The sequence below is a fragment of the Vulpes vulpes genome, chromosome 13 (genome assembly GCF_048418805.1).
Source record: "Vulpes vulpes isolate BD-2025 chromosome 13, VulVul3, whole genome shotgun sequence".
NCBI lineage: Eukaryota > Metazoa > Chordata > Mammalia > Carnivora > Canidae > Vulpes > Vulpes vulpes.
Genome location: NC_132792.1, coordinates 157,832,726 through 157,904,814, shown reverse-complemented (window position 1 = coordinate 157,904,814; position 72,089 = coordinate 157,832,726). Strand labels below are relative to the sequence as shown.

Below are 72,089 nucleotides of genomic sequence, written 5' to 3'. Positions count from 1 at the left end.
ACATTCCCTGGGGCCTATTTCTGGACTCTGATGTTCTACTGACCTAATAATCTGGTCCCACACCAATGCCATAGAGATTTGATAGCAGTGGCCTTATGTTTGCATTATGATATCTCATGACAGAAGTTCTCTGTCACTATTCTTTGCTTTTATATAATTTTAATGTTCTTGATCTATCTTCCATTATGAGCTCTAAGACGTTTTGATCCAACATTCTTCACATTCATTTAAAAAAATCCAGTTAGCATTCTAATGGGAATTGCATTGAATTTGTATCTTGCTCTTGAGAGGTTGCCATTTTAAAAAAGTCTTCTCGTTCCAAGACTGTGGTAAATCTTTCCTTTTGTTCAGATCTTAAGTCCTTCAGTAAGACTTCTACTTTTCTTCATTCAGGCCCTATGCTTTTTGGGGGAAAAAAAGCTACATATCTTCAATAACAAATGGTATTTATTTCTCTTGTTTTTAGTGCCCTTTGAGAAAAAAATTCGGCAGTTATTTTATATTGAAATTTTAACTGAGATGATTGTGGGTTTGCATGCAGTTGTAAGAAATAACACAAAGAGATCTTGTGTGCCATTTACCCAGTTTCCCTGATGGTAACATAGTGCAGAACTAAAGTGTAGTGTGAAAACCAGGCATTGATGTTGTACAATCCACCAATTGTGTTCAGATTTCCCCAATTTTATCTGTGTTTATTTATTTGCTTGTGTACATATTTTGTTCTATATAATGCTATTACATGTGTAAGTTTGTGTATCCACTATCATGGTCAAAATACTCTGTAAAACTAGGGGGGAAAGATACTGAATAATTCTGTCACAACCAAGATCCTTCATATTTCTCTTTTATAACCATAGATACCCATCTAGCCCCCCTTTTCCCTAACCTCTGGCAACCATAAAACTGTTCTCTATTTCCGTAATTTTGTCATTCCACAAATGAAATATGCATGGAATCATATAGTATGTAAGCTTTAGGAATTGGCTTTTTTCCCTCTCAGCATAATTCCCTGGAGTTTCATCCAAGTTGTTTGGCATGTATCAACAGTTCGTTCCTATTTATTTTTTTTTAAGATTTTATTTATTTATTTATGAGAGATGCAGGGAGAGAGAGGCAGAGACACAGGCAGAGGGAGAAGCAGGCTCCATTCAGGGAGCCTGACGTGGGACTAGATTCCGGGGCCCTGGGGTCACGTCCTGGGCTGAAGGCGGTGCTAAACCACTGAGCCACCTGGGCTCAGCTGCCCCAAGTTCATTCCTATTTATTGCTGAGTAGTATTCCATGGTGTGGAAGTACCACACTGTGTTCAATCATTCACCTATTGAAAGACAGCTGGGCTTCTTCCAGTTTTTTTGGCTCTCCGGAGTAAAACTGCTCTGGACATTCACATCCAGGTTTTTGCGTGAAGACAAGTTTTCATTTCTCTGGGATACATGACCAAGAGTGCAATCTTGTATCATGTGATCCTACTGAACTCAGTTGTAGAAGGGTTTTTTATTTGTTTGTTTGTTTGTTTTTGGAGATTCCCCGGGGATTTCCTGCATAGACAATCATGTTATCTGCAAATGGGGATAGTTTTATTTCTTCCATTCCAGTTTGTATGTTTTTTATTTTTTTCTTGCCCTCCAGTAGTGACTAGACTTGCCAGTACTATGTTGAATAATAGTAATGAAAGTAGACATCCTTCTTATTTCCAATCTGAGGAAGAAAGCGTTTGGTCTTTCACCATTAAGTATCATTTTAGCTATAGGATTTTGCAGATGTTCTTTATTAAGTTGGATAATTTTCCTCTATTTTTTTTTATCTTGCTGAGAATTGGTTTTATTTTATTTTTCATCATCAATGGGTATTGGACTTGGTCAAATGTCTTTTCTTTGTTTAATTATGTGATCATAATGATATTATGATTTTTCTTCTTTAGCCTGTTGATACAATGCATAACATTGATTGATTCTCGAATGTTGAACCAACCTTGCATACCTGAAATAAATCCCACTTTGTCGTGTTATTTAATTTTTTAAATAACATCTTGGATTCAATTTGCTAATATTTTGCTGGAATTTTTGTGTCTAAATAATACTGGCCTCGTGATGTGAGTTGGGAAGTATTCCTTCTGCTTCTATTTTCTGAAAAAACTGTGTAAAACTGATGAATTCTTTAAATATTTGATAAAGGTCTTCAGTGGAGCCATCTGGGCCAGAGGATTTCTTTGGGGGGAAATTTTAAATTAAAACTTCAATATTTAAATGGCTATAGAATTATTTATCCTGTCTATTCCATCCTGGTTGGGTTTGGTAGTTGATAGTTTTTAAGAAATTAGTCCATTTATTTTAAATTGTCAAATTTGTGAACATAAAGTTATTTATGGTATTTCCTGCAGGATTTGTAGTATCATCCCAGTTACTCTGTGTCATCTTTTTTAAGTCTTAGTCTTGCTAAAAATTGCGATGTTATTGATTTTTTTTTTGAAGAAGCTCTTTTTTTGTTGATTTTCTCTGTTTTCTGATTTTCAATTTCATTAACTTTTTATTTATTTTTTATTTTTTAAAGATTTTATTTATTTATTAATGAGACACACACACACACACACACACACACACACACACACACAGAGGGAGAGGGACAGAGACACAGGCAGAGGGAGAAGCAGGCTCCATGCAGGGAGCCTGACATGGGACTCCATCCTGGGTCTCCAGGATCAGGCCCTGGGCTAAAGGCGGCACTAAACCGCTGAGCCACCCGGGCTGCCCCTCATTAACTTTTTAAAAAGTAAGTTCTATTCCCAATGTGGGGCCTGAATTTACAACCCCAAGATCAAAGTCACATGCTCTACTGACTGAACCAGCCAGGAATCCCTGTATTTTGTTTTTTAACTTTCCTTCTACTTGTTAAAAAACCTATTTTGCTCTTCTTTCTTCTTCTCCTTCCTCTTCTTCCTCTTTTTTTCTCCTTCCACTTTTCTTCTTCTTCTTTTGATTTCTTGAGGTAGGAACTTAAATGACTGATTTAAGACCTTTATTTGCTTCTAGTGTAAATGTTTAGTACTATAAATTTTCCTCTCAGCACTGCTTTAGCAGCATCCCACAAGTTTAATATGTTATATTTTTATGTTCTTTCTATTGTTTCTATTTTGAAATTGTGGGTTGTGACTCCCTCACTGACCCTTAGGTTTTTATTTTTAAAGATTTTACCTATTTATTTGACATGGAGAGAGAACTAGCACAAGCACGGGGAGTGGAGGGATCCCTGGGTGGCGCAGTGGTTTAGTGCCTGCCTTTGGCCCAGGGCACGATCCTGGAGACCCAGGATCGAATCCCACGTCGGGCTCCCGGTGCATGGAGCCTGCTTCTCCTTCTGCCTATGTCTCTGCGCACCCCCCCCTCTCTGTGTGACTGTCATAAATAAATAAAAATTAAAAAAAAAAAAGCAGGGGGAGTGGAGTAGGAGAGGGAGAAGCAGACTCCCCACTGAACAGGGAGCCCAATTCAGGGCTTGATCCCAGGAGCCTGGGACCATGACCTGTACTGAAGGCAGATGCTTAATTGACTGAGCCACTCACATGTCCCTGACCTATGGGTTTAGAATCATGTTGCTTAATTTCTCCATGTTTTCCTGTTGTTTTTCTGCTATGGACTTCAATTTGATTCTAATATGGTAAAAATTACACTATATTTCTGTTATTTAGAGTTGGCTAAGATTTGTTTTAGGGCCCAAAATACAGTTTATCTTGGTGAGTGTTCCATGGGTACTTGAGAACAAAATGTATATTCTGCTATTATTGGGTGAAATATTCTATGTATTTCAATTAGCTCCATTGGTTGATTGACTGTGTTCAGATCTCCTATATACTGTTGCTCTTTGGCTTGTAGTCCTTAGAGTTGCTGAGAGGGAGAGTGCCTTTTTTTAAGTTCATTATTGGTTATTTTATAGAGTTGCTATCGTGAAAGAATTTTTTCCTTATTTCCATTTTCTGGCACTTATTGGTAATATTGAGCAAAGTCATTGAATCTTTTTTTTTTTTTTTAAGATTTTGTTTACTCATTTGAGAGAGAGAGAGAGAGCATGTGTACAAATGAAGTCAGTAGCAAAAAACTTTACCTAGTCTTTTCTAATGTTTACATCATTTTTTTTCATTGAACAGCACCTCAGGGATGCCTGGGTGGCTTAGCAGTTGAGCGTATGCCTTGGACTCAGGACATGACCCCAGATTCCCCAGATTGGTCCTTCATCAGGCTCCCCGCAGGCAGCTGCCTCTTTCTCTGCCTGTGTCTCTGCCTCTCTCTGTGTCTTTCATGAATAAGTAAATAAAATCTTAAAAAAAAAAAAAAAGAATAGCACCTCAAAGAAAGCATTGAATGCTACTTGAAATTGTGAACAACCCTGCCTGGATTCTAAGTATAATCGACATGGTTTTAGTATTTAACATTTTACAATAGTATTTGTTAATTTGGGATAGTCTTTGTTATATAATCCATTCTTTTGCAATTCTACCTTCTTTAAAGTTTTATTACCAAAAAAGTAAAACTAAAAATAGTTTTATTTCCATTGGCTGCTACATATTATCAAATACCTTTTAAGCGACTAGATGTATGCTTCTTCCCTTTAATTTATGAATGTAAAGAATTATATTGATGAATTTTCTTAAATGTAATCACTTTTGTATTCCTAGATTAAACCTTACTTGGTCAAAACTCACTGGGTTTATTATTTATTTATTTATTTATTTATTTATTTATTTATTCATTCATTCATTCATGAGAGACAGAGAGAGAGAGAGGCAGAGACACAGGCAAAGGGAGAAGCAGGCTCCATGTAGGGAGCCCTACATAGGACTCGATCCCGGGTCTCCAGGATCAGGCCCTAGGCTGAAGGCGGTGCTAAACCGCTGAGCCACCCCGGCTGCCCACTCACTGGGTTTATAAGTAAGGTTAGTCTGTAGTCTTCTTTATTGCATTATCTTCATCAGGTTTGGTATTAAAATTATGCCAGCATGGGGCACTGGGGTGGCTCAGTCGATTCAGTGTCTGGCTCTTGGTTTCCACTCAGGTCATGATCTCAAAGTCTTGAGATTAACCCGGGGTCAGGCTCCATGCTCAGAAGGGAGCCTGTTCCTCTCCTCCCTCTGTCTCTGCCCCTCTGAGAGCACTCTTTCTCTCAAATAAATAAAATAAATCTTTAAAAAATCTTTAAGGTTATGCCAGCTTAATAAAATAAATTGGTAAGATTTTTATCATTTCTATTGTCTTAAAATGTTTAAATATACGGATTTATCAATTTTCAACATTTATAGAACTTGGCTTTTTTAGTATTTTTATTTTTTAAAAAGATCTTATATATTTATTCATGAGAGACATAGAGAGAGGCGGAGACATAGGCAGGGGGAGAAGCAGGCTCCATGCAGGGAGCCCAATGCTGGACTTGGTCCCAGGACCCCCAGGTCACGCCTTGAGCCAAGGCAGATGCTCAACCACTGAGCCCCTGGGGGTTGCCCTGAATTTGGCTCTTTTAAATAACTAATTACTTTTACAATGTCTTATGGTGACTTTCAATTTCTTCTGTGGTTAATTTGTGTTATATCATCTCAAGTTTAATATACATTTGTTGTTTCTAAATAGTTAATTTTTCTTTTTTATTCCTAGTCTGGCCTATTTCTCATTTTTCTTTAATAAGGCTCTACTAGGAATTTATTGGCTTTATTATTCTTTCTAAAAAACAGCGTTTTAAAAAAAAATTTTTTTTTTTAATTTATGATAGTCACACACAGAGAGAGAGAGAGAGAGAGAGAAGCAGAGACATAGGCAGAGGGAGAAGCAGGCTCCATGCACCGGGAGCCCGACGTGGGATTCGATCCCGGGTCTCCAGGATCGTGCCCTGGGCCAAAGGCAGGCGCCAAACCGCTGCACCACCCAGGGATCCCCTAAAAAACAGCTTTTGAATTTATTTATCCTTTCTACTAATTTTTTTCTATTTCACTATGTTCAGCTTTATATTATCCTTATAGTATAATATCTTTACACTTAACTCCACCTTTGTACTTTGGTTTATTTAGTTATTATTCTAATTTCTTAGTTAATTTTTATTTTTTTCTTAGTTAATTTTTAAATTAACTAATTAGAATTTCTTTTTTTTTCCAGTTCATCTAATTTTTACCAATGCATAACAAAAAATCTTTTATGCAGACAAAATTTGAAGCAGAAATAACACTTTCAACTTAGTTTTCTAATACATCAATTAGATGGTAACTAGACTTACTGTGATGATTATATTGCAGTAAATACAAATATTGAATCATTACATTGTGCACCTGAAACTAATATATTGTTATATGTCAGTTTTACCTCAATACAAAAATTATAAAGTTAGAGCAATTAAAATAGTTTGCATTGATCAAAAAAAATCACATCAATTCTACAAATCACTATTTCTGGACAGAATTATAATTGTTCCCTTCCCATTTCTGTCATGCTTACAATAAAAGATAAAAAGTGTTCTAAACACAATAAATGGAATTCTTATATTTTAAACTATTTTAATATGAAGAATAACAATTAAATCATGTTTTACATTTCTAGTTAAGTTTATATTGCACTAAAATTATTTTACATGGAAGAACTAGTCAGTGTATCATGACAAAATACCTTAGAAACATTCTTTGACGTTCACATCTATATTAATGGATATTTCACAGTCCATTTAAATTTCCTAGTATATACCAAATGACCTAACAAACTGACATAGAAAAGAGAAAAAGTAAAATGCAGGTACTTTGTTGGGAAGCCCGGGTGGCTCAGCTGTTTGGCGCCTGCCTTCAACCCAGGACCTGATTCTGGAGACCCCGGATCGAGTCCCACGTCGGGCTCCCTGCATGGAGCCTGCTTCTCCCTCGGCCTGTGTCTCTGCCTCCCTCTCTCTCTCTCTCATATAATTAAATAAAATCTTTAAAAAATAAAAAACAAATCTATAATGCTAATCTGTTTTGAAAGCAAAGATATTCAGTATTTATTATTACTGCCTTTGAGGAATACATTGACTTTTAAAAACAAATTTAAGTCAGTCATAGTACCTAGAAATAACAGTTGAGCAATACCTGAAAATTCTTCATTTATTGTTGAGTTTCTACAAGACTAATTTTTAAATACAACATTTATTTTATTTTAAAACAGAGAAAAACTGTCAGTCCTATGCAGTGGAGCAGAGTTAAGAGAAGAGAGATAAGAATAATCTTCAATGCTGGCTTCTAAGCTACAGGGTTTTTTTTTTTTTTTTTAATTTATTTATGATAGTCACAGAGAGAGAAAGAGGCAGAGACATAGGCAGAGGGAGAAGCAGGCTCCATGCACCGGGAGCCCGACGTGGGATTCAATCCCGGGTCCCCAGGATCGCGCCCCGGGCCAAAGGCAGGCGCCAAACCGCTGCGCCACCCAGGGATCCCAAGCTACAGGTTTTTAAATTTAATTTTTTTTATTTAATTAGAATTTCTTAATTCTAATTTTGTTCTTTCATTTTTGTTTTTCTTCCTTAATGATGATGGCATTTAGTTTTTCTCTGAGTTTAGGTTTTGCTGTCTTCCTTAGCTTTTGTTCTGAAGTGTTCTTTTCAAAGTGTTTTAGATAGTTCAGGAAAGGAGTGATATTAAGAATATTTTACAACCAGTGTTTGTGAGCACCCATCAATCAGGATGGATGTTAGTCATTAACATCAGTATAGCTGGGATCCCTGGGTGGCGCAGCGGTTTGGCGCCTGCCTTTGGCCCAGGGTGTGATCCTGGAGACCCAGGATCAAATCCTGGAGACCCGGGATCAAATCCCACGTCGGGCTCCCGGTGCATGGAGCCTGCTTCTCCCTCCGCCTGTGTCTCTGCCCTCTGCCTCTCTCTCTCTCTCTTTCTCTGACTATAATAAATAAATAAAAATAATAAAAAAAAAAAATCAGTATAGCTTTATCAGTGCACATTGAAGAATATCTAATTCCATTTATAATTTCAATTTTTATTACCTCTTTGGACCAAAGATAATCTAAGAGTGTGTTAGTGTATTCACTTCCCGGTAGTTATATAATTCTACTTCATAAATTAGTATAAGAATTAAATGAATTGTTACATGTCAAGTACTTAGAGTAGCACCTGACATAATATATTTTTAAACAATGCTGCATATATATTGCTAGATATTTTTACTCTGAGTCACTTTTTAAAAAAACATTATTTCATGGATTAAAGGATGTGTGTCTTTTTTTTTTTTTTTAGGAATGTAAGGGTCTATGTATGTTTATTAAATCTAGTGCATTGATTTATTTGTTCTAACTTCTTTACTTATTTTAAAAAATATTTTAATTAATTAATAATTAATTTCAGAGATCTTGCAGGAGCAGGGGGAGGGGCAGAGGGAGAGAGAGAAGTAGACTCTGCTGAACAGGGAGCCTGATGTGGGGCTTGATCCCAGGACTTCAATCAGCATCATGACCTGAGCCAAAGGCAGATGCTCAAATGACTGAGTCACCCAGGCACACCTAATTCCTTATTTTTGTTTATTTTGTCCAATTCTGAAAAAAAGAATGTTAAAATTTCTCAACATAATTGAATTTTCATGAGATTTTCCTTGTGTTTCCCCTTAGTTTTTATTTTATTTGGATGGTGGTTTTAAAATACATTTGCAGATTTTTTGACCTTTCTAATTCCCCTATCTTTGAATGTGGACTGGATTTAGTTACTTGTTTCTAATAAACAGAACAATAGTGTGTAACCTCTGAGGCTCCACCTGGCTCTTGAGGATATTCAGCTCTGGGGGAAGCCAGCCACACTATCATGAAGGCACTCCAACAGTCCTTGGAGAGCTGATGTGCAAAGGAACTGGGGCTTCTGACCGGCAGACACCCAACTTGCTGGCCAGGTGAGTGACTCAGTTTGGATGCAGATCCTGCAGCCCCAGTTGAGCCTTCAGATGAGTTCAGCCCTGGCCCATGTCCTGAGTTCATCTTCAAGAGCCTTTGGGCCAGAGCCTCCTAGCTAAGACATGCTTGACCCACAAACATTGTGAGAGATAATGAATGCTTAGTGTTGTTTCAAGCCACTAGGGTTCGGAGTAATTTGTATATAGTCATAGAGAACTAATACTGTGTATATAAGCTCCATTCAGATTAATTTGTTATTTAACGCTCTTTCCCAAGTCTTTTACTCAACTGGTAGTACGTATGATATATTTTCTGAATCCTTTTGTATGTATTTCCGAACTAACAGGTAAGTGATAACTGGCCTGGAATTCTTGATTTTTGGTACTTTTTTCCTCAGTACTTTGTAGTTTTGCCACCAGCTTTCAGCCTCCAGAGTTGAAGATAAATCATGTACCTGTCTGATTCTTTTTCTTTATAATTTACCCATCCCCCCCGAAACTTGTAAGATTTTCCCTTTCTCTTGAAGTTCAGAAATGTTACCAGTATATGCCTGGATATTAGAAAGCCTCCTGAATTTGCAGACACTGGTCTTTCTTTAATACAAAAAATTTTCAAAGTATTTTCAGAAAATATTTTCTTCTATTATTACCTCCCCTCCATCTGCTCCTTTTTCTCTTTCTAGAACCACTCCTTTAGGGTCTGTATTCCAAATCTCTTGTCTTTTTTGTTTGTCTGTTTATTATGATTTCTATCTCTTGGTATTTTTGCTCTGTCACTTTGAGATCTTTCTTCCACTAAATTTTCCATTAACTTGAGTCTCAAAAATGAGACTTCATTTTATTAAATTTTTAGTGTGAAAATCATGGTTTGGTTTGATTTATCTTCAGAGTGTCTCTGTTATGCTGCACTGAAGTCTCCTTAGGGTCCTCATTACTTTTGGTGTGCAATTACTATCTGTCTTTTCCCACTGCTCTACTTCATAAGGCAACTCAGTCTGATTGTGTGACTTGCACTCTCTTTCTTTCTGGTTGTGGGCCTCTTGGGAGTAGCTGAAATATCAGTGGCCCTCAGAGAGTGGAAGGGACATGGTGTCTGATTGTATGATAGTTTAGTGGCAGAGACATCCTCAGGAAGGAAGGAAGCCCTGCTGCTCCGTGATCTTTTAAACCTCTGGCTTCAGTTTGGTTCCTTCCCAGTTCCTTGGGGTCAAGGAGAATATGCACACTTACACAGGGCAGAAATCAACCTGCTGGTAGGCCAACTATATCCTGACACCATCAAGAGGTCCAAGTACCAGGAACCACTATTCTCAGGTCTTTGCATCAGGGCTACCCTACCCTGACCCCCAGCTTCGGTCCTGCCCACAGGTGAGAATATATCACCTCAAGCCTCTGATTCCCACAGCCCAGGACCCTCCTGCCTTCTGAGTAGCAGGCAGATGGAGTTGGAATGTGTCTAGAGTTGAAAGTAGAGGGAATGTGAGAGACGTTAAGTGCCACCTTACTCTGGCATAAATTTGAAATTAATTATTTTTTATATCCATCCAAATCATCTTTCACTCTAAATGGATAATACGCAAATAAAGCCTTTGTGAGTCCTGTAAACATAAAAATATACTTGGAATTGAAATTTCAAGGAACATTTTATATATTCCCTACAGAATTCGAACTAACCAGATGATTTTTGGTTAGGCTCTCTGATGTGACTCTGTGTATGTAGACATCAAGCATGAGAAATGTCAAACCTGGCATGGAATCTCCACAAATGGAAGAATCTATGGCTTTAGAGTGGAATGGTTATTTGATCTCTATGCAAACCTCAGCATATTTCTTCTTCTTGTTTTTGTATCCTCTGGAAAGCTATAATTTGAATTTAAGAGCAGTAGTTAGGAGCAAAATGCTAATCAAAATCAGAAAACCATGTATTACGTGAGTGAGGCTCCCCAGCATCCATCTTTGAAGACTTGAAGCACTTTTTCCAACCCCAGCATTAGTCCTTCATACATCCCCAATTTCTTCTTGCAGACCTCAGGACTTCTCCAGATTGCTTCTCTTCTTAACCATGACCAGTCTAATTTTTCTTCCAGAAATCTTTTTTTTTTTTTTTCCAAGTTTAGCCTCAGAGAGGGCTACTCTGGTTACTTTTGAAGCAAGCACACAAGTTTTTCATTGTAAGGGTTTTCATTGCTCCACATTGAGAACCAGAGGATTACACATAAACACACAGTGGAAGAGTTATAGAAGTTTAAGGATTTACCAAAAGTTATCTAAAATACATGTCCCAAGACCACAGTAAAATGTATCTGTGACTAGGAGGGCTTACTCAACCACTGTCTTTGGTTGCCTATGTTAAGAGTTGCAAGAGCAAGCTCTGGGAACCTCTTTCTTCCATTTTACATCACGCTTTTATGGCTTTGGCCACAGCTCAGCAAGATTTTCCCTTCCCTCCCACACCCTCAGCCCCTCTCCATTTCCACCAGGCTGAGATATTCCCATAATCTTATCTGAGTAGAACTTCGTGTGGGCCCTTGCAGGTCATACAAACACCTACAGACATAGGAAGTGGGTCTTTTACATCCCCAGTGAAGTTCCATGTTTATAATCTTCACCTAAAAACAAGTATCACAGACGGAAGGAACTATGAAGTCATTTGTCCTTACTTCTCAGTAATAGTCAGGCGCACATGGAATTCACAGCTCCAAATCTAAGTGGAATCATGTATGTTTGAGTAGAGGTTGAAAGAAAATTAAATTGATTATTACAAAGGTCTGGAAAATAAGACTATGTTAAGAAAGGTAGAGGGGCATCTAGTGCTGCAGTTGGTTGAACGTCTGAGTCAACGAACTGCAGGTTTTGCTTCAGGTCCTGATCTTGGAGTTGCAAGATTGAGCTCAGGCTCTGGGCTCAGTGGGGAGTCTGCTTAAGACTCTTTCTCAAAAAAAAAAAAAAAAAAAAAGACTCTTTCTCCCTCTCCTTCACCCTCCCCCATAACTAACTAACTAGCTAAATAAATAAATAAATAAAGATTCTCTTTATAAAAGTATAGTTTATCAACCTTAATACTGTTAACATTTTGTAATAATTCTTTGGGGTGGAGAGAGAGAGAGAGTAGAACATTCCTGTGCATTGCAGGATGTTTAGCAGCATGCCCAGCCTCTGCCCATTAGATGCTAGTAGCACCTCCCCTCCAGTTGTGACAACCAAAACGTCTGCAAACATTGCCAAATGTCCCCTGGGGGTGAAATAACCTCCCCATCCTGTTGAAAATGACTGGGTTAAAAGAGTTAAAATAATCAGCATCTAGAAGAGCTTTTAATTACAGTGTCCAAATATATGAAGGGCTCTCACACTGATGATAGTCATCAGTAGCTTTTTGTTTCCAGAACAGAAGAATTTCAGCCCAAAGGATTTGGATAAAACATAGTTGATTAATTTCTTGTGAAGCTTGTTATGTACTGACATGGGTTACTAAAAAGGAATGGAATTCCCTCCTCTGCCAATCTTTAAAATGAGATAAAATCTCTTATTTCTAGCTACTTCTCCTGCAATCATTCCTTAGAGGAGATGTGCTGGAAGACTTCTGAGCCTGTATTCTTTTATCCAGCACCCTGCAGGAGCTGCCCCAGCTTCATGTAACATGACCAAACACCAGTACCACCCCATTGATCAAATAGGACTTTTCCAAACAGACAAAATGAAGTGTGAGTAATTCTTACTATTCTGAGATTATTAGAAATGATACAGGAATCCATAAAATTATGCTTCAATATTTTCCTAAGCAATTTGGAAGAAATGTAATTAATTCTATGTTACATTTGGTGTTATCTTATTCTGAATTATTTATTCACTGTAAGTGCTAAGAAGAAGTATTGTTGGTACTTTTTCGGAGACACCGGATGAGGATGTGGAGTCTGTGTAAAAGGAGAGTTGATTGCTTAGAAAAGAAGCTACTAGAAAGAGAAAGAAGTTGCTTGACACCTTTTTCAACTTATTTATACTCCTACCTCATTTCAGAAAGATTTAAAACTGATTTATACATAATCACCAAATTTTTAAACTCTTGAGTCCATAGTAATATTAGTATTTAATAATGTAAGAGAAAGAATTCTTGAAGCCTGTAATCCAGTCAGTGCTTCAAATTCTGGAAGTACAGTGTAGAACAAATGATGCTTTGTGCATATCTTTGCTTTATGATAATAGCTCATTCATTTAAATATATGAACTAATCAAGTATCTTACTTGGTTTTTCAAAACTATTTTAATTCTTTATTGCATATAATCTTACATCCTGGAGACTTAGAAATAGTCTCAAATATATCAGTTAGGATTCTTTTTATTACCAGTTACAGAAAACCTACTACAAACTAGTGTAAGGATAAAAATAAAACAAAACAAAAATGGAGAAGAGGGTTTACTGGATCTTGTAGCTTAGAAGCCCCACTCTAGAGCAGACTCCAAACATGGCTGGATCCTAGGCCTAAAAAAACCCACCACGACCAATAAAAAAACCCCAAAAAGGAATGGTTTTACTGTCATACTCCATTTAGCAAGATGGCTGCGGAATGAAAGGAGAGTCTACTTTCCTAGTGGCTGAAATGAAATTATGTGCCCATCCCAAACCAATCATTGTTGCCTAAGGAATGTGGTATTCTAACTAGGTAGGCTGGTTAGGTCACAAGCCATCCCTGGATTCGAGAATGGAGGCACATCCACAGAACCATGGACTGAGAGGAAGAATGGATGCCCAAATACAAACCAGAATTATTATTGGAAGTAGAGCGAATGGATGTTAGGCAGTCGAGAACAAATGCCCCTCACATACCTATTACTGGTATTTGGGTATTTCACCAAAACTCTTAGTTTAGAGCACATTATCATTATGATATTTGGTGATAGCTTCTATTCAGAGTTATTGGAACACAGACTGCCAATAGTCTCCTACTATGCACCCTCTCCCTCTTCCCAGAGTAAAGGAATTTCTCTCCAGGCACAGGGCTACCCAGAGTATACACTATGTTTCCCAGCTCCCTAATGGCATGTGACAAAGCTCTAACCAATGAGATGAGAACCAAAGTTCTAACAAGTAGAAGTGGTATATACAATTTCCATGGCAAATCTTAAAAGGAAAGTGGATTAGGCCATTCTTTTGTAACAATATATATTTACTACATACATAGATATTTATATCAATAATATATATTTTAATTTATTATATATTTTTAAGTGACATACTTTATTATATATTATATTAAATGTATGTAAATACATATAACCAACATTTCAAAGAGCAAGAGATCTTTAACAAGAAGACTTAAGATAATGGCTTTCTAGCTATTTTTAAAAGATTTTAGCATATTCCTTTTAACCACTGAAATAACATTTTAACCTCAATGGGGCATCACAACATTTAACATTTTGCCAAACTACTACTAGCTTTCATGCTCTAAGGTGCCGATACTGCCCAAGAGGAGGGCATTCTCATTCTGCTTTTACATTCACTAGACTCCAGGTAGGAGTCACTGACTTAGTGGATGAGAAAGCAGGTCTTTAAGAATTAAAGTGCTGTCACGGGAGATGGGCAGACTTGTTTTTGTGCAACAATAATAAAAGTTAACCACAAACCTCGCCAAATATGGAATATGGCTGAGATTTCCTACTTTTGGAGGTGTTTAAAGAGACAGTGGATAATTATTCGAGATGCTGTTGAAGGGGCTGATGCCTTTCCATCACTAATTTGGATTTAAAGATTCACATTTATTTGAAAAGTGATTCTAGGAAATAAGAAGCTGGGAGGCCAGGAGGCTGTCTTGTTGCTTTGGAGTCAAAACTGTACAAAATGGCTTCATTATTTGGTTTGAAATACTTGGGTTTTGAAACACTGAGTCATTAGTATTAAAACATACTGAAAAAAAATGCCCAAAGACAAAACAAACAAACAAAAAAAAACAAATGTCACCATCTCAACCCAAGCTGTGCTGCGGCCAGCCTCTACTAGCCTATCATCTGGAATTGACTGTACAAAAAGTTATTGTCTTTAAGATTCGGGTCCTTCAATGATGCCTGCACTTGGGAGAATGAGCTTTTGGACTCATTTAAGTTGGAGAATCAGTGATTGATGAGGTTTAATGTGCTGACTTTTAGGAGTATCGTACTCAGGAAGGTTTAACTGAAAGGTACACGTTTCTAAAAAATTTTTCAAAATAAACAAAATAAAACATACAGCTCTTTAATGGTAGGATTTATGCCAAAAAGTTAATGCTAGCAGGTGGGATTGTGATCTTGTGTTTGCCTTTAGTAGGGACAGCCATCTTAGCAGCTCTTGTTTTTGGGGTTTTTTACAACGAGTTTGTTTAAATCAAGACAGCCAAATAAGGGTTGCATATTACATTGAGCATATACTTCTCTCTTTTTTTGTTTGTTTTAAGTACCCAATGCAGGGCTTGAACTCACGACCCTGAGATCAAGACCTGAGCTGAGATCAAGAGTGGGATGCCACCCAAGCACCCCACTTATGGGTCTCTTTTAAACTCTGGGTTCCTCCTCTGTTTCTGTTGCTCTCCCTTTCTTTTTCTTGTCATTTTTTCCTGTTTTTCCAAGGTCTGAATTTTACTAATTGCATCCCGACCGTGTTGTTTAAAAAACTCCCGTCTCTTACATTTTCTGTAAATTGAAACACCATGAGGCTCCATCAGATTTAGGTTCAATCTGTTGGCATGAATACTTTGTGAGCGGTTTGTGTACTTGCATCAGGAAGCACAAAATATTTGATTGTCTCTTTCTGTGATGCTAAGATCGATCAGTGGATTCAGGCAAAGCCAGCAAATCGTGCACCATCAAGTTCTCTGTCACTTTTTCGATGGCTTTTAGGGGCCACTGATGATCTTTGCTTACATCCATCATTTCATTAGAAGTCCCCACATGGTGATATTCTGATTCTAGCAGGCCTGCTTCATTTATTAGCTAGAATATGTCTATAAAGGGAAACTTCATTTCATCCACTCATGGTTGCCTTCACATATGGTTTGTACAGGAAAGACAGACAATTGTTTGATGCTTTCTTCTCATTTATAAGGTTTTAGAATTATAAATTGGCTCCTAAAAGAAAAATGCTATTTCTCACCACGCTCAACAAGGCCAAATGTGTGGGGGGCAAATCTGTCACTACCTACCCAGAATTAGCACAGAAAGACTGGGGGCTTTCTAGACAAGACTGCCCCCAACCTCAGATGCTAGTTGCAAATTTCAGTACAACCACCAGCTAAACCCCAAGACTCAACCTTTACAGCTGACCTGCATGTACCCACCAACTTTTGTCCCACATTTTTCCTTAAGCTCTTCTCTCATGCTTATCTCTTAACTCAGTCAAAGGACCCCATGGGCGTGACATCCCATGATGGAAGCCAAAACTATCCCTCGGGCGGTGACAACTACCAAGAGGAAGAGCTCTAGTGGCCCAGGTCTCCCAGACTAGTTTGAGCTAAACCCCCAATTTGCGCCTGCACGGATGGAACAAAGCAGTGACTTCTGCAATGACCCACAATTTTTTTTAACTCGTTATGATACTAAAAATCTCAGCCCAAGGAGGAGCACAAGCCTCGTTTGCATATCGTACCGTGTGTGTCCTGGGCCTGTTTCCTTAAGGCCCGGTGTCCCCTTATGCCTGCCCCTGCACGCGATGACCAATGAACACTCATCCTAACCCCAAATAAAAGGAACTACTGTACCCCTGGGGTACAGTACAGGGCTCTGGGAGTCATTCAGGGGCATCTCCTTATTTGTGGCACATGGTTTTCTCCGTGTGATAATGCCCGCGTGTAGTTGTGACAGGGACGCCCCACAGCGTGACCTCGTGTCCAGTGGGCTGCAAGCCAGGGGCTCCCACACGTCCCCTCGGGTTTGGTAGGTCGCCGTCCTGGCTCACAGACCTCGGGGGAGCCAGTACCCCATAGGCCTTCCGCAGGTGCCCCCGCCCTGGGAGCATCCCTGATGGACGGATGCTCATCTACCAGGACAGCGTGGCCTCCAGCTCCCTCCTCCCGGAGGCCGAGGCGGGTGGAAAGTTCTGACCCTCCAATCAAGCGGTTGGTCCCCTGACAACCTGTCCTCCTAAACCCCACAGGCAGGGGGGCTGTCAAAGCCACATGATGAACATCAGTTTGGGTGGGGTTGAAAAGGGCTTGTTACAAATAGGAAAAGATGCTTCTCTTTCTCCTGCCCCTCAGGAAATTTCTAAGGCTTTAGGAGCTCTGTGCCAGGAACCTGGTGCAGAGACCAAACACATTTCTTATTATATCACAGTTCCCTAGCATCCCCCGGGGTGGCTCACCGGGGTTCTTCTTACCTGTCTTCTTTCTTTATCGTCGTCAAATCTATCTACCTATAACATGAACGTAAGTAGGGCTATGTAACATTTTTACTAATACACTCTTTTCTCAATTTTTAGGTATTAAAGGAAATCAGTTCCACACCCTGCCATATAACACATTTAAAATACTGTGGGGCCTTCGTCCACTCGGCTGCCAGGACAAAATACCGCAGCCTGGGTAGACCAGGAGCAACAGAAATTTATTTCTCGGGGTGCCTGGGTGGCTCAGTGGGTTGAGCATCTGCCTTTTGGCTCAGGTCATGATCTCAGGGGCCTGGGATCGAGCCCCACCTCGGGCTCCCTGCTTGGCGGGGAGCCTGCTTCTCCCTCTCCCTGTGTCTGCTGTCCCCTTAGCTTGTGTTCTCTCCCTCTCTCTGTCAAATAAATAATTTTTTTAAATTTTATTTTTAAAAATTTTATTCTCACAGTTCTGGACCCTAGAAATCCGAGATCATCATCAGGCCAGAAGATTCCGTCTGGTGAGGGTTTTCTTCCTGCTTCATAGATTGTGCCCTCTTGTATCCTTCTCTGCTGAAAGGCGCAGGGGGTCTCGGTAGAGTTTCTTTTTCTTTTTTTTTTTTTTTTAAGATTTATTTATTTATATATTCATGCTAGACATAGAGAGAGAGAGAAAGAGGCAGAGACACAGGCAGAGGGAGAAGGAGGCTCCATGCCGGAGCCCGATGCGGGACTCGATCCCGGGACTCCAGGATCGTGCCCTGGGCCAAAGGCACTCGCCAAACCACTGAGCCACCCAGGGATCCCCCTAGAGTTTCTTTCATAAGAACGTTAATCCCTCTCCTGAGGACTCAGTCCTCATGCCCCAGCATCTCGTGAAGGCGTCATCTCCTAATACTACCACACTAGGCATTAGGTCTCCAACACGTGAATTTTAGAAGAACACAAACATTCAGATCCCGGCATATGTATTTTTTTAAGTAATTGAGAGGTAAACTAAATACTGATGTTTTTTTAGTAGCAAGATGAAAAATTAAAATTAAGAAATTATAGATATACAAACTGATACTTGCCGACTTATAGAAAATGAGGTAAAGATGTGTCAGCCATATTCATAGTAAAAAAAAGCCAACCCTTTTTTTAAGTAAAATTTTCTTTGACTCAAGAAATGTGGCATCTTCACGTGTCTCAAAATCTAATCCTAATCCAGAAATATCTGTCATGCTTCTCTGAGGTGTTATTATTCAGAGTGATCCAAACAGACTACTTATCTAGATCTACGACGTTCCAGACAAATAGGCTGCAAGCTTTTGTATGACTCAACCTTATAAAAAAGTATAGAAACTCTAGGTGTAGGGACAAAAATGATTAAGAAGGAAACTAGTATGGGTCAGGAACTCCCTTGGGTTGTTTTCTTACCTTCCTAAAAACCTGCACATGGCACCTGCTAGCAGCTTTCGCTACTGTGCGAGCCAGCAGTTACCCCGAGCTGGAAAATAAATTTCGATCATTGAGTCGGTAATTTGCTAGATTATTAAGTCCTCATAAATCATTCAAATGCATAGTTTCCGCGCACCAAGTGCTGCAAAGGCCCTGGTGATACCAAAGTAGAAATCTGGGGTCCCCTCCCTCAAGGAATTCCAGTAGAGTCCCAGGCAGACGGTCTTCCTAAAGGGCTCTGATAAAGGCTAAGAGCAATCCTTTCCCCTCTAGTGTAATCACTACGTAATAACCCTGAGTGAAGACGTATATCTGGTATTTGACTGTATTAGCATTTCCGTGACACCCCCTCCGCGGTACTTAAGCACAGTCTCCAAGGGATGCAGACACAACATCTTTGGCTCTTGACATCACGTAAGCCTTCCAGAGCTAACACTCTGACAGCGTTTCCAGCGCCGCTATGGGGCCACCTGCCATGTAAAGGCCTTTCACGTTGCACCTTGGAATTCAGGTGAAGTCACAACTGATCAGTTATTATTGAAAAGATTTAGACATTAAGTGCTTTTTTTTTTTTGCAAGGGCTTACGTTCATGCTCTTTAAGAACATACATCCTCTTGCTTCATGTAATAATCATAATAGTAATAATGATATCTTGTAACTTATAATGCCTTTCACTTTTGGAAGGGCTTTTCAATGAATTATTTCAGATTTTGTGGTCCGTGTCCTCTCCAGTCTTAATGGAGTCATTTCTAATTTCATGGTCTGTATCTGAGAGGAATATGATAATATATTCTTGGATTTTTTCTGCTTAAGCAGTACTGCCCTTCAACTGAGTAGATCTCTTCTTGGCAAGTCTGAATTGACAGTTATTTTCCAGAAGCCCAGTTATATATATCATCAAATACTGCTTGATCCACCCACTCGCAACAAAGTAATTAATCAACCTATTAACGTATGCTATAATAAAGAGAAACTCCCTAATCCTTTCAAAATACTTTTATACAATCTCTCAGACTATTTAAATACATCTATTTAATTTTCACAGTATATTGTTATACTATCAAATCGAAATTTTTAAAAAATTTGCAACATTCATTCACTGTTCTTTATATTTTTCACTGTTAAGGGATTATAACTAAATGATAACTGGTCATGGGGTAAAGGAAGGAACAAGAATGCAATCTGCTAAAGTGGCTTAAAGTATTAAACTCAATTTGCAAAATCACATCGAATGTACTACCATCCAAATTAAGACTTTAAAGTGCAGAAGGTTCTTGCAATGCAGCAAACAATGAAAAGTCAAAAATGGAAAGGCATCCAGCCTGAAGTGAATCACCACACAAAGTGAGAAAAATAGAAACACCCACAGATTCCATTATTTGAAGGGGGAAAAAAACCTACTTCCTCTATTTTACATTGGCGAACAGTAAAAAGATGAGGGAAATGGCCTCTGAGAATAGGGCCGTTTTCTTTTAGGGGTAATTATTTAACTTAAGAATGGGTCTTAAAGGGATGTCTGGGTGACTCAGTGGTTGAGTGTTGGCCTTTGGCTCAGGGTGTGATCCCGGGGTCCTGAGATGGATTTCCACACTGTGCTCCCCGCAGGGAGCCTGCTTCTCCTCCCTGTGTCTCTGCCTCTCTCTGTGTCTCTCATGAATAAATAAATAAAATCTCTCCCTAAAAAAAAAAAGCATGTCTTAAACTCATGAACCTCCATTAGTCCTAAGAAGCTATATGTTGAGATAAGCCATTTAAACCATACATTTGTTTCTCTTTTCCTACAACCAGAAACACTTGTTTATTGCAGAAGTTATAGATGAACAAAACATAAGCCACCATCCAGAAATAGATCCCGCTAACACTTTTTAAAGCTTTATTGTGATTCACATACCTGCAATTCACCCATTTCAAGAGCACAATTCAATGTCTTTTAGTATATTACTGGATTGTACAACCATCACCACAGAATAATTTTAGGGGAGCACCTGGCTGGTTCAGTTGGTAGAGCATACAACTCTTCATCTCAGGGTCGCGAGTTTAAGCCCCATGTTGGGTGTGAATCTTACTTTAAAAAATCATCACAATATAATTTTAATTTTATAAGAATACAAAATTTAATTTTATAGAATTTAATTTTATAGAATATTTCATCACCTTAAAGAGAACTCCATTAGCAATCACTTCTCATTTTCTCTACCACACATTCCCCCCCTGCTCAGCCCTAGGCAACCATTAACCTGCTTTTCTGTCTCTCTAGATTTGCCTATTCTGAACATTTCATATAAATGGAATTGCATTTTGTGACTGACCTCTTTGACTTAGCTCAATATTTTCAAGATCCAAGTTGTAGCATGTATCACTTCTTAATTTCTCACTGCCAAATACTATTCCATTGTATGGCTATACCGTACTTGTTTATCCATTTATAAGGGACATTGGGTTGTTTCCACTTTCTAATTGTCACAAATAATGCGGCTATGAATATAATAATAATAATAATAATAATAGCCAGACAAGGTTTTGTTTGAATACTTGTTTTAAATTCTCTTGGAATCTAGGGGTGGATGGAGTTTCTGGATCGTAAGGTAACTCTGTGTTTAACGTTTTGAGGAACTGCCAGGCTGTTTTCCAAAATGACTGTGTACTACGTTGCATTCCAACGTAGTACACAGCAATGTATGAAGGCTCCAATTTCTCCACCTCTTTGCCAACACTTGACGTTGTCTGTCTTTTTCTCCTTTTTAATAGCCACCCTAATTAGTGTGAAGTGGTATCTCGTTGAGTTTTGATTTGCATTTTCCTAGTAATGATGTTGATCATCTTTTCATGCTTTTATTGGTTATCTGTATACAATCTTTGGAGAAATATCTATTCAAATCCTTTGCCCTTTTAAAAATCAGGTTATTTTTCTTTTTCTTTTTGCATTTTAAGACTTCTTTATATATTCTGGATGTAAGTGTCTTATGAGATATATGCATTACAAATCATTTCTCCCATTCTGTGGACTCTCTTTTCAGTTTCTTCATGGGCATCATTTCTAGCACAAAGTATTAAAGTTATCTATTTTTTCTTTTGACCCTTATTGGTTTTGGTGTCATATCTAAGAAGGTTTTGCCTAACTCAAGGTCGCAAAGATTACTCCTATGCTTTCTTCTAAGAGTTTTAAATTTTTAGCTCTTACATTAGTGTCTATGGTGTGAAGTAGGGATCCAGTTTCATTCTTCTGCATGTTGTCTCAGCACCATTTGTTGAAAAGACTATTCTTTCCCCTATTGAACTGTCTTGGTGCCCTTCTAGAAAATCAAGTGACTACAGAGATGAGGATCTCTTTCAGGACTTTCATTTTATTCCACTGATCTATATGTCTGTCTTTATGTAACTGCTATTAATATTTGCCATGAATCCTTCCTCATCTTTTTTCCTCTCTGTATATTTATTCATACATTGTTTTTCCAAAACAATCAGATCATACCAAATATACAGTTTTTAACCTTTTTTCCCTAAGAGATCATTAATATCCTCCCATGTCATTAAATATTCAATATGATTTTCAATGGTTATGTTGTTTTCCATTGTACGCATGTACTACAATTAGCTGAATGAATTCCTTTCTGTTGAATATTTAGGCTGAGGCCAGAATAATATCATTTTCAAATAATGTAATAAACACACCCCAGATACACTTTTATTTGTAACAGTAATTACTTTATAACAAAAACCTAGAGTGGGAATTGGTAGGTATGAATATTCTTAAGCACTCAATACTTACTGTTATTGTACTAATTGACTAGCAATGGACAAGAGCTTTGGCTTTCCCACATCCTTATTACAGATGGATGTTGTCATTTTGAAATCTTAACCAATTTTGCATTCACATATTATCATAGACTTATAAGGAGAGGGAATCTCAAAACTGGTAGTTTTTCATTGATTGACTAAAAGTCAAATAGCCAGCTTTGCTCCATGTCTTAAAAATCTTAAAGTTTAATGATATTTTGCATCTCATGTGAAGGACTGATTTATTTTGCTTCATGGAGTAAACTACCTTTGGAAGAAAACATTTCAAATAAAGTAATCAACTGATACAGACTTACAGAGATGGTGACCATTCCAGCAGGGCCCCACTTGATGATGTTGATGTGGCCATCAAAGTTGAGCTTAGTCATGTACATCCAGAAAATTTGATCAGTATATTTAGGGTTGTTTGGTCTCTGATGAAAAGACTCATGATAACCAACTCACAAAAGCTTGATGTTTAAAATAGAATGCCCAATTATGTATTTCTCATGAGTCATCTCACTGACACAGACTGGATTGCTCAGGATGTTTGCTTAGGGCATGTTTTCCCTTGCATGAGGCCTGGCACACAGCAAGTCCTCAATAAAGGTCGGTCACCATTATTACTGCTACTGTTATTTTATCATTATGGTGTAATATGCTATGACTTTGTGCTTATCTTCCCTTTTTTGGTAACACTTTCTTTTTTTGTTCTTAAAAATGTTATTTATTTATTGAGAGAGAGAGTGTGCTAGTTGGGGGAGGGGCACAGGGAGAGGGAGAGATCTCAAGCAGACTCCGTGCTGAGTGCGGACTCAACATGGGACTCAGTCTCAGAACCCTGAGATCATGACCTGAGCCAAAATCAAGAGTCAGGCACTTGGAACTCCTGTGTGGCTCAGCGGTTGAGCACCTGCTTTTGGCTCAGGGCATGACCCCGGGGTCCCAGGGTCAAGTCCCACATCGGGCTCCCCGCAGGGAGCCTGCTTCTCCCTCTGCCTGTGTCTCTGCCTCTCTCTGTGCGTCTCTCATGAATAAATAAATAAATCTTTAAAAAAAAGAGTCAGGCACTTAACTGACTGAGCCACTCAGGCACCCTTATTTGTAAGATATTCTCATCTTCGGGTTAGCTCTATGATGTTTCAGGGTCATGTTCACTTTGATAATCTAATGAAATCTGTGGAAACTTCTAGCAGGGGGCAGGTTTGAATGGAAGGTAGAGAGATCATATGTAGATATGGAGAATTTCATGAGCTAAAATCTGTGCTCTTTTCTCACTATGGTCCTCCTCTCTTTTTACCCTTCTAGAGAAATGATGCTCAGATTTGGTTAAGAGTAAAATGTGTTTGAAGTTCATGATCAGGCCACCATGCTAGAAGACTGGGTTGGGACAAAATCTTTTGGCTTTTTCCTTTCATATTGTGTTTTGTCCCTTTTCTTTTTTAGAAATATCTTCCCCTGAGGAAGCCAAAGAGAAGAAGGCCCAGTCCTACCTCTAATCAAGGCAGAAATAGTTCTCATCCCACCTGGCTCACTGCTTTCCTCTTCTCTCTCTTTTTCTAGTAATTTCCATTTTCACATGGATGATCCATTTGATGCTTTGGCCTCTCAGTTCCTTAGCCATCTTGGTGTCTAAGAATCAAATCTTCCATCAGACTTCACTCATCCATGGTCACATTCCTGGCTTTCATGACAATCAATCACTGCACTACCTCTGAAATTCTGACTTCAAGAATCCGGCTCTCTGGCCACCATCACCCATCCTTCTGGCTCCTCTTCTTTAAAACTCCTGTTCTAGCACTTATGTGACCTCATCAAGAACTCCTATACATACGTTCTATTATTTTCTCAACTATAATCATTTAGCCACATCTTCACAACCCCCTCTTCACCCTACCTAAAGTCTATAGTTAACATCTATAATTACTGAAGATATCCTTAAAATCTTTGCCACTCTCTCCCTGAGATCCTCCTGTCGTCCTCATTAGGAAAGTTCCCAACTCTGATTATATGATTATACCCAACCAACTGCCCACTTTGGGTTTACGCACTACAGCTGCTGAATATAACTCAGCTGGTCTTATTCACCATGTCCACTGGACTTCTTTAAATTCATGGCCCCAAATCTCAATTGGGTGCTGAATATTGCTTGACAATCCTATCATATTTCTTGGAATGTTCCTTTCCCACTCTTCAAAAAGACTATTTCACACCTTTTGTCTTTTGATGTTTTAGTTATTTTTTAAAAAAGATTATATTTATTCATAGAGACAGACAGAGAGAGAGAATGAAGCAGAGACACAGGCAGAGGGAGAAGCAGGCTCCATGCAGGGAGCATGACATGGGACTCAATCCTGGGTCTCTGGGATCACACCCTGGACTGAAGGCGGTGCTAAACCGCTAAGCCACCTGAGCTGCCCCCTTTTGTCTTTTGAAACCTCCTAAATTATGGTCATAAAAAATTAAAAAATAAAGCAGACAACTCAAACTACAACCGCAACCATTCAAATTACAACCTACCTTCATATTGAGCCTTGTGCATTTCAAAGGCTACTCCTTCTCCTCATGTGCTGGATCCCCTGCAGTTTTTCCGTCTTCAAGGATGTTGCTCTGCCAATCATTCCCTCTCTCACATATATCATCAATTTCCCCCCATCTAATGGTTTATCCAAACACAAACAATATGTCACAATACTTCCTATAAGAGAAAAAATTATCTTGACCCATCTGTCTCTTCATTCTTAGTCCAGTTTCTCTGGTCGGTCCTCTTCTTCTTCTTTTTTCTTTTTCTTAAGATTTTATTTATTTACTCGTGAGAGACACACAGAGAGAGGCAGAGACACAGGCAGTGGGAGAAGCAGGCTCCCTGTGGGGAGCCCGACGCGGAACTTGATCCCGGGACCCTGGGATCAGGCTCTGAGCCAAGGGCAGACGCTCAACCATTGAGCCACCCAGGCACCCCTCTCTGGTCCTCTTCTTAACAAAACTTCATGAGTTACCTAACCATAATCACGGACTTAACTTGTTTCCTCACATTTTTTCCACTGTCCATTTCCCCCCAAGACTCCTCTTGTTCAGGTCATTAACAGTTTCCTGTTGCCAGACATAATGGTCACTTCTCTGTTCTTGTCTTGAATCTCTGAGTGTTATGGACACACTCTCTTTTTCTTGAAATGCTTTCTTCTTTTGGTTTCTAGGTCAAAACAATCTCTGGGTTTTCTTTATTTTCAATGAAGTTTAGTCTCAAATCCATTGCAGGTTATTTTTCTGGTCAGCTTTTAAATGCTGGAGTGCCAGAGGTCTCTGTCCTAGGGTCCTGCTCTTTATATACACATGCTCCCTAGTGATCATTTCCAGTCCTGTGGCTTTAAACTTCATTTATAATCTTGCACGAGGAAGAACTAGAAAGCTGAGGGAAGGGTAGGAGGAATATTGTCTTTCTACTGTACACCAATTTATACCTTTAATTTTTATACAATGACTATTACATTTTCGGACAAATAAACAAATAAATATATGACAGAAAAATTAATTTCTCTCTTGTTTAAGTCACAATTATTTAGGTCTTTACATGCAACCAAGCTTGATCTTGATTCCTCTGGAGGGACAGGTTGAATTTGTAGGGCAGAAGAATAGGGGTAACTACTAGTGTTAGGGTTCTGGGAAGGCAAGAGGGATGGGATCCAAAGTTCCAGGGGAGGAATCGACTTTTGGCGGGAGGAGAGCCATATCCTCCGATGGCACAGGGTAAAGGAATTTAGAATCAGTGTAGATACAGGAAGGTTATGTGTTTGATAAGAATCCAAAGTAGTTCTTGAAGTGACTCAGCCAATTGGGCATCTGACTCTTGATTTCAGCTCATATCATGATTGTAGGGTTGGGGATCCAGTTGGGCATTGGGGTCTCCACTCAATGGGGAGTTTGCTTGAGAGTCTCAGATTCTCTCTCTCCCTCCGCCTCTGCCCCTCCCCCCTGCACTTTCTTTTTCGTATAAATAAATATATCTTTAAAAAAATCTGAAGCAGTTTTTATGCGGTGGCTTCATGTTATCTATGAAATAGGAGGAAAGATTCTCTCAGAGTAAGAATGAGACAGTAGAAGTTGGGGGGAGGGACCCTTGAGACTTGGAGGGAGTGATGGTTTAAAATGATTGCTGTTGGGGCACCTGGCTGGCTCAGTGTGTGGAGTGACTTAATCTCAGGATTGTAGGTTCGAGCCTCACACGGCGTGCAGAGATCACTTAGAAATAAAATCTTAAAGAAGCAAATAAACAAAGTAATCGTTGCTATGAGTGGAAGGGCAAGTTGACTAGAGAAAGGCAATAGAATAGCTGAGGACCTAGCTGTAGCTGGTGATCATAAATTTATAGGGCGGAGTGCCGCAGGTATGAGTTGTGACTTTCTTTGGTCAAATCTATTTACTGGTTCTGCCAGTTAATAGTTGTTTGATCTCAGGCAAGTTAGATCTACTTTGTACCTCAATGTTTCCTTATTCATAAAGTGGGAATTAATTAATTAATTCACTCATTCATTCAAAGTCATGAATTAATTAATTCATTCACTCATTCAAAGTCATGAATTAATTAATTCATTCACTCATTCATTCAACAAATATGTATTGTTTACTATGTGCCGAGGATAGTTCTAAGGTTAGGAATAGAGTAAAAGGCAAGAAAAAGCCTCTTCCGTCATGGAGCTCATGTTAGTTATACCTCCTTTTAGGGTTGCTGTAAGGGTGACATGAGATTCTAATTTCATCAGTTTTAAGATATACACTTTTCCCCATGCACATTTTAATTCTCTGAAACTGAAATATATCTTATAGTTAATCGACAGGATGTTTTTCTTTCTTAGTGTTACATAAAGTAATGGCGCCTCTTATAATCAATGGAGTTCCAGATTCAGTGAAATATGATCTGACTTGTAAATGCTTAAGAAAGTCTCTGGAAGGCTATACATTGCATCCAGTTCACTGCTATTAAAATTTCTAAAATAGTAGAGAACTGGAGACAACTCAAATATTTACCAACAGGAAACTATAGCTATAGTGCAAACTCCCAATGGAATAAGAGAAAAGAATAAAGAATAGTTCTATATACTGCTAGGAAGTGACTTCCAGGACATGTTGCTAAATGAAAAAAAAAAAAAGTAGAGAAAAGTGTCTATTGTAACTTCTGTTTATTTAAAAGGTAATGTATATATTTGTGCACATATATAAAATATTTGCTTATATTTTCAAAACTAGAGGAATAGACAATTTTTTTTTATTTTAAAAGTAACCTATAAAAAAAATAAGTAAAAGTGATCTGTGAGGAAGGCAGCAATAGGGCAGAAGAACCCAAGATAAAAGCTAACCTTTTCAGAATATTCACTATTTTTTAGATTTGATTTCAAGCCAGGCAAGTGTTTCATGTAATTACAAAACAGTACTAAATCAAAATAGAAGAGAAAAGCAATTCCTAAAAATCAAAAGCAAAATGAAACAAATGAGCCCATCTGTGCAGTGATTTTGTGTCTTAACCACACAGAAAGGCATTATTTCACATTGTTTTAAAACATGATAATTTGACTCTACATACCTAGTGGAACGATGTGAAAAATGTTTAAAATTTGAAATACATTTTAAATTGTTTTCAGTAGTCATATGGTTGGTAATAATTTTGTTTATTTGAAATTATTCCGTATGTAACATAACTAATTACCTTAATACTCCTAGAAACCAAGATTTTCAGTATAAAAATGATACCAGTATAAAAATAAAAGAAGTTAAATAAAAATCTTGTAATTCTAAATTTGAATCGAATGAATTCAGGATTTTTTTCTCCTAGAAAGAGGGGCAGAAAGAAAGCTCTTAGCTCTGTCCACTAAATAGGTTGAGAAGACAATAACCAAGTTAGTAGCAATTAGTATTTTTAATGCTTAGACTGTGGCCTTTATTTATTTATATTTTTAAATTTTATTTATTTATTTTAAAAAGAGAGAGAGAGAGAGCAGGAGGAGGAGCAGAGGGAGAAGGACAAGCAGACTCCATGCTGAGCCTGATGTGGGGCTCGATCCCACAACCCTGAGATCATGATCTGAGCTGAAATCAAGAGTCTGACATTTAACCAACTGAGCCACCCAGGTGCCCCCAGACTCCGGCCTTTCAATACCATTTTCTATTAAAGAAAACCCAGGGAACCAGGCTCCTGGCAGAAATAGCTTCTTGGTCTGGGGCAAAAATATGTAAGATGAGCCTGAAGTAGGCTCTGTAATACCAGCAAGCAAGGAAACAAAGGCTATTGGGGCTGTTGTGTCCGAAGAACCCAGAAGCCCTCCTGAAGAGGTCCCCATGTCCAAGGTGGCACAATTTCAGCTCCCGAAAGAAGAATTGGTGACGTGAAGCCAAATGTGCCAAATATGTTAAAATCTTTGAGTTCACAGAGATTTTAAAAAGTACCTTCAAGAGGTCCTGTTGGGAGGATGCCAGGGGCCAGCGCCTCAGACCGCCGGGCCTGGAGCAGCAGGTTAACCAGCCCCTTTGCCCTTGGCCGCGGGGCCGAGGCCGCGAAGTCCGGGGCATTTCTGCTCTCGGTGAAATGGCTCAGGCTTGTCGGAGGCGCAGGAACGAGCCCTTCTGGTGCAGAACGAAGTTGGGCAAGAGGGAAAAGGAAAAAAACAGAGATGGCAGAAATATTGGGACATTGTAGAGAAATTAACGGCGTATCGGGCCCTGCGTGGTTGAGAAATGATCAGGCTGGGAGAGGCTGGACAAGCAAAGCTGGAGAGAGGGAGGCTGCTGCCAGGATAAAAACATGTGTCTGAACGGGTGCCCTGAACTGGCCACTGCTGGGAGATTTTGAGTGGCCTTGGAAAAGCTTCAGAGACTCTTCTCCTTCTCCTTTGAGAATTTAGTGACCCAGCAACGTGCCTAATCTTGAAAAGGGGGAATCCAGTACAACATTTTCTTTCCTCTGGAAATCAGTGCATGTCGGCAGCAGGTTTCTAAGTGTTCTGATGGTCATACCGCTCCTATGGGGGCTTCAGAGTGTGATGCCTCACACTGGCCAATCTGGAAGAAACTGTATGTCCTTCCCTTTGCCAAGGCTTACAAAAGTAGACTTTATAGCCCAGCACCTGTCCATTTTTCTTAACCGCCCAGTGACATCTTTGTGAGTTCGAGTTTTAAGATGAATGTAGAATTGTAGAATAGACCTACTCTTAGCAAGGCGACTCCTGATCTGGCATCCCGCCCACAAGCTTTGCTGTCAAGGATTCTGTGCTGCTGTGAATGTATCTGTACCAGAAGCGTGGGCAGAAAGAATAGTATTGATCACTGAGGTCATAAACTCCATCATGTTTTTGAGATTAGTAGGAAGACATTTCTAAGATTATCAATAATAAAATATCATGCTCATCTGTGAAAGCTTTTATCTTCATTTTATATTCTGTGGTTAGTACACGGGATAATAGTATGTATTGAAATTGAGTGTCAACTATGACTTCTCTCTCACCCTCCATGTCCAATCAATCAGGAAGAGCTATTAACTCTACTTTCTACAAACCTCTTGATTCTATCCACCTCTCTGTATCTCCACTGCCACCGCTAGTTCAGCCTCCCATCCTTTCTAGCTTGAATTACCACCTTAGCTTTCCTACCTCAACTTTATCCCACTACAATTTTTTTTCTCCATATTATAGCATCTCCTACAATCTTTTCTCCACTTTGCAGCACGAATGGGAAAGAAACCTTTGATATCACATGCCACCGGGATGTTGGGGTCGTTTGTTACTGCGGCATAATGTGATTTAAGTAGATGGAGACCTAACGTCTTTCAATTCCTTGGATGGGCCATACTCTCACTTTGGGCCTTTCCCTCCTCTTCCCTTCCTTATTTGAACTGTTCCAATTCCAATTCAGCCTTCAGATCTCACTTTAGGGGACATTTCTTTGGGAAGTTTTCCCTGATCCCCCAAGGCTGGATTATGTGCCCAACCTATATCTTCCTAGGACACCCTGTACTTCCCCTTACTACCCTGTAATTGTCTCCACTCCCTCTACTGTAAGCTCAGGTGAGAACAGGGACTATGTCTTTCTTGTCCATCATTACAGGGTCATAAGTTATATGACTTATCAGGAACAGATTACAAAGGCAGAAAGCGATAGGGTTGGAGCTGTGGTCTGATACATGGTGATGCTACAAGTGAGACAAAGATCAATGGCAGCCAGACACTATTGACCTGTGCTTGACTCTCCTCACCTTGACTTAAACTCGGACAGGTTTTCCAAGCCTCACATATTAAAAGAGTAAGGGATAGCTATAAACTAATAGGTGTGAGACTGAAGATCCCTGGGATGAGAGAATGGTAGGCATTATTTCTATACATGTCTCAACAGCACCTGAGAATAACATACAGGTCAGCTCACATTTTTGCAGCATTTCCTGTTCTAAGATGCAGCTTAAGGCAAACTCTCAGAGTGCTTAGGCAGGATGTATGCATTCCACAACTCCTGCCTAACTGAGTCACCCCGGATATTTTCCTGTCCCTCCCTGCCATAAAGCGTAATGCATAACAGGAATGCATTAGTAATGCCATCTGTGATTTCCATGTGAACTACTATAAGGAGAGTTTTCTGCAGTCCCACAATGAAAAGACCAATCATAAAACCATGTCAGTGAAGACCTTTTGCGAAGAAAACAGAGCCGGCAGTTTAGGTTAATTAGACCTTGTGCTGGGAGACCTAAGAGGAAATCGAATCTGAGCTCTTTATTAGAGAACATCCAGGTGAGGCCTGTGTGGTTCTGAGGTTTGACTTGTTAACCCCAGAAGATAAAAGGACTTGATGAATATTAGGCTTCATCCAGCAGGCCTAACTCACATGTGGAAACGACTTGTGACTCACTAGGCTGTGCATGAAGAATGAAGCATTGTACATATAAAGGCTGATTTTCTGAAAGTAGCAATAGGAGCACGGGAAGGCATATGGCAAAGGGCCAAAGCTTCTATGAGAAAACTGACGAAAGATGGGCGGGGCTATGGAACACACATTAGCTGGAGTTATTTCTGAGGTTTCCAAGAAATTGGGAAGTTCTGGGAACATTAAAAATGGTGGTTACAGTGACATGATTTTAGACCTAACATTAAAAACTTGGGAGTAAAAAAAATTAAAAACAAAAACAAAAACAAAAACTTGGGAGTATAAGGGCATCCAGGTGGCTCAGTCGGCTACGTGTTGATTTGACTCTTGATTTCAGCTCAGGTCATGATCTCAAAGCCATGAGATTGAGTAGGGACCATGCTCAATGGGGAGTCTGCTGGACATTCTCCCTCTGCTTCTGCCCCTCTCCCACTAAAAATTAGGTGAAAAAAATCTTTAAAACAAAACAAACAAACAAATAAACTTGGGAGTGTAGGCACCTCACTGGCTCTGTCAGTAGAGCATGCAACTCTCGATATCAGGGTCTTGAGCTCGAGCTCCATGTTGGGTGGAGAGATTACTTAAAAAAAAAACAAACAAACTTGGGAGTGTGGCCTAGTGCATGTAGTCGACACACCTGGGTTTAAATTCCTGCTGTTCCACCGCAAACTATGTGACCTTGAGCAAGTTGCTTAATTCCTCTATTTCCTCATTTGTACAAAGGGGATAAAGTACCTGCTTTATAAGATTGTTCAAGAATTAAGCACGATAATGTTTGTAAGATGCTTTACCTAATGCCTGGTCTTAGAGTCCACTTAAATGGAAGTATAGTCAAGCACAGATCTCCAATGATCTGGGCTCCATCTCACAAGCCCAGTATTCAGTAAGGGGTGCTGAGTGGTGGAGGCGGTTAAGCGACCAACTCTTGGTTTTGGCTCCGGTTGTGACCTCAGGCTTGTGAGATGGAGCCCCCCATGCGGGGTCTGCCTAAGACAATCTCTCTCTCCCTCTGGCCCTCCCCAATGCATGCCCTCTCCCTCCCTCTCTTAAGTATGTAAATAAAACGTAAAAAATAAATAAATAAAGGGGGACGCCAGGTGGCTCAGTGGTGGAGTCTGCCTTCAGCCCAGGGCGTGACCCCAGGGTCCTGGGATCGAGTCCCACGTTCGGCTCCCTGCATGGAGCCTGCTTCTCCCTCTGCCTGTGTCTCTGCCTCTCTCTCTGTCTCTCATGAACAAATAAATAAAATCTTTAAAAAAATCGGTTTTGAAACACAAAACAAACATACAATAAAGAGGATGGTCAACAACATCAGAAGTTGATTCTTAAAAAACACTACAACAAGATGAACTTTCTGGTGAAATTGATTAATAAAAAAATGAAAGAAAGGTCAAAGGAATGAGAGAGAGGCATGATTACATATTAAACACATATTTTTTAAAGATAAAATGAGTTAACTTAGTGAAAGTAAATATAAAAACTGTTGAAAATGACACTAAAAAAATATAACTTGACAAAACTGATTCAAGAATTCCCTGAGAGGCTATCTGGTCCTATGACTATGATAGACAATTAATCTAAAGGTAATAGTTTTTCCATATATATAAAATAAACTCCAGGCCCAGATAATTTATATGGATTTCTGTCAAACTTTCAGCAGAATATTTCAATCCTTTTAAAAATTTTTTTTAAGTAACCTTCTTACCAAACACAGGTCTCCAACTCATGACCCAGAGACCAAGAGTAGAATGTTCTATTGATTTTTTTAAATTTTTTTATTTTTTTATTTATTCATGAGAGACACAGAGAGAGAGAGGGGTAGAGACACAGACAGAGGGAGAAGCAGGCTCCATGCAGGGAGCCCGACACAGGACTCCATCCCAGGACTCCAGGATAACACCCCAGGCTGAAGGCAGCACTAAACCGCTGAGCCACCCGGGCTGCCCTGTTCTATTGATTGAGCCAGCCCGACATCCTTGAATTACTTCCATCTCATATAAATGATTCCAGAAAATGGAAGGGGGAAGAAATATTCCCCAACTGAGTGTTTGATGCCTGTATAAACATGAAAAGTGTGAGAAAGGAAAATTATAGGTCAATCTCACTGATAAGCATAGATTTTAAAATCCTAAACAAAATATTAACACAAAATGTCAGGTATATAAAGGTAATGTATCATGGCCAAATGTGGTTTATCGCTGGAATGCAAAGATGTTAAAATGTGAAAAACCTAGAGTTATTTCATACTGATAAATCAGGGAAGAAAAAAAACCTCATAAGATGTATTTGAGATACCCTCAACACACATCATTTTTAATGAGGAATCATGTGAATTAAAGGCATTTATTTATTTTTAAAGACTTTTAACATTAGGAGCTAGACATGAATGTCCATTAACATTGCATTTATTCAACATCATACTGGAGTTTTAGCCAGCACAAGTTATGTAAAAGAAAAGGAAAAGGAAAAGAAAAAACTATCATTACTCAAAGTTACTTATTTTTAGAAAACTAAAACTTATTAGAATGTGAAGAGCATTTAGCAAGGTGACATAAAATTTGTAAAAAATGAAATTATATAATCCTGTAAAAAACATATAAATTTCATTTTATAAACCAAAAAACAATTCAAAAACATGTTTTTTATTCATTTTGTTAAAAGATTTTATTTACTTATTTTAGAGAGACAGTGCCTGGGAGAAGGGGGAGGGGCAAAGCAAGAGGGACAAAGGGGGAGGGAGGGAGAGAATCTTCAAGTGGATTCTGTGCTGAGTATGGAACCCCATGAGGGGCTTGATCTCATGATCCTCAGATCATGACCTGAGAAGTCAAGAGTTGCATGCTTGACCAACTGAGCCATTCGGGCACCTCTATTTGTTTATTTGTTTGTGTATTTATTTAAAGTAGTCTCCGAACCCCAACATGGAGCCCAACTCAGGGCTTGAACTCACAACTCTGAGAACAAGACCTGAGCTGAGATCAAGAGTCAGTTTTAGCCAACTGAGCCACCCAGATGCCCTCAAAAACATGTTTCTAAATGGAGACCATTTACAGTAATAGTATAAAATATAATAAATTCAGGGGTGTATCTGATGAAAAACAGGCAAGCATCTGAAGAAAATTAGAAATTTCTATGGAAACCATTAAGGAAAACCTAAATAACTAGAGGTAGATAATATTGTAAAAGTGCCAATTCTCCCCTCTAGGTGATCGATACAAAATGCATTTCCAATCATCATCATATTAGGACTTTGTGAAAACTGACAAGTTGATTCCAAAACGCATATGGAAGAACAAAGGGCAAGAATAGCACACACACTCCTGAAAAAAAACAAAAACTTGCTTGACTGGATAGCAAAACTTATGAAGATAAAGTAATTAAGACAGAATGATATTAGTGTAGGGATGGGCAGCCTGGAAGAGAGTAGTGAGTCTGCAAACAGACTTGCATGTTATGGAACCTTGATGTGGGACCAGAGATGGCACTGCAGTCCACTGGAGAAAGGATTCTAGTCAATAAATGGTATTTGGAACATTGGCTGGCCATTTGGAAAACTAAGAAATGGATTTCTCTTCTGTACCAAACAAACGAAATCTAATAATTTATTTTATTATTTTTTAAAAGATTTACTTGTTTATTCAAAGCACACACACACAGGCAGAGACACAGGCGGAGGGAGAAGCAGGCTCCATGCAGGGAGCCTGATATGGAACTCGATCCCCGGTCTCCAGGATCAGGCCCTGGGCTGAAGGCAGCGCTAAACCGCTGAGCCACCGGGGATGCCTGAAATCTAATAATTTAAATATGAAAGTCAAGGGATACCTGGATGGCTCAGCCATGGAGGTCTGCCTTTGGCTCAGGTCGTGACCCCAGGATCCTGGGAATCGAGTCCCACATCGGGCTCCCCGCAGGGAGCCTGCTTCTCCCTCTGCCTGTGTCTCTCATGAATAAATAAATAAAATATTTAAAAGTAAATAAATAAATAAGTAAATAAGAAAGTCAAAACTTTAAAAGTCACCCCCCCCCCCACCAGTTCTAGGAAGTGCCTTTCTGATTTTAGGGTAGGCAAAGATTTTTTTCTTTTTAAAAGAGCAGCTTAAGGTTCACAGCAAAATTGAGAGGACACTACAGAGATTTTCCATAAACCAACTTGCCCATGCATGCGTAGCCTTTCCTGTTCATCAGCATCTCCCACCAGAGTGCTATGCTTGCTACACTGATGGATCTCCACTGGCACACCATTTTCACCCAAAGTCTGTAGTTATTTAGGGTTCACTCCTGGTGTTGTACATTCAATGGGTTTGGACATGTACCATGACATGTATCCACCGTTATTGTGTCCTATAGAATGCTCTCACTGGCCGTAAACTCTTCTGTGCTTCACATATTCATCCCTCCCCCTCCAGCCCCTAACCCTCTGGCAGGGCAAGGATTTTTTAGATGCCAGAGTTGCAAACTGCAGAAGAAAAGATTAACATATTCAACTACATTACACCTAAGAACTTTTACTCATCAAAAGAATCTATAAATGAAGTGAAAAGATCTTGGACGGGATCCTGTATTGTTGTGTGTGTGGGGGGGGAATTGCTCTAAAGAACACTATTGGAACTGGTCCAATTTCAATATGGACTATATATCAGATGTAAGTATTATACTGATGTTAAATTACCTAAATTTGAAAATGGGCACATAAAAGAATATTTTTGTTTTCAGGAATACATGCTGCAACTTACACTCAAATAGATGAACAAAAATGATGTATACATTGTCTATTTTGTACACAAATATAGTAAACAGTGAGTTGATGTGAAGGATATGTGTGTATATATATATATATATATATATATATATATATATATATATATATACACTGTATTAGTCCTGAAGCTTTTCTGTCAGTTTGATTTTCTTTCCAAAATAGAGTAAAAAAAATCTTTTGACACTTGAAAAAACACACGCTATGAACAGGGAGCAAATATTTGCAGTACATACACTTGACAAAAGATTGATATCAATAATAGATTTCTATGAAAAACCCTTAGAAGAGAAACAGGAATGGACAATCAGCATATTAAAAAATGCTCAACCTGAGGGTACTGATTTATTCTTGGTAGACTAGCAAAAATTAAGAAATCTGACAAGAACAAGATTTGGAGAGAATGTGGAGTACTGCTGGCAGCATAGATTGTACCGGCACTTTGAAAACATTACAGCATTACCTTTTATTTTTTTTAAGGTTTTAAAAAGATTTAAGAGAGAGAGAGAGATCATGCGTGAGCGTAGGGATGGGGGAAGGACGGAGGGAGTGAGAAAATCCTCAAGTGGACTCTGTGCTGAGCATAGAGCCTGATGTGGGGCTCAATCCCATGACCCTAATCAGGACCTGAGCTGAAATTGAGGGTCAGACACTTAACTAAGCCACCCAAGCGCCCCCAGCATTATCTCTTAAAGCTGAGCCCCCCATACTCTCTGATGTTCAAATGAGACTCAGTCACTTCCACAGGAAGTGTTCACAGAATGCTCCTACCAGCCTTGTTTGTACTTGCCAGGGGCACATTTGGGTTTTGTGGGGCATGAGATTATATAATTGGAGAAAAACCACAACGCATTATAAATGCAACAAAACCCAGGAAAGTAGCATACAATATTTAAAATTGTTTTTTTACACACTTCTATACTTTTTCCTTTTTTTTTTCACTGCATACTCTGATACCCTCTTCATATGACAATGATTTCTGCAATGTCATTTATATAGAGAGAATAAAAAGATGAAGTATTTCTTTTACATGGTTTATTCAGCTGTTTCAAATTATTAATCTTTGGGATGTAAAAAAAAAAAGTCTGGACAAAATCACTGTGGTTCTGTTCCAGGTTTGTGACCTACAAGTTCAGGGATTCTGATAAATTTTACTTTGTGTGATTCCCATCAATAAAAAATGTAAATCATTCATTTATAATCATATAACCCTGGGTACATCCCTAATGGGAGAGAACTTCCATTTGACTAAGCATTGGTCAGAACTTGATCCTCTGCTTACAGTTTCACAGATCTAATAAATCTTTACAGCCCAGCTTCTAGCTTCCTACATTGCAAACTATATTTCTCCCTCAACGTGCGTATACTTCTGGCGTTGGATGCTGTGGGACACATTCAGATCCTGATAAAACATTTGTCCCCACACCTTCCTACTCTGGGGTGGAAAGCAATAGCCTAACAATTATGAGACTGCAAACCCACAAATACATTCCACTGAGCTCAAGTAAATGTATCTGCAGCTCAATCCGCTTTGGCTCAATCCCCAAATGCCTGCTGCTATCTATCACCACCCAACTTGAGAAGTGTTGAAGAAGGTGAAGCTGGGGTGTAAAGAGAAAGTGGTCCTAATCCATTGTGGTTTAAATATCCTTCTTTTGAAGATTTTACAAAAACATATGACCATGAGAACACATTGACGAGAACTCTTCTTTTAGGGCTATGGAAGGGACCCATGGGACTGAGGGGCTCTGAAGCTCAAATTTCATTAGCTTCATGGTAAATTTGCCTCCATTAAGTACAAAATACTGGAGACGACTCAAGTGTTCGCAGGAAAAGCAATAAATAACTACACAAAAGCAGCTTTGCAGACACACAATATTATAGCAGTAAAATGTTCTACTCCTTGCTTACACTTCACTTGGATGAATCAAAGAAACAAATCCTGAGTGATAAAAGCAGATCCCACAGGGCTAGCTATGTGTTATTTCTATAAAGCTCAAAAAAAAAAAAAGAAAAAGTCAACAATATATCAATGAGGGATGCATCCAACTGTGATAAAAGTCTTAAAAATGACTAAGAGAGACAAACAAAATTCAGAGTAGTGATCACCAAGGGAAGAAGCAAGGTATGGAACCAAGAGATGAAGGGCTATATATACTTGCTTATATTTTTTTTTAAAGATTTTTAAAAATTTATTTATCCATGAGAGACTGAGAGAGAGAGAGAGGCAGAGACACAGGCAGAGGGAGAAGCAGGCTCCACGCAGGGAGCCCGACACGGGACTGGATCCTGTGACCCCAGGTCACGGCCTTGGCCTAAGGCAGATGCTCAACTGCTGAGCCACCCAGGCATCCCTGTGCTTGCTTATATTAATAAGGTGGTGCAGTCAGAGATCTTTCACATTATCAGTATGTTAAGTTTTAAAACTTAACATATTTGTTCAAAATATTATTTAGCATGCATCAAAAATTAGACTGAACATATTTTTTTTTAATAGTTAAAACCTCAAGTATTTAGGTCGTCCAGCTCAGCTTCCCTCTTCCCTGCTTCCTCCCCATCCCTCCCTCCCCACCTGCTTGGGGCAGGTGGCTCCAGAGTTCTAGCAAAGCAGGGAAATGAAATTCCAAAGGCACCGAAAACCGTGATTTGTGGTTCTGTTTTTTTTTTTTTTTCCTTTCTGGGGTTGGGTGCTAGTGTGGAAGCATTACCCAGCGCACCCGGCTCCCGCGCCACCGGCTTCGGCCTCTCCGGGCGCGCAGGCGGCTTGCCCCGCCCCGGCCCCACTACGTCACGTTCGCTCTGCCCCGAGGCTCCCCGGGCCGCCCCGCCCTGCGGGCCCCGCGGGCTCCGGCCGCGCCCCAGCCGCGCTCGCCCGTCGGCGGGTCGCCCCGAGCCGGGAGGGGGCGTGGAACGGCGCCAGGCCCCGCCCCCTCCGCCAGGCCCCGCCCCCGTCGCACGGCGCGCCGCGGCCTCCCCGCAAAACCCGGACAAGTGGATCCTGCGCTCCGCACGGGCCTCCGCGCGGTCCGGAGGCCTCGCCGCTGCAGGCCCGTCGGCGGGAGGCTCGGCCCAGCGCCCGGAGCGGGGAGCCGGCCCCGAGCGGGAGCGGACGTGGCCCCACGTCTGGGCCAGTGAGCGGCCGCGGGCCCCGGCGGCTCGGGCCTCCTTCCCGTCCTGCTCGCTCGCCCCTGGGACGCGGGGCGCTAGGCCGCGGCGGCGGTAGGATCCCCCGCCCCGCCCCCACCCCCGGCCCCGCCCCTTCCCGCCCGAGCCCCAGAGCCCCCGCCCGCCCCCACCCGTGCCCCCGCCCCGCCCCTATACGTGCCCGTGCCCCTGCCCTCGCCACCATCGGTGCCCCCGAGCCCCCGCCCCGCCCCCACCCGTGCCCCCGCCCGTGCCCCCATACGTGCCCCTGCCCTCACCCCCATCGGTGCCCCCGAGTCCCCGCCCCCACCCCGCCCCTATACGTGCCCGTGCCCCTGCCCCCGCCCCCATCAGTGCCCCCGCCCTTGCCCCCGAGCCCCCACCCCGCCCGTGCCCTCGAGCCCACTCCCCGCCGCCATCGGTGCCCGTGCCCCCACCCGCGCCCCGCCCCTTCCCGCCAGCGCCCCTGCCCCGCCCCCACCCGTGCCCCCGCCCGTGCCCGTCCCCCCCGCGCCCCCGCCTGTGCCCCCGCCCCGCCTCCACCCGTACCCCCACCCGTGCCCGTCCCCCCCGCGCCCCCCGTGCCCCCGCCTGTGCCCCCGCCCCGCCCCCACCCGTGCCCCGCCCTCAGGCCGCAGCGCCCCTCCCCGCCGTGCGGCCTCCGCGGCCCGGGCCGGGCGGGAACCCCGTAGCCCGCCTTCTAGCAGCGCCGTGACGTGCCCGCGCCTCTGGGGGGGTCGCGGGTCCTGCAGCCCCCGCCCGCCCGAGCCGGTTCCGAGTCTGCACGTGAGCACCTCGAGCGCGGGGCTCTCCTGCCGCCGGGCCGCCCTTCCCCCCACCCCCCTGGACGTCCCGGGACTTAGCATCTTCAGTTGCATTTATTTATTTATTTATTTTTTGGTTGGGGAATTTTTCTGGAGAAATTGAACCTGGTCATTTATCCTAAGAATTTTTTTTTTTTTAGCAAAGTGTTGATTAGAATATTGAACGGCCCCCAAATTAGGTGAAAAAGCGTTTCACAAACCACATTTTGCAAAAGCATTTTGGTGGCTGCGAGCTGGAGCTCGGGCTCTGGACCCCGAGGGCCCGGGCTCTAACCCTTTAGGAACCCTGTGAGCTGGGACGAGCCCCTTCGCCTCCAGCTGGCCCAGTTTTTTCATCTGAAAAATTACCATACACAGGACAGCATAATACAGCTGTGTCTGTGCGGGCGGTACTAACCTTCCAGCTGTGGAGGTGGGCTCAGGTGAGAAGCACCAAACACGGCTTGGAACCTACAGAGCAAGCATTACTACCTCAAGGTCGCATTTTTCTGTTTTCTGGTTTTGATTTTAAAGCTCCCAGGGGCGAAGCATCCCTCCCGTTTCCTCTTGTGAAAACTTAATAGGATTTACTCCACGATTCCTAGGATAGTTGGTGTTTCAGAGTGCGGAGTCAGTAAACAGGCAGGCTGTACGCACAGGCTGTGCTAGGCAGTGTGTGAAGTCTCACCACTCCCATGTATAAGGAAAAGGCCTTTTTTTTTCCTCCACCAGGGAAAGTTGTGAATGGAAGAAAAGCCCTGCTGTAAGTAGTGTCAGGATGGCTTCTTTCAGTCCTTTCAGGCAAAGCCCAGGGACACACGAGGCTGACTCTGGGGTAATCATACGGTCCTTTATTGAGGATCATATGTTAACTTTACTGAGGATAAAATAAATCTCATTACATAATTTTCTCAACAGAATATTGAAGGATGTTTGTTCCAAGATCTCTGAAAATCAAGAGGAATGCTAACGAGGATGGCAAAAGTTGCGCGGCCAAGAAAACCAAACCAGAGGCGGAAGACCTTCAGCTGGATGAAGGCAGAGATGATCCAGCTGATGCGCTGACCCCCAGGGGGGCCAGGACGGCGGGCGGGTGCAGCGCGGAGCCGTGCCCTTTCCCCAGCACCGCCAGCCAGTGGGCTCTCGTTGGTTTGGTTGGACCTGAGCAGGATTCAAAGCGTAGCGATCTTTCCGAAGAGCCTGTTAAGTCCTTTTCCAAAACACAGCGCTGGGCAGAACCCGGAGAACCTGTCTGTGTTGTTTGTGGTCGTTACGGAGAGTACATCTGTGATAAGACCGATGAAGACGTGTGCAGCTTGGAGTGTAAAGCAAAACATCTTCTGCAAGTAAAGGAAAAGGAGGAGAGGTTGACACTCAGCGCCCCACACAAAGCTGCTTCTGAGCCAGAGTCTCCACTGGACGCTTTGTACGTCTATAAAGAGCACCCCTTTATTCTGGACCTTCAGGAAGACCAGATTGAAAACCTTAAACGGCAGCTAGGAATTGTAGTTCAAGGGCAAGATGTCACCAGACCCATCATTGACTTTGAGCATTGTGGGTTCCCTGAGGCCTTGAATCACAACCTGAAGACGTCGGGCTATGAAGTCCCAACCCCCATCCAGATGCAGATGATTCCTGTGGGACTTCTGGGAAGAGACGTTCTGGCCAGTGCTGATACCGGCTCAGGAAAAACAGCCGCTTTTCTTCTTCCTGTTATCACCCGAGCCTTATGCGAGGTAAGAGTTCACAGGTGTTTCTCTCAGAAACAAGCCAGTTATATACCAAGTTCCATCCTTAACTAGGTTAAAACTGCAAATGGAAACTGTAACTTCAGTCATTAGTGCTCCTGGCGGTTTTAGTCATTAGAAGCTCCTGGCTTCTGATAGTTGCTGGTATGAGAAACATAATTTTAGGCAATTTTTCTTTTATTAGATTGAACCTTCAGGATCTTTTCATTGAAGGTCTTAAAAAATTGCTTTCCTTACGAAATATTTTCTTTCAACAAATTTTTTTTCTTTTTTTTCTTTTCTTTTTTTTCAACAAAATTTCTATTCAAGAAGTAAACTCTTGGTTTGGGAAAACAAATCCTGCTGACCCGATGACCCGCAATTTTTGTGTTCAATTTAGCCTCCTTGGTTTTTTAAAAAATTGATTTATTTTGTGTTTTTTAAACAATTGTTTTTTTAAAAAAATTGATTTATTCCAAAGTTGGAATGTTATCATAGAGTTCAAAATAACACGCTTAAATGGTCCATCTTAAAATAATGCTACCTTACTTTACTCGTTAGCTTATAGTGCGTAAAGCACCCCCCCACACACACACACAATTAATTTAACTGACGCATTTGCCAAGTGCTAGTGAGTTTGTGAGATCTGAAGTAGGGCAAAAGGGAAGCCAATGCAAAATATAGGCAAAGAGAGGAGAGGTAAAGGAGGAAAATTTGGAAAACTAAAGAATCGTAGAAGATAATGTGAGGAAAAAATAAAAGAAAGCACCTGATGTTCAAAATATTAGTAAAACTCACTGGATGCCCCAAAATAGAGCTATAGGGCAGGAAATAGGACATTTATAAAAGGAAATTCTTTGGACAAAGGAAAAAAGTGAATCTACAGGAGAGCTGAGGGGACTGTATCAAGGGTGGAACACCAAGCTTTAACCGGATCGTCCTGGTTTTGTCTTCAGAGGAGCGTGGCCAGAGATGGCAGGGGCCGCCTGGGAGCCAACTGCCACTTTCCCCACCCCGGTTATCACAGGTGCTCCTCCCTGGCCCCAATTTTGATCTTTCACTGTGTATCCGTGTTATGTAAGGAAGGGTTCAATTTATGATGGTTTTTGGAGAGAAAATCTGCAGTGAGCAGAAGGCAGGAGGGTTCCTATCCAGTTGGGCTGATGGGAAGACTCCCAGAATACTTTGAGGATTTAGCCCATCCGCAGGAATTCACTGCCGGCATTTTCAGACGTGTTTCTGATGTCTTCGCAGAGCAAGACTCCGTCTGCACTGATTCTTACACCAACAAGGGAGCTAGCCATTCAGATAGAGAACCAAGCTAAGGAACTGATGAGTGGCCTGCCTCGCATGAAAACCGTGCTCCTGGTGGGGGGCTTACCCTTACCCCCACAGCTGTACCGTTTGCGACAACACGTGAAGGTAAGCACCAGTTTGATCACGGTTTGTCCTGGTGGTTTTGTTTGCCTTCAAGGACCTTAATACATGTGATTTTAGGTTAGCCTTTAATTCTTGCAGAGTAAGCCTTAAGGTTTTTTTTAAGGTTGTTTTATATTGGAAAGGAACACAATTAATTCCTGCCTTCCGCCCGATGCCGTTGGATGTTCTCACCCGCATCATCGCGTTTATCACATTTGCTCTTGAAGGTGGGTGGGCATATCCCATCTTCATGGCTGAGAAGCTGAATCTCAGAAAGATGACATTTACCTAAGGATCCGTAGCTAACGTACTCGAGAGTGTGATTCCTACAAACAAGGCCGTTATCCCAGTGACCGCAGTGCAGTTGCAGAATCAGGAAACGAACGTGGGTACCCTGGAATGCCGCGGGAGTTCAGGCTGCTGTCATCTGTCCTCAGACCCCGTTCGTGTTTTACTAGTTGTCCCGTCAACTCTTCTTTTTAATAGCACAAGAATTCAGTTCAGAATCACATTTTGAATTCAGTTGTCGTGTCTCTTTCATCTCCTTTGGTGTAGAACAGTTCTTTAGTCTTTGCTCCCCCCCCCCCATAATCTTGACAGTTTTAAGAATTTTAAACTGCTTACCTTGAAGATCTCTCAATTGACTGGGTTTAAGTTATGTATCTTTGAAAGGAATATCACGGAAGAAATGCTTTGTTCTTTTCATTACATCCTTTTATTTTTATTAAGATTTTTATTTATTTGGCAGAGAGTGAGCACACAAGCAGGGGAAGCGGCAGGGAGAGGGAGAAGCAGGCTCCCCGCTGAGCAGGGGGCCCAACTCGGGGCTCAATTCCAGGACCCTGGGATCACGACCTGAGCTGAAGGCTGATGTCTAACCTACTGAGCTACCCAGGCGCCCCGTGACTACATCCTTTTAGATGATACACGATTTCAATGTGTCCTTTTACTGGTGATATCACCTGTAAAGTAACCGTAAAATTTATTTGTTCCTTCTGTAATTAGTTAAGCATTTTGAATACCTTCATTTTGTAAATTTCTTGTGCTTTACCAAATTTCCAACTTACTCTTTTTATATGTATATCAGTATGACTCGTGATTACTGATTGTATTTAAAGGATCATAATGTGTTATTACCATTATTTGTTTTGGTTCCCCACTTGTCCCCAGTTTGAGCAGTGGAAGCACTGTGGAGTCGGTTTCTGTGTTCTTTTATTATGTCCCCATCATTCTTTGAGCACTTTCTTTCTTTCTATCTGAAGAAGATGATCGTGCTTACATTGTTCTTCCCTTGGCTCAGCCCTGAAATCATGCTTTTCCCCAAGCTATCCTGACTCCTTTTGGTAGAGGACGGTATTTAGAAACCAAAATCTGGGCTCTTGGTTGGGTTTGTTGCTGTTTCTCTTTGCTGTTGAGTTATCATTGCTTCGAGGACCTCTCAGTGAATAGAAGGTGAGAATATTCCTTAAGTGTGTATTTCTGCATCTATATTTATCGTAGCCCATGAGTTCGTGTCGATACTTCCAACTCTAATTCAACATAGCAAGATTATTTTGGCATTTTCTGCTTCCAGATTTGTCACTCCGACAGTGAGAAATCTGCTACCTCTTATCTTTTACTTATTTATTTACTTGATCAGCCATCTTCTATATAACCAGTAGCCCATCCTCATCCCTGTCCCTTGCCCCACAGTGATGCCTTCCTTCCTAGACTCCATCCTGCGCCCTCTTCACTCCCTTAGACCGCAACACCCTGTGCAGGGCCGCCTTTCTCCGGAGGGTCCTTCATCACCCTGCTGCCTCTCCCACCCACCGTGCCAGGCCATGTCCTTCACAGACACCCTCTATGAAAAAAGTAACTGAAAAATCTGTCTATTCAACAAAGTGATCTTTCAAAAGCCAGGGCAGAATAGAGACCTTTTCAGGTAAACAAAACTGAGAGTTTATTACCAGTAGATTTATATAAAAGAATACTAAACTAAGATATTCTGCATATAAAGAAGATTCTGGAAAGGAAGGCGTGGGATCAAAGAAAGAATGGCGAGTGGGCAGCCCTGGTGGCTCAGCGGTTGAGCGCCTGCCTTCCGCCCAGGGCATGCTCCCGGAGACTCGGGATCGAGTCCCACGTCGGGTTCCCTGCTTGGAGCCTGCTTTTCCCTCTGCCTGTGTCTCTGCCCCTCTCTCTGTGTCTCTATGAATAAATAAATAAAATCTTAAAAAAAAAAAAAAAAGAATGGTGAGCAAAGAAAATAGTAATCATGTGGGTAAAATTTTTTTTTAATAGTAATAGTAGAAAGAAATAGTACAAAGAAAATAGTACAAAGAAATAGTACAAAGAAAATAGTAATCATGTGGGTAAATGTAAACAAACATTGACTAAATAAAAAGTAATAATGAACAATACGTGGGTGTAAAAAAATAGAAGTAAAATACTGACCAACTGTAGCATATCAGCGCAGGAAAGTTGTGATTGGTGTTAAATCATTTGCCCTTGATTATTCAAGAAAAAGGTAAATACGTCTAGTTCACTTCAGACTTTATTAAGTTTATATACATTTATTTTACAATTCAAGGGAATTCCCACACTAAAAGAATTGGGGGAAAAGTTTATAATTTCCAAACCAGTAGGGGAGGAAAATGAAATAGGAATAGAAGGGATGAGCTCAGTTGAAAATAATTAAAATGGATTTAAATGTTTATGGTATTTCTGAAAAAACTAAGTGGAGCGCTGTGGTTCTGTGGATACAGATCCTTACGACCCTGAGACTTATCATTCTCCATGACCCTCAGCATTGTGTCGGTTTGTCTTTGAAAAGTAGAATACAGTTGAGTTTATTAGATCATTTGTAACTCTACTCTGCTTTATTCCAGGCACTGTCTCATTTAATCTTCATAGTAGTTATTATTATTTCCATTTTATGAATGTGAGAACAGAGACTCACACCATTATTAAGTGTTACAGCCGAGATTCCTACTGAAGTTTGGCTAACAGGCCCCACTTTTAAGCACTGCTTCAACTAATACTTATAAGAGCGTTAAGAGCCTTAAGCAACCTTAGAAATCATTGTGCCCAACCTTTTAATTTAAAAACAGAAGAGCAGGGCCAAAGAGGTTAAGGGATTTGCACTTGGTCATAGAGCCAAATAGTGGTCAGCCTGCCTGCAAGGCCCTTCCTGGTCTGGTCTCTGCCTACTTTCGAGCCTCCTCCGAATCTTTGTCCCCTCTCCACCCCAGTGGCCTTTCAGCTTCAGAAATTCTTGGATGCTTTCCCTCCACCTGGCCCTCTCCTCACCGGCTCCCACTCCTCCTCTAGGTTTTCGCTTGCCCGTTAGCCAGGACTGGATAACCTCACGAGCATTGATGTGTTTCATCTGTTCCTTCCTTTGTGTTATGAGATTTGTGAGAGCAGAAACTATGTCTGACCTAATCAACATTGAATTCTGAGTCCTTAACCCAGTGGCTGGCACATATTAGCCACTCAGTAAGTATAGACAGAAAGAAAGAAGGAAGGAAGATTATCTAATTTGTTTTTCTCTGTTCTTCAGGTTATCATAGCGACTCCTGGGCGACTTCTGGATATAATAAAACAGAGCTCTGTAGAACTCCGCGGTATAAAAATTGTAGTAGTAGATGAAGTAAGTAGTGTTGTTTAGAACATTAGTCATATAATTTTATATAATTTATGAAAATTATATTATAATTACATAATTTCACTGTATGTTCAGGCATTTTCTTCCCCAAAGGAAAAAAAAGTAGGAATTTTTTTTTTTTAATTGCAGTAGCCATTCGTAAGCTGGTTCCCGTGTGGTACCCAAGGTATAGTGCACCAAAATTAAATCACATTAATAAATAAAATCAGCTATCTTTTCCTAATTTCCAATAATTACTTTATTCTCAGTGATAAATTTTTTAAATATTTGACACTGGCTCTCATTTGTCTAAAAAGAAAAACACATGAATCCACAGCATGTAACTATTAACAGGGAATTTGGAAGTAGCTAATAATATTTAGTTGGATGACCTTTTATATTTTCTTTTGTGTGGACATAGGTGTCTGTGGTCTTGATTTTCAGTGTTACATAGAGCATATAGGCATTTTTATATTTTTGATTTGCTTAATATGTTATTATTTGATGATATTCCAGCAAGTGAACAAGCAGGAGGACTCAAAACTGTGTCAGCACAGGCTGGGCATGGGCCAGTTCTGCCTGCAGTGCATTGCACATCTACTTTCATATATGTCCCACCAGCAGTGACAGAGCAGAGAGGCCCAGCAGAAATGTGGGGTTCAGGGGCTGACCAGTGATGGCAACGTGGTTCCAGGAAGTAGCCAGAGGACATGGAAAGAACACATAGGCAAGATCCTTGAGACTGGGATTGAGCCTTTACTCCACCCCACTGTGGGGTGCTGGGCAAGTCGTCTGATCTTCCAGAGTTGTGGCAACGATGAAGTAATGATTGGGAAAATGTCTCATAGACTGGAATGTCCTATATAAATGTAAAGTAATTGTTTAGGACAGTTAAGGTAATGTTATTCAGTCCTTTATTACTTTTTTCTGTTTTCTTCTTACACATCTACTCTGTGTGTGTATGTGTGTGAGAGAGAGAATATTTAAGTTCTACTCCCTTAACAAATTTCAGTTATATAATTATTAATGGAGCATCATTAATTATGGTAACCATGTTATGCATTTCAGACCTTATCTGTTATATAACTGAAAGTTTTTACACTTTTACCCCAAACCTCTTCCTATTTCACCCACTCCCTAGCCCCTGGCAATCATTTTTCTACTAATTTCTATGAGTTTGACTTTCATTTTTTTATTTTTAACTTTTTTAGATTTCACATGTAAGTGTTCCCATACAGTATTTGTTTTTTTCTGTCTAGCTTACTTCACTGAGTGTAGTGTCCTCCGAGTCCATCCATGTTACTAAAAATGAAGTAATTTTAGGTCGGAATAATATTCCATTGTATATAACATGCACCTCATTTTCTTTATCATATTCATCTGCTGACGGACACTAAGGTTGTTTCCATACCTCGGGTGTTGTGAACTGTTATTCAGTCCTTCAAAAAGTGCTGCTAAGTCAGCGTTTTCCTGGTGTGCCTTTTGATTCAACTGATTTATTGCATCTGATTATCATCAGACTTACTGCCACCCTGCAAGTACAAGTGGGCTTCCCACTGTTGATAAGCCCATGTGTTCTCACCATGTGGTGAGCCTGAAAAGTGAGCCTCATATAGATTTTAAAGTTGGATTCCATTCCTGCTTGCTTCTCTCCACAACATTTTTCCCTTTAGCCAATGGATGAAGTTTCACAGGGTACCTCTGTGCTGTGCTCCATATAAAAGGAGTATTCATTCAGCAAACCTATAGTGAGTGCTTGTAATGTGTGGCCTCGGTCCCAGCTCCTCAGCATTTAAGGAAACCAGCTGGCAAACAACATAATTGATCATGTACTGAAACTGAAGTTGGCACAGAAGTTCTATTTAAATACAGATTGACCAAGTCTGGTTAAGTTTGGATGGCGTCACAAAGAAATTTTAAATATTATTCCAGCCTATGAAGTGCTGAAATCTCATTGGAGAAAAATACATAAATTCTTGAAGTAAAGGCAAGAACATCGTCATATATACGGAAATACAAACGTACCGAAAGGTGCTATGCAGGCCGGGGAACAGCAAACTCTTTCTGCAAAGGACCATTTAAGACTTTGGGGGCCACATGTCCTCTGTTGGAGCGCTCAGTACAGCCAGAGACCGGAGTGGGTGTGACTGCATTCCCACAAGCTCTATTTAAAAAACACCTGAAGGTCTGTGTTTGTCCCAAGAGCCTCAGTTTGCTGACTCCTGATACAAACTGTTAGTAAAGTAATGGGACTGTGTATGATACGCTAATTGTTTAGGACATTTAAGGTCAGAAGGAGAAATGAGAGACCGTGTGAACTGGCACCATAAGAGATGGCTCCTCCGAGGTAATGGGATATGACCTGGTCATCCACAGATGGGAAAGGATTTAGAAAACTAGAGAATATATCAAGCGTTCCAGGTGAAGAGCCTAACATGAACAGAGCCAGAAAGGCCAAGCACAAGCGCAGAGAGACCAGCCAGCTTGAAGCATTCTTCCTGAGGAATAATAGGAAGTAAAGTTGGGTAGTTAGGGTGGGGTCAAATTACAGAGGGCCCTGAAAGGGAGGCAGAGGATTCTGGATTTGATGTGGGAAACAATGAGGCTTTCTAAATTATTGAGTTGGGGTGTCACATGTGGAAAGTGGTGGTTTAGCAAGGTTATTCTGCTGCTCCATGCAAGAAAAATGAAAGAAGAAAGAATCTGTGGGACAGAATGGTAGCAACCCAGACAAGAGGTGAGCAGGGTCAGGGACAGGGTGGAGGCAGTGGGAAGCATGAGTACATCAGAGAATCGCTGTGAATCATTCATGAGTCTTCTGAGGACTGATGAATATGAAAGAAGATGAAGAGGAAGGTGGTTGAGGGGACTCCATAAATTCTGGTTGTGCCTTTAATTTTAAGGAAAGGGTAAGCGGGTAAGGGTTGGGGCTTGACAGTAGCATTTGAATTGGTTTTAGAAATGTCGAATTTCTTGTGAATGACGGATGAAGGGGAAATACTGTGTAGATAGGAGAAATGGGCATTAGCATCCGTGGGACACACTGGTCTCTCTAAGGGTGGAAGGTGAGAGAGGAACAGGCACTGGGGCTCTGTGTCTGTCTGTGGAGTTTGAAGAGGAGTCTAAGCAGAGAAGTAGTCTGAGAAACCAGAAAGAAACTGAGAGCAAGTGATATTGCTGCAAAGACAGGCCACTGTTTGAGGAGGAGGGTGAAGATTCAGGAATGGTCAGGCATGAAGACTAAGATAATTCCTTTAGAATTAGAGGAATCTGCTGTGTCACCCTTCTGTGTCTCCCATGGATTCTCTCCCAACTACCTGCCCTAACTTCTTTATGTGTACGTGGCTCTGAAACCTTCCGTCAGTCTCCCAGGTAGACGTCAGACCTTTCCTCTCTGCTCTGTTTACCTGCGTATAGACTTTATCCTTTCTCTTGTATTAGGCTCCTGCTGTATCCCAACAATCAAGCATAGTGCTGGTCCAAGTTTCCCTAATGGTAAGAATCACCCAGTGTGTTCAGTGAATGTAGTAGAAGAGCAGATCTCTTATGTAGATATTCTGATTTAGGAAGCCTGAGTTGGAATCCAGGGATATTCAAAAACTCGTTCTGGGTGATTCTTCTTTAGGGGGATTTGGGACACACTGACTAGCAAGCTAAGCTGCCTGGCAGTGGTTTTTTCAGTGCTTAGAATTAACGAGTGCTTGTTTATTTATCAGGTGCTTTTTACATGCTAGACACTGTCCTGGGTTTTGAGGATACAATGGGAATTGATATAAGCCCTGACAAATGTATGTACATGGGTCGTGTAACAGAGACAACTGGGGGGTTAGGTTAGTATCAGGGGAGGGCTCTAAGTGACACTTATGCTGAGACCTGAGTGAGGGAGCCAGCCACGCGAAGATCCAGCTGGAGGATCTGCTTCAGACAGAGCTAACGTGGGAGTGACCATTGGGTAGTTGGGGGCAGAAAGAAGGCTGGTGCGGCAGGGTCGTGGAGCATGAGGTGGAAGAGTGCTAGGTGATGAAGTCAGAGAAGCAGATGAGGATGAAAACTGTAGGACTTTTAGCCTGTGGTAAGCAGTTGGGTTTTATTTTATGTGTGATGGTTAATTACTGGAGGGTTTAAGCAGAGGAGTAAGAGATAGGATTTGTGTTCTAGAAGATACTGGGTGCTTGGGGTGGATGGCTTCCGGCGTGGGGGTGATAGGATGAGGCGGAGTCTCACTATTGTGCGCTGGATAGAAGCACCTGAATTTGGGGCGTATTAGTGTAAACAGTTTATTTATTTTTATTTTTTATTTTATTTTTTATTATTATTTTATTTTTTTTAGTGTAAACAGTTTAGATGCAGGGAAACTTGGGAGAAGACAGAGGAGATTTATTTCTGATGGCCTGTGTTCTGAACCAGGAGAAGCAAGGCCATCTCCTGAGATGAGGGGGCCTTAGTAGGGTTATTGAGGAAAAGGAAAAGCTGGGGATGTTTTTCAAGACCTACTACCTTGTTGCACACGTGTGCACATGTGTCTTGTAAGTTGAAACATTGAGATTTACCATGCTGTGAGCATGGTCCCAAGTGGTTTATGTATTTTATGTATTAATGAGATCATTAATCATCATAACAGACCTATTAGGTAGTTAACTCTTATCATTCCCATTTGTAAAAGAAAAAAACCGAGGCTTAAAGACATTCGTTAACATGTTTAATTTAAGGTCATAGGTAGAGCCAGGATCAGCCAGGATCACCTAGACCATTATGATTATTTTAGATTTTTTTAAATGTCATGGAATGAATAGTATTAAAACAAGTGTTCAAACTTCCACGTAGTGGACACTTAAAAATACAGTGCTTTAGGGGTGCCTGGCTGGCTCAGTCAGTGCAGTGTTGGACTCTGGATTTCAGAGTCATGAGTTCGAGCCCCACTTTGGGCATGGAGCCTACTTAAAAAAACAAAAAAACAGCAACAAAAATACAGTGCTTTATCTAAATACTCGAAAATAAATGATTGTCAGACCTTATTTTTCAAAATTATAGGTACCTGGATTATATTTAAAAATCAAGATAGCCTTTGTGTTTCATTATTTTAAACCAGTACTAACTTAGAATTTTTTTGTTTGCTTAGTAATACACAGATTGTTTTTAAAAACTAGTAATGCAGAAGTATATACAGAAGCAAAAGCCGCCAACATTAAGTTTTTAAAATTTATTTCATATTTTATTACAAATATATGTCCGTGGTAGAAAAAAAGACCCAAACTTTGCAAAAAGCTGTAAAATGAACAATTTAATTGCATCCCCTTCTACATTCCATAGGTCTTTTCCCCGGAGCTAGCAATTAAGTTTCTTAAATGTATGTACAAACAGTATCATGTTATACATAGTGTTCTGTACTTTTCTTTATTCCTCCTAGCAGTGATTCATTATCATTTAATAAAGGACTTTTCACTCATAATTAATGATAGCAAGGGTTCTATTAAGTGGATCTACTGTATTTTATTTACCAAATCCCCCATTATTGGTATTTAGGGTTTATATATATGTTGCCACTGTTAATAATACCATAAAAATCTTTGTATAATTATATGTTTTCAGTGATACACAACATATAATTTTGTATAAATATGTTTTTCTAAATCCTTTATTTTTGACGTTGTGATATATTCTAATGTGTAAAAGTTTTTAATTTTTTATGTTCTTAATCAGTTTTTTCCTTGAATGGCTCAGGGTTATAATGTCAAATAGGACTAACTTTAAAATGGTTTTATTTTAGGCTGATACCATGTTAAAGATGGGCTTTCAACAGCAAGTGCTTGACATTTTGGAACACGTTCCTAATGATAGTCAGACCATTTTGGTTTCAGCTACAATTCCAACTAGCATAGAACAACTAGCAAGCCAGCTTCTGCATAATCCTGTGAGAATTATCACCGGGGAAAAGAACCTGCCCTGTTCCAGTGTGCGCCAGATTATTTTGTGGGTGGAAGAACCAGCCAAAAAGAAAAAATTATTTGAAATCTTAAATGTGAGTAGTAAGTAGTAAAGCAGGCACCCTGTTTTGTAGATTATTTTGCATTTTTCACAGTTATTAAGATAATGATTTTTAGATGCAGCATTTGGGGAATTTTATACAGATATTTTTTTTAAGATTATTTATTTATTTATTAATGAAAGACACAGAGGAGAGAGAGAGGCAGAGACACAGGCAGAGGGAGAAGCAGCTCCATGCAGGGAGCCCAATGTGGGACTCAATCCGGGGACTCCAGGATCATGCCCTGGGCCAAAGGCAGGTGCTAAACCGCTGAGCCACCCAGGGATTCCCTCACCGAAGAACCCAGGGATTCCCTATATAGATATTTAGTAGTAAATTGCTTTACTTCAGAATTCTGTGGGGATCAAATAAATGCTGTATGGATGCAGGGTTGTTTTTTATTTTCCGTATTATAGAAAATACATTTAAATATCAAGATTATTCCTAAATAATATTTTTTTTGTTTCAGAAATTTTTAGTAGTTTTATGTAACAGATAAAGATAAGTTCTTTCTTGGCCATTCTGTCCTTGAAAAATAGAATTTTTTAGCAGTAACTTATTTAAACAGAAATTTATTAAATGGATGATAATGTGTAAGCACAGTTACTTTAAAATGTGAAGGGGTCGCCTGGTGGCTCAGTCAGTTTAAGCATCTGACTTGATTTTGGATCAGGTCATGATCTCAGAGTTGTGAGGTCAGCCCCACGTTGGGCTCCTCACTCAGCGTGGAGTCTCCTGAAGATACTCTCTCTCTCCCTCTCCCCTCCCCCAGCTCACTTTCACACACTCACTCTCTCTCAAAAAAACAAATTAAATTTTTAAAAATATTGAGTTAAATATGGCTTGTATTTAATTATGAGCAGCATTTAAAATTTTATCTTTTTATTATTTTTTAGCATTTAAAATTTTAAATTGCACTCAATTTTAAAAATAGTTTTACAATATTAATAAAATGGAGAAATGTGAAGGGCAGTAGACTTTTGTGCTTCTGTTTGTGCATATTTTAAAGAAAACACTCATCTTAATAACGCTAGTTTTTCCTCTGTAACTAGCTAATACTAATGATTTCAGAAAAGCTTCCATTGTTATTTATGTTACACGAATAATTTTAAATACATGTTTTTCATTTTTCAGGATAAAAAACTCTTCAAGCCTCCAGTGTTAGTGTTTGTGGACTGCAAGCTGGGAGCAGATCTGTTGAGCGAGGCAGTGCAGAAAATCACAGGTCTGAAAAGCATATCTATACATTCGGAGAAATCACAAACAGAAAGAAAAAACATATTGAAGGTTTGACATTCAGATTATCTTTTCGGGGGGTTCCCTACCGGCTGCTTTTTAAAGCAGACCTTTTTTTTAAGGACTGCAAGAACTTCAGGCACACAGTGACTATGAGCTAATTGTTCCTCTTGCTCAGGCTTCTGTGTTTTGGGAGCAATAAGCCTGTTCTCCACGGGATTATCTACTAAATAGATTACTCATTCAAAATCCACCATTTCTGAAATCAGGTCAGTTTAGACTGGGGCAGAGGAGTCATTCACCCTTGGAAAAGATTTGCCTGAGTACATTAATAGAAACAGACAGATGCAGGGGTTGGGGAGGGGAAGACTTACACTACACATGTTTCTCAGGTATATATACTAACAACCTTTATTTACTGAAAAGGTGCAGCAAAAACGGTATTGAAGAAAGTATTGAAAAAAAGATGTCTGAATTATACAAAACCACGTAAGATAAATTCTGAATAATGAATTTTGTTGCTTTGTGGGGAAGGGATTACTTGAAGGAGACTACGAAGTTGTGGTGAGCACTGGAGTCCTGGGACGAGGCCTAGACTTGATCAGTGTCCGGCTGGTTGTCAATTTCGATATGCCTTCAAGCATGGATGAGTACGTGCATCAGGTAAGGACGTTTTATTTGTTTCCACCATGAGTTTTCTTGGGCGAGGCATTGTCAATAGAATAGTAACTAAAAAGAAAGAAAACAAGTTTTATCATAGACCTATAAAAACTTATTATAGTTTTGTTTTTAAAACATATATATGGGTAGGGGTGCTGGTCTGGTTCAGTTGGGGGAGCACGTGACTCTTAATCTCAGAGTTGTGAGTTTGAACCCCACGTTGGTGGTAGAGATTACATAGGAATAAAATCTTTAAAAATATGTATGCATGGATATAAACTAAATTTTGTTTTAAAAACCTGTGTGTACTAGGCACCTGGGAGGCTCAGTGGTTGAGCACCTGCTTGGCTCAGGTCATGATCCTGGGGTTCTGGGATCAAGGCCTACATCAGGCTCCCCACAGGGAGCCTCTCTGGGTCTCTCATGGATAAATGAATAAAATCTTTAAAAAAGAAACAAAGCTGTGTATAACTAAAATGAGTTAAAAAGTATTGAAAATAATAACCTAAAATGTTAGTTTAAAAAAATTTTAAATCATTGGTTTTTAGCTTATTTTTGTCTCCTTTATACTTCTCATTCAGTAAGTGTATTAAATGGCTTTCATAATCAGGATTTTATAAAAGGGCTTGTTTTAGGTTGACATATCTGGCCAAAATAAAGTTGATCTGTTAAAGTATTTGGTTTTTTAGGAATCTTGTCTTCATCTCTTCTTCATATCCTTATTTGTTCTAGACTTTCACCTATTAAAGTTTTGTTTCTTTATTTTGCTGCCAGAGATAACAGCAGCTCTTCTTTCTAACAGAAATAGAGCATTCTCTTAGCGTCGCCTTATCTCCCTGACTGCTACCTGTTTTCCTTCTCCGGCATCACTTACAGACTCTTCAAGTAAAGCCTTTCTGTCATGTTCTTAGAATTACCTCTGAATGCCACATTCACTTGGATCACCCACTGAAACACTTTTAGTGCCTTGAATGCATTGTTGCTTGTATTTTTACTTAGACTTAGTAATATAGCAGTGCCACCTCATTTACCTGTGCATCAGGGAATTGGCCATCACACAGGAGTTGATTGCTCAAATCACTGAAGTTGATCTTCTTTCAAATTTTTAAATTTAACGATTTTGGATGGTAATTTTTTTCAAAATATTAAAATAATTAAGTCTTTATTTCTTAAATAGAGTATGCTGATCAGAATGATTTAACTTTTTCTTGCTGCATCAAGGGCAACCCTGTGGCTCTCAGTTATTCACTGAGCAGGAGGAGGGGCACAGGAAGAGGGAAAGAGAGCCTACAGCAGAGCCCAATGAGGGACTTGAACTCACAGCCCTGAGATCATGACCTGATCTGAAATCAAGAGTTGGATGCCCAACTGACTGAGCCAGCCAGATGCCCCAAAATGAAAAATAGGTCTTTGTAAAGTAGCCTTCCTGCTTTGAGTAGTTATGACATTTAATGGTGCAGAAAATACAAATACCTATTTGTACATAAACACACATGTATATGCATACCCTGTTACTCTTACTACATAAATGGGACCATATTACACCAACTGTTTATGCCCTGCTTGTTTTATTAAATATATATTAGGCACCTTTTAAAAATAGGCACCATTTAAAAAATATATTAGGCACCTTTCCTTATTAGCACACATAATAGACACCATTTAAAAAATACTAATGTAAAAAAAAATAAAAAAATAAAAATACTAATATATATGAAGTACTTACCATATGGCAGGCACTGTTCTAAACTCTTTAAATGCAAAAAAATAAAAGAATAAACTCTTTGAATGCTTTTACTTGTTTAATTAGTCTTGATCTATTTTCATTGCTGCATGGTCATCTACTATGTGGATTACCATAGTTTATTAAGTAAATCCTTTATAATTTGATGGACAATTAGCTGTTTCTAATATTCCGTTATTAAATAATGCTGCCTGGGGCGCCTGGGTGGCTCAGTCGGTTAAGCATCTGACTCTTTTTTTTTTTTTTTTTTTTTGGAAGAAGTTTATTTTTTTTTTAATTTTTTATTTTATTTATTTATGATAGGCACACAGTGAGAGAGAGAGAGGCAGAGACACAGGCAGAGGGAGAAGCAGGCTCCATGCACCGGGAGCCTGACATGGGATTCGATCCCGAGTCTCCAGGATCGCGCCCTGGGCCAAAGGCAGGCGCCAAACCGCTGCGCCACCCAGGGGTCCCAAGCATCTGACTCTTAATCTCAGCTCGGGTCTTGATCTCAGAGTCATGCGTTCAGGCCCCACATTGGGCTCCATACTGGCATGGAGTCTACTTAAATAATAATAATGCTGCAGTGAACATCCACCTTTACAGTTGTGCCTCTCATGCAGTATATTTGTAAGATAAATGTATAGGAGACCTGCTAGATCAAAGGATATGTGGATTTTATTTTATTCTATTTTATTTTTTTATATTTGGTCTTTTTTTTTAGGATATGTGGATTTTATTTAATTATTTTTAAGATTTGTTTACTTACTATCTTAGGTTTTGTTTATTTATTTGAGAGAGTATGAGCAGGGAGAGGAGCAGAGGGAGAGGGACAAGCAGACTCCTCACTGAGCACAAAGCCCTACCAGGGGCTTGATCTCATGACCTGAGCCAGAACCAAGAGTCAGACAGCCAACTGCTTGAACCACCCTTAGGACATTGTTACTTTGAATTACAGTAGGTATTCCTATATGTCTACTTTGAAAGATTTATTTGTTTATGTTAGAGAGAGAGAACTCTCGAGCATGAGTGGGAGAAACAGGAGAGGGAAAGAGTGGGAGAGAAGCAAACTCCCTGTGGAGCATGGGGCTTGATGATGACACAGGGCCCAGTCTCGCAACCCTGAGATTATGACCTGAGCCAAGATCAGGAGTCAGATACTTAACCAACTAAGCCACCCAGGCGCCCCTGTGTGTCTGCTTTTAATTTAGGGGGCAGAGAGCTTCTGGGGAAATAATTTTGAAGTTGCTAAGTCTTTTAGAGTTTGTATACTATTGCAGTTATTTTTTTTTAAACAGCTTATGTCTTAGTATAAACCATCTCAGAATAAATTATGTCTCGATATAAATCACGTGCTATACAATTCACTTGGAAGTGTACAACTCAGTGGTTTTTATTATATTCATATACTTGTGCAACCATTACTACAGCCAATTTTAGAAAATTTTTATCATCCCGAAAAGAAGCCCCATACTTGTCCCATCTGCAGTTATTCCCCACACCTGTTACACACGTAGATCCCTTGGGCAACAGTTACTCTGCTTTGTCTTTATAGATGTATCTCTTCTAGGCATTTCATATAAGTGGAATCATATGGTATGTAGTCTTCTCTGATGGTTTTTACTTATCACAATGTTTTCAACTTTCACTCATGCTGTAGCATATGTCAGTACATCTTGTATTGCTACATAATATTCCATTCTAAGGATATGCGGCCTTTGTTCATTGTTGCTAGCCATTTAGTGTGTTTCTACTGTTTGTTTTCTGTGGATAGTGCTGCTCTGAGCACTCATGTACAGGGTTTTATGTAGACATGCATTTTCATTTTTTTAAATCCCAGTGTAGTTAGCATACGGTGTTATGTTAGTTTCCGGTGTACAATATAGTGATTCAGCAATTTGATGCATTACTTTGTGCTCATCATGACAAATGTACTCTAAATTCCCTTTACTTATTTCACCTATCTTTCCCCTCCCCCATAACCATCAGTTTGTTCTCTGTAGTGAAGTCTTTTTTTTTTTCGTTTGTCTCTTTTTTTCTTTGTTTTGTTTAATTCCACACATGAGTGAAATCACATGGTATCTGTCTTACTCTGACTGACTTACTTCATTTAGTGTCATATTATCTAGCTCCATCCATGTTGCTGCAAATGGCAAGATTTCCTTCCTGTTTATGGTGGAGTAATATTCCATTATGTATACATACTGTATCTTCTTTATCCATTCATCTATGGATGGGCACTTGGGCTGCTTCCATAGTTTGGCTACTGTAAATAACGTTGCAATAAACATAGGAGTTCATGTATCTTTTCAAATTAGTATTTCCCTGTTCTTTGGATAAATACCAAGTAGTGGAGTTACTAGATTATATGGTAATTCTACTTTTAATTTTCTGAGGAAACTCCATACTCTTTTCCACAGAGGCTGCACCAGTTTGCATTCCAACCAACAGAGCACAAGGGTTCCTTTTTCTGCACATCCTCCCCACATTTGTTCATTCTTATTTCTGTTGGGCATGCACCTAGGAAGGAATTACTGGGTTATGTAGTAATTCTGTGTATAACATTTTGAGGAACTGATAGACTCATTTCCAATACGGCTTTATGATTTTACATTCTCATCAGCGATATAGGAGGATTCTAGTTTCTCCAAACAAACCTTCGTTAGCACTTACATTATTTATCTTTTTAGTTGTAGCATTGCCAGTGGGTGTGAAGTTACATCCCCTTGTGTGTGTGCATTTTTTTTAAAGAAGTTTTTTTTCATTTCTTTCAGAGAGAGAGAGAATGGGGGGCAGGGCAGAGGGGGAGGGAGAGGGACAAGCAGACTCAGCACTGGGCTCTATCTCACAACCCTGAGATTATGACCTGAGCCAACGTCAAGAGTCCAGGCTTAACCCACTGAGCCACCCAGGCACCTCTCTCCTTGTGTTTTGTTTGTTTGTTTATTTGTTTAAAGATTTTATTTATCCATGAGACACACACACACACACACACACACACACAGAGGCAGAAACAGGCAGAGGGAGAAGCAGGTTCCATGCAGGAAGCCTGATGTGGGACCCGATCCCAGCACCTCAGGATCATGTCCTGAGCCAAAGGCAGGCGCTAAACCGCTGAGCCACCCAGGTGTCCTTCTCCTTGTGTCTTTGATTTGAATTTCCCTAATGACTAATGAACATCATTTTATGTACTTAACTGGCCTTTTGTGTATCTTCTTTGGAGAAATGTTTGTTTAAATTATTTGCCCATTTTTTAAATTGGCTTATCCTTTATTGAGGAGTATTATTGAGTTGTAAGTTATTTATATATTCTAGAAAACCCTTACCAGATACATGATAGGCAAATATTTTCTTCTAGTATGTGAGTACAGCTATATTTTATATTAATTTTTAGTTTTATTGGAACAATTCAGTAACATAATTAAATAAAACAACATTCCTTCCCTTACTTGTTCCCAGTCTCATTCCCCAGAGGGCCATGTTTTGCTTTCTTTTTTACAACATTAAAAATGTCCTATATATTGGCAGCGAGTATTCATTTAAATACTCTAAATACTGACTTTAAGTCCTACATTTCAGTTAAGAAGCAGAAATTGAGCATAACTGTGTGTTTACCACCTTCTTCTGAAGAGTTTCTCAGTATATTTGGAAACAAGTAAATTTTGTTCCTTATCACGTATTTTCATCACAAATTTGTGTCCATTTAATTTTATCAAAGTGAGAAATAACTACACAAAATGAATTTGCTTAAATCTCATATTGCAAAGGCATTGAAGTACTCTAAAACAAATAGCCCTCTTGCTCTAAAAGCAGTAGCTTTTGAAAAATTTTTACCTTAACCTACCCACAGTAGGAAACATCTTCCTGTCATTACTACCCTACACACACACACACACACACACACATACACACACACTCTCTCTCTCTCTCTCTCTCACACAGCACATGCGCACACACACAAACATGCTACATAACTGAAACACAAGTTTCACAAACATTTCCTTAGATGTGGTTGCTTTCATATCTCCTGTTTGAGCTGTTGCTTTAAAAATATGCTGGTGGCAGTCCACTAAATTGGTTTCACAAAGTACATTGAGACATACAATTCAAAAAATGCTATGTGAGTGAATGTTAATCTTAGTAAAAGCCTCTAAATACTGATCTTCATTTTCTTTCAAGAGACATTAGGTTTTATATGAACATTTTGAAAATGTCCTTTGCATTTCATTTCAGGTTGGAAGAGTGGGGAGATTAGGCCAAAATGGGACAGCAATTACGTTCATCAATAACAATTCAAAAAGACTCTTCTGGGATATTGCAAAAAGAGTGAAACCCACAGGATCCATTCTTCCCCCACAGTTACTGAATTCTCCCTACCTTCATGACCAGAAAAGAAAGGAACAACAGAAAGATAAACAGACACAGAATGATCTGGTTACAGGAGCTAATCTTATGGACATCATTAGAAAACATGATAAAAGTAATTCTCAAAAATGAACACTTTTTAATTGTGTATTGTCAGTGAAATTTCTGTATATTATTACTGTATGATTTGAGTAAATGGAATTATACATGAAACAAAGAAATTTAACATAATTTAAATTTTTAAAATTATATATCAAATTTATACTGCAGTATTGTATTTATTTCCCTTTTAATTCCCATAAATTTAAGAAAATCAGAAAATGAATTGCTAAATAAAATTTTTTCTGTCTAGACAAAGCCTCAATTTTTCCTCAATAATATTCTTCGAGCTGCTGTCAGAACCAGGAAGCTGCACAGCAAGGAATCAGACTCAGAATGGTGATGCTTTTGTTTAGTGTCCCCAGCGCACTGTGAGCACATTGGCACTTGGATTATTGTTGAATCTATTAAGGTTAGGAAGAAAGTGAAGAATGGAAACCGGAAGAAATGGTCGGTGCTTCTTTTCAAAGATAACTGTGAAATACCTATTTTATTCTGATTGTTTTCCCTTCATCTTGGTAGATATAAGTTTACATTATATTTACTGGGGGCTGCTTATCAAAATCACGCAAGTCATGTTAATATTGCTACTTGTACTTTTATGTTAATTTCCACTTGCTAATTCAATTGATAATATTAAATACTTAGAAGAAAGGATAGGTGTTTTGCTTTGATACATCAATACTTTAATTTCTTTGAAAACTTGGTATCAGTTTACTTGCAGGATTTAGATAGGGTGTTACATAAACGTTGGCACTTAAGCTTTGTATCTTAAACATCCTCCTCAAAGGGATGTGGTGAGATTTATCCAACTAACTAGAGTCCCTGTGTAGGTAGTTTCTTAATGTCTCCACCCATAGGAAAGCACTGGAGAATTTCCCTAATGAATATGAACTCTCCACCCTGCTTCTATGTTTGCTAACTGTTGAGGCAGCCATTAAGGTCCCAGAGCGTGGCAGCAGAGGTGCACTGAAGTAAGCGTTTGCACAATGTTCAACATGTAAAAGAGGCCTTAAAAGTGTTGGTAATGCTTGCTAGAGAAAAGGTGCTTTTTCACTAGACTCAAATTTGTGTATAAATAAAAGCAGTATAGTTATAACAGAGTTTTGCAAATCAGCATTTTTAGAAGACCACATATTTTTAAAAAATCTTTATTGGATTTCTTAAGCCATCACCAATGGGCACTAATAAATTTCTTTAAAAAATCATCTCTGTGCCAAACATGGGACTTGACCTCATGGCACCCCACGGCCCCAAGATCAAGAGTTGCATGCTCTACCGACTGGGCTGGCCAGGCACCCCTAGGAGATGATATTTAAACAAAAATAGGTAGTAGTGGGCTATAATGTAACCCCAGTCGTCAGCTTAATTTGCTGGCCGTCTGGCTTCTGTTCCCACCACTGCTCACGGGGCCTTTGGTTGCCTTCTTACAGCCCTATATCCACCTCCCCCAAACTTTACTATTGCATCAGGCATCACCGCCCCCCCCCCCCTTTGAAATTCTCACTTCCTGAGACAACAGGTGAATGAGACAGCGGGGGTGGGGAAAGAGCCCCAAACTTAGAGGCTCATCATGAGGAATAAATCAGAGGATCTTTTTTAAAAGCCACAGTTTTGCGGGGCTACACAACATCTTCCCAAAGAACATTACCACATAGTTAAACCAGAACTCAGACCGATTAATTTACTTTTATAAATCTAAGTTGGATCCATGAACTGTCACATTTTTCTGATAAAATTATACTCTTTTTTTTGGCAGGCTGGATGTTATTCAGCTTGTGCCCTTCTGTGGAATTAATATCAACACAACTCTTACTGCCTTGTGACATTTTCTGCTCACCATGATCAACCCAGAGCTTGCCCCGTAAGTGTAGGTAGACATGGTACAAGAGGTGACGTGTCATTCAAGGTGACTTTCCTGGCAGCCAAAAGTAAACTGACTCCAGACAGATAGGACTCTTTTGTTGGCTCCAAGGCACACTTAGAATGACCCCACCAACTGTAGGGCCCCAGTATGAAAACCGACCAAGGGTAATTAAGCTAACACAGTTCCCTTGTTCTGCTAAATTACTGCGAGGACCTATGTTACAGTTCTGTTTTATAATGTATGGCACCTGTGGTGTTAATTCGACAGAATTACGAATAAAGTATATAAGACAGATGTTTACAAATAGTAATTCATAAAATCTTTACAAAGAATTTTAAAACTTGAATTTTAGCTTTCTGAGGAATTTTATGTCATCCTTATTTTTCTCATTTCATCTCATAAAGTGAAAACGTAAAAAAACTGCAGATAACTGGGTTCTAATTACAGCTCCACAATTGTGTTTTTTGTTTTTCTTAATTAGGGGAAATTCATTACTGTCTCTTAATTTTTACCTTTGCTCATTGGTAAGATGACAGGGTTCGCTTTAAACTTCTCTGAGGTCTTCTCAAATGTATATTTTCTGTGCTTCATACTTTTCTTTTTTATTAATCTCTACACCCGACATGGGGCTTGAATCTACAACCCCGAGAGCAAGAGTTGCATTCTTCACCAACTGATCCAGCCAGGTGGCCCAGCACTTCAGACTTAAAAGTCTCTCTCTGTGTCCATATCTGGAATATGCGTTGGAATAATTTGGGGTGAGGAGTCAATGAAACAAAGTTGTCTAAGAGCTGATCATTATTGAAGCCAGGTGATGCTGGGTACATGGGAGTTCATTACTGTTCGGTCTATGTTGGGTATATCTGAAGTATTCCATAGTTAAAACCTATATATACAGGTACACACACAAATATATACCTATTTTGTACATATACAAAATTCCCAATCCTATGCTTCAATTTATGCCCTTGTTACATACCTTCAACTTTCCACCTCCACCAAATCTTTGGCTCAAAATAAGCCTATCTAGAGCCAAATATATCAGCTTCCTGACAAAAAAGTCCAATTCCTTCCAACTTCCCCATGGCCCATGTGCTACTACGTCCAAGTCATGCTCAGAATCGTGGTATCATCATTGACTCACCTCTCTCCCTCTCCGCTTAGTCACAAGTCCTGTCTGTTTTTCTTTCAAAATGCCCACGTTTTTATACCTGCCACAGGAGGCTGGAGCTCCATCACCCAAAATCGAAATTTCACTAGAGCCTCCGAACGGGCCCGTCTAATTCCCAGCCCCCGCCCCCCCCCCCCCCGGGCCACCCAGTGTCCCTCCAGGCCAGAGCAGGAACATTTGTTCGGAGTATAGCTTCAGAGACCTTCAGCCCTTTCCTGTTGAGGCAACCTCAACCCCAACGCTGAGCTCTCTGGCTGGTGTCCGAATCCCTCCTCCTTCCGAGTCCCCTCGACAGCCTTCTTCCCGCTGTCCCCAAGCCCGAGCCATCTGCTGTGGCTTTCTCTGCCTTTCAGAACAGTGCCGGACACGCTTGCCCAGAGCAGCAGCAGTTCCTGCGAACCTCGGTGAGACGTCCCAGCACCCATAGTGAGCTGCTGGCAGCCGCGCTGGTGTGCCACCCGCCGGGCTTTCAATCACCCACACAACCCAAGGAAAGCAAAGAATCTGCTAATGGAGGGACAATTTTAATTAGGGAGGGAATGTTCGTTCCACTTTTTTTTTTTTTCTATTTTGAATCCTGGTGATAGTTTCATTGGAATTCTAGAGAAACTGAAGTGCTTGACATCAGGTAATAATAGTAAAGGGAATTGTGAAACTAGGGCAGCGCTTTAGAACCCGCGGAGCTGCTCCAACATAGGAGTTAGATGACCGAGTGCATTTTATTAAATGTGCTTTAGACACAGGAAATTGGGTCTTATTTATTTATTTTTAAAGCTTATTTATTTGAGAGAGAGCATGCAACTGTGCAGGGGTGGGGGAGGGCAGAGGGAGAGGGAATCCTGAAGCACAGAGCCTTATGGGGAAGGGGGGCTTGATCCCAGGACCCTGATATCATGACCTGAGCCGAAATCAAGAGTGGGAGGCTTAATTGACTGAGCCATCCAGGTGCCTCAAGGGCGTTTTTAAACAACTGTTATGATTTTTAAAACATTTCACACAGAAGAGTTTATGACTTCTGTGAATATAAAAATGTAAACCAGAAAATTCCTAATTGAACATAACATTTTACAGAAAATGTACACAGCACACGGGAAGTATTAGGAAAGCAGATGCGATAGCCCACCAGGAGGAGAGAGCTGGGGCTGTATCTTTTTAAAATAGAGTACAGATTTCATATTTACAGGTAAATGGTTACTCAATTTCCTTTAAATTCCTTTGGATTTGGGGGTGGGTGGTAGGGAAGTGTGGATTTAGTGTGAATGTTTTATAAGCAATACATTTCAATTTTATGAGGAAAGATGGCATTGTGTTAAGAAATAAAATGGTTTGTATTTTTGAACTCTCACTAATAGATATGAAATAGTACACATAAAATTATAATTCCTTCGGGGGCACCTGGGTGGCTCAGATGGTAAAGCATCTGCCTTTGGCTTGGGTCAGGATTTCCAGACCCTGGGATCGAGCTCCATGTTGAGCCCCACATCAGGCTCCCTGCTCAGCAGGGAGTCTGCTTCTCCCTCTCCCTCTGCCTCTCCCCCTGCTCATGCTCTCTCTGTCTCAATTGAATAAATAAAATCTTTTAAGAAAAGTACAGTTCATTCAAATTGCTAGAAAATTATAATAATTTAGCTTATGCTGTTGGAGAGGTGTTATTGAATGGGGATGCATTTGGACTTTTTTTGAAGATAAGAGATCATTGTAAATGATTCAAGGAAAATGTATGTGGGCTTTAAGGAAATACCCAGACTAAAGGTGTCCTGGGTACATCAGTCCAGGGACTGAGGAGTCCATCAAGGACCCAAGGTAAAGGAGAAATAGCTTGACTTTTTCTACCATCCTCTCTCACGTTCGTTTTGTATTGGGGATGCTATTGGGATCTGACTGCTTTGTTTACTTTAAAAAAATCTATAGAATGGGATTCTCAGGATTTCAATTTTTTTATGTGTGACTGAAGCTTCCAAAGCTTTTCTTTTCTTTTCTTTTCTTTTAAGATTTTTTTATTTATTTATGATAGACATAGAGAGAGAGAGAGGCAGAGACACAGGCAGAGGGAGAAGCAGGCTCCATGCAGGGAGCCCGATGTGGGACTTGATCTGGGGACCCCAGGATCACGCCCCGGGCCAAAGGCAGGCGCCAAACCGCTGAGCCACCCGGGGATCCCCCCAAAGCTTTTCTTGATTAAGCTTTCTTTGGGTGTTGGTTTTGCTCTTGCACACATAGTATTTATTCCCAAGTAACTAAGTTATTAATCTTCATTCTGTTTTGCAAAAATACTGCTTTTTCCGGTTTTATTAAAAAACTAAAGGCCTTGGTAGCCTTTGTGAGGCTAATGAACCCAAATCAATTTACTTTTCTTAAAAAATGCAAATACAAAATCAGCTTGATAACCTGCTTATGATGACTTTTTTTTCTAATACCAAAACATGGACACAATCTTTTTTTTTAAATTTATTTATTTATGATAGTCACAGAGAGAGAGAGAGAGAGAGGCAGAGACACAGGTAGAGGGAGAAGCAGGCTCCATGCACCGGGAGCCCCATGTGGGATTTGATCCCGGGTCTCCAGGGTCACGCCCTGGGCCAAAGGCAGGCGCCAAACTGCTGCGCCACCCAGGGATCCCACAATCTTTCTTTTTTTAAAGATTTTTTATTTATTCATGAGAGACACAGAGAGAGAGGCAGGGACACAGGCAGAGGGAGAAGCAGGCTCCATGGAGGGAGCCTGATGCGGGACTCGATCCCGGGTCTCTGGGATCATGCCTTGAACTGAAGGTGGCGCTAAACTGCTGAGCTACCAAGGCAGCCTTTATAGAAGATTTTGTTTCCTAATGTATAAATGCATTTGAATGGTCAGTCTTGCACAGGTTTAAAATCAATCATATTGGGGCGCCTGGGTGGTTCCGTGGTTAAGCATCTGCCTTTGGCTCAGGGCATGATCCTGGAGTCCCGGGATCGAGTCCCACGTCGGGCTCCCTGCATGGAGCCTGCTTCTCCCTCTGCCTGTGTCCCTGCCTCTCTCTCTTTCTCTCTCTCTCTGTGTCTCTCATGAATAAATAAATAAAATCTTTAAAACTAATAAATAAAAACAAAATCAATCATATTAATTACACATTTATTAAATTGCTAGAAATCCAGGCCATATCGTTGCTGCATAGCGCCTTGTTGATAGACTATGATGGTGACATTTTATGATATGATTATATGAGATTTGCGTGAGCTGGAAATGCTGATAACTGGAAGGTTTTAGTTGATTGATTTTTTTTTTTTTTTTTTTTTTAGTCTTTACAAAAGCCAAGCAGGATGGACAAATAGAAGCAAATTCATAAGGCTGCTGGGCAGCATAACTACATGAAAGGTGCCCCCTTGGGATCCCTGGGTGGCGCAGCGGTTTGGCGCCTGCCTTTGGCCCAGGGCACGATCCTGGAGACCTGGGATGAAATCCCACATCGGGCTCCCGGTGCATGGAGCCTGCTTCTCCCTCTGCCTGTGTCTCTGCCTCTCTCTCTCTCTCTCCCTGTGTGACTATCATAAATAAATAAAATTAAAAAAAAAAAAAAAAAGAAAGGTGCCCCCTTGAGTTGTGCAAGGTCGCTGTGAGTTTTAGAGTGTTTATGACAACTGGTGAAGTGAATGTTGGGAGAGCAGTGAAGCCCCACATGGTTTGGCGCATTGGGTAGCAATGCACTGGCTAGGAGCTAGGGATCCTGGTGGCTTCTCTGAGCTCCTTGGATACGGGGCTGTATGGACTTACCGTTTAGTATTCAGGGCGCGTCCCGGCATGCTGAACACAGCACAGAGCACTGGTGATTCCCTGCAGCTGGTGGGGGGTATGGGTATGTGTGCAAGGGCAGACATTATTTGACCATAACAAAGGAGAACAAATTTATCATGATCTGATGAGCATCAAGGCTTGGCTTTGTGCTCATTATGTTTCTGTGTCATGGAAGAGAGCAGAATCCCCACAAGTAGACCGGAAGGTAATGTTTTACTTGGTCCAAAGAGCAAGATAGTAGCCACTTAGTGTCAAATTTTATGCTGTGAGGGAGAAACACTATTTCATTGCCTATTGCATTTAAAATAAACATGGCAGGGGCACATGGTGGCTCAGTCAGTTGAGGGTTTGACTCTTGATTTTGGGTTGGGAGCTTGGGCCCCAGATGGGGCTCTGCACTCAGCGGGAGGCTGCTCAAGATTCTTTCCCTTTGTCCCCCTGGCACCCAGCCTCCTCACGCCTGCTCTCTCTCTTTCTCTGTCTCAAATAAATAAATAAATAAATAAATAAATAAATAAATAAATAAATCTTTAAGAATGATTAAATAAAAATAAATGTGCCAAAAAGAAAAAAATTGCATTTATGAAAATCGATCTGTGAATTTAATAAAATTGATAATAACGGCCAATAACTGTCAATTAAGTATTTAGGTGCCCAGTTTCTAAGCTTTTAATGATAGGAAATGAAACCAAGGATACAATTATTTTTTTGAGTGCTGTAGTCACTGAAAGCAGAGGTGAGTGAAGACATAATCAGTTCAAGAAAGGGAAGAAACAAATCAAAAAAGAATCACTGATATTCTTACTGATTTTTCTTACTAACACTGGTAGGGAGGGAAAAACAAACATATAAGCCTCGACGGAGCTGTCACGGACTGCAGGAGGTTGAGGCAATATTACTCTTAAACAGGCTCTGGTTCTCATCACAAGGTAAAGCAACTGGAGGTGCAAATGATTAAATTACTTGTAAGATAATAGACTTAGAATTCTTCTCTAACTAGATAAATAGGCACTGGTTCTCTGAGGAATAACAAGGAACTATTGTAGATTAAAATTATTTAGTGATTCTTTAAGGAACAAAATAACCACATGAACTTTTAAACTGTTTAATGGAGGCAATGAGTAATGCTACTCTAGCATTTCCTGTATATCAGGCGGTATTCTGACTACTTTGGATGATTAACTCATTTAATCCTCACAAGTGTCCTATGAAGTAAGTACTTTAAAAAAAAAAAAAAAAGAAATACTCTTCATGCCCAGCGTAGAGTCCAGTGCAGGGCTCGAACTCACAACCCTGAGATCAAGGCTTTAGCTGAGATCAAGAGTTAGACACTCAACTGACTGAGCTACCCAGGTGCCCAGGTTCTATTTTTTTAATCAATATTTTATAGATGTTCAGGGGGGTGACCTAAAATTACCAAGATAAGTGGCAGAGTCAGGACTCAAACCCAGACAGCCAGGATCTAGCATTTCTGTGCAGAACCAACATCCCTGTGCTGAGTTTCGGTAAGGAATGGAGGACAAGTCCATTCCCCCGTGCCCTATTCCTATTTCTTCTCAAAGCAGGAACCATATCCTCTATTTAGAAACAAAACATTTGGAGCCAGAGAGACCACCTCCTTGACCGCTTCTTGTTTCCCTGCCGGTTCCTCCAGAGAGGGAAAGTGTGAATATCCATGGCCTGCTGGTGGGCCAGGACCAGAGTCCAAGCCTTTGGATTTCTTCCATTTCTTCCATGACATCACTTTGCAGACTTTATTGGTCCCCAAAGTCCCTAGAACAGTGCTGTGCTATATTCTCAGTGAATGCTTAGGCAAGTATGTATAGAGCCTATGACTTAACATAAAGCATATAAAATCTATTAATACATTATTAAAACATAAAATAACTCAATACAAAAACACTGTACCAACTTTTTGTATTTCTACTCCTTATTTATTTTTTAATTTTATTTTTTTTACTCCTTTTTAAAAAACGATGGATATGCGATCATTAAAAGGAAAGCTGAATTCTATCCATAAAATTTGGCAGTTTATGGAGAGCATCCATAAAACTGAGTAACTGTCATGTAAAAATAGAAAAAAATAGGAAAATAAATTTTAGTATTCATACTGTGCTTTATAGTTTCAAAACTCTTCCTTATTTATTAATGCTTATAAACAAATTATATATATATTACATATATATTTTAGAGAGGGAGTGGAAGAAAGGCAGATGGAGAGGGAGAGAGAATCTTAAGCAGGCTCCACACCCAGTGCGGGAGCTGACTTGGGGCTCAGTCTCATGACCCTGAGATCATGACCTTAGCCAAAATTAAAAGGTTGATGCTTAACCGACTGAGTCACCAGATGCTCGTATTATTTTAATGTATACTGCTCTGGGTTGATTTTTTTTTTCTCCTAAAATATCAGGGAAAGAATAATAGCGGAAACTTGATCTGGGTTCTCTAGTTTACTTGTTGATATATAATTCAGAAATCTGTGAAAATTAAATTCCCAGTTGTGGTAGATTAGATTGCAAATAGCCATTTCTCTCCCCCTCCATCTCTTCGGGTGGGGGATATACCTTCTGCCCTCCTGGCTCTGGGCTTGGCTCTGTGACTTACATTGGCCCCTGGAACGGGAGGAGATTTGACAGAGCAGAGATTTTAAATGAGCTCGCGTGGTTTGGCGTGCCCTCTTGTGATCCTGCCACTGACCGTGAGAGGCATCCCAGCTAGCCCCTGCCCTTCCACCTATTCCCTGAAGGAGAGGCACAAGGACTAGACCTGGTTCTCACCAGCTCCCTGCTCAGCAGAGTCTCCAAAATTTCAGTGGCTAGAATTTTGGAGTCCACCTCTCCCCTGGTTTCTGCACTCTCTCTCTCTCTCAAATAAACAAAATCTTGTTTTAAATTTTATTTTTTTTAATTTTTTTATTTATTTATGATAGTCACAGTGAGAGAGAGAGAGGCAGAGAGACACAGGCAGAGGGAGAAGCAGGCTCCATACACCGGGAGCCCGATGTGGGACTCGATCCCGGGTCTCCAGGATCGCGCCCTGGGCCAAAGGCAGGCGCCAAACCGCTGCGCCACCCAGGGATCCCCCAAAATCTTGTTTTAATAAGAGGAAATCACATTTACTAACAGTCTACTATATGCCAACTGTTTCATATTCATTGACTGTGCAATTATTATTATTTTTTAAAGATTTATTTATTCATGAGAGACGCAGAGAGAGAGGGGCAGAGACACAGGCAGAGGGAGAAGCAGGCTCCATGCAGGGAGCCCGATGCAGAATTCGATCCCAGGACCTTGGGGTCACGTCCTGAGCCGAAGGCAGATGCTCAACCACTGAGCCCTCAGGTGTCCCTATTTTTTCCCCTATTTTTTTTTTAAAGATTTATTTACTTATTTATTTCGGGGAGAGAGAGAGGGTGCACAAGTGGGAGGGGCAGAGGGAGAGGAAGAGAATCCAAGCAGACTCCAGGCTGCGTGCAGAGCTGGACGGGGCTGGATCCCTCAACACAGGGATCAGGCCCTGAGCCCAAACCAAGAGTTGGGCGCTTAGCCCACCGCAGCACCCGGCGCCCCCGCTGACCACACGGTCCTTAGGGCAACGCCACGTGGCGGGAACCATCATTACGGGGGAGTGAGCAGCATCTCCAGGATCACTGAGGCCGGGCGGGAAGGCTGGAGGGAAGCCCGGCTCCGCGCGACTGAGGCCCATGCCCTCTGCTCACTGCCACCACGTGTTGCCCACGACTGTTGAAATCACAGGCTCAGAATGAGAATATTTCAAACGGCTCGCGGTGCCCTGGGCCAAGCTGGAATTCAGACCCCAGCAGCTACATCTGAGGAGATACCATGTTAATGGATGTCACTAAAAACCAAACGTCTGGAGGGATTGTTTCCAAGCTCCTAGAAACACGGAGCTGAAGGTTTGTTCTACGTTAACTGTTGTGACAAACTACACCTACTGGCCCTGAAAGCTGTTACTCTTTCTACTTCTTCAGGAGAGCTCTTGGCCCACAGCCTGTCCCCGCAATGGCCCGGCCGGGGACAGTCAATGCGCAATCCCGTGGGGGGGCCGGGCAGCTCGGAGGGGGTGCTCCTGGCTGCTGCCGGCTACTTGGGCGGGGTGGAGGGCGGCTGGGAGCCGGAGCCCACTGTCCCCTTGTCCTCGGTACAGCCAGTGGGACACGAGGCCCCACTGCCCGGGCCCGGCCCCCCGGGACACAGTAACCGAAGGAGGGGAGGCCGGGCGGCGGGCACCTGGCTTTCTCGGAGCTGTGCCCATTGCCCCCCACCTTCTGACGCCCGGCCCTGTGGGTGGGAAGCAAAGGTCACCTCGCGCCCACCTCTCTTTGCGGGGTGCTTCTGTGCTCTC

At 40.7% G+C, this 72,089-nt stretch overlaps 1 protein-coding gene across 2 annotated transcripts; it reads left to right on the top strand.

Moving 5' to 3' along the window:
- The first annotated feature begins 39,016 nt into the window (after positions 1-39,016).
- On the top strand, positions 39,017-63,086 carry DDX59 (DEAD-box helicase 59). Of its 2 annotated transcripts, none has more exons than XM_072733446.1 (8): positions 39,017-39,302; positions 40,949-41,766; positions 43,012-43,179; positions 46,721-46,810; positions 52,572-52,823; positions 53,964-54,116; positions 54,600-54,728; positions 60,685-63,086. In XM_072733446.1, the coding sequence occupies exons 2-8, from the start codon at positions 40,960-40,962 to the stop codon at positions 60,946-60,948; spliced, it is 1,863 nt and encodes a 620-aa protein (XP_072589547.1). In that variant the 5' UTR covers positions 39,017-39,302; positions 40,949-40,959; the 3' UTR covers positions 60,949-63,086. The 2 variants fall into 2 exon arrangements, with proteins under 2 accessions (XP_072589547.1, XP_025873762.2); XM_026017977.2 differs by lacking the exon at positions 39,017-39,302 and adding an exon at positions 39,846-40,013.
- The last annotated feature ends 9,003 nt before the right edge of the window (positions 63,087-72,089 follow it).

Coding starts and splice junctions, on each gene's coding strand:
- DDX59 (XM_072733446.1), top strand. CDS start 40,960: ATGTTTGTTCCAAGATCTCTGAAAATCAAGAGGAATGCTAACGAGGAT. Junction 41,767..43,011: donor TCACCCGAGCCTTATGCGAG/GTAAGAGTTCAC, acceptor ATGTCTTCGCAG/AGCAAGACTCCGTCTGCACT. Junction 52,824..53,963: donor AATTATTTGAAATCTTAAAT/GTGAGTAGTAAG, acceptor TTCATTTTTCAG/GATAAAAAACTCTTCAAGCC.